The sequence below is a fragment of the Arachis ipaensis genome, chromosome B2, assembly GCF_059453495.1.
Source record: "Arachis ipaensis isolate K30076 ecotype BB chromosome B2, ASM5945349v1, whole genome shotgun sequence".
NCBI lineage: Eukaryota > Viridiplantae > Streptophyta > Magnoliopsida > Fabales > Fabaceae > Arachis > Arachis ipaensis.
In genome coordinates this window covers 130,279-201,549 of record NC_142437.1, presented here as the reverse complement: position 1 = coordinate 201,549, position 71,271 = coordinate 130,279, and the positions used below count along the sequence as shown (strand labels likewise).

At 35.4% G+C, this 71,271-nt stretch overlaps 4 protein-coding genes and 4 pseudogenes across 11 annotated transcripts; 4 read left to right on the top strand and 4 right to left on the bottom strand.

Moving 5' to 3' along the window:
- Positions 1–8,115: 8,115 nt before the first annotated feature.
- On the top strand, positions 8,116–11,268 carry LOC107623308 (uncharacterized; annotated as a pseudogene).
- Positions 11,269–15,121: 3,853 nt separating this feature from the next.
- Positions 15,122–18,844, bottom strand: LOC107626633 (uncharacterized). 2 transcript variants are annotated; one of them, XM_088505300.1, is made up of 7 exons: positions 18,565–18,844; positions 17,787–17,905; positions 17,352–17,696; positions 17,076–17,122; positions 16,638–16,700; positions 16,379–16,511; positions 15,122–15,224 (listed from the first exon to the last, which is right to left on the bottom strand). In XM_088505300.1, exons 2-7 carry the CDS (start codon positions 17,863–17,865, stop codon positions 15,208–15,210), a joined length of 684 nt encoding a protein of 227 aa, XP_088361426.1. In that variant the 5' UTR covers positions 17,866–17,905; positions 18,565–18,844; the 3' UTR covers positions 15,122–15,207. The 2 variants fall into 2 exon arrangements, with proteins under 2 accessions (XP_088361426.1, XP_088361428.1); XM_088505302.1 differs by having other exon boundaries at positions 17,787–17,895.
- Positions 18,845–20,460: 1,616 nt separating this feature from the next.
- Positions 20,461–21,343, top strand: LOC107626634 (inositol transporter 1 pseudogene; annotated as a pseudogene).
- A 1,363-nt stretch (positions 21,344–22,706) lies between these two features.
- Positions 22,707–32,912, bottom strand: LOC148572748 (uncharacterized; annotated as a pseudogene).
- Positions 32,913–40,041: 7,129 nt separating this feature from the next.
- LOC107626636 (nuclear pore complex protein NUP62-like) lies at positions 40,042–42,830 on the top strand. The gene is made up of 7 exons (XM_021116788.2): positions 40,042–40,112; positions 40,440–40,562; positions 40,680–40,757; positions 41,621–41,679; positions 41,837–41,924; positions 42,003–42,101; positions 42,600–42,830. The coding sequence occupies exons 3-7, from the start codon at positions 40,716–40,718 to the stop codon at positions 42,663–42,665; spliced, it is 354 nt and encodes a 117-aa protein (XP_020972447.2). The 5' UTR covers positions 40,042–40,112; positions 40,440–40,562; positions 40,680–40,715; the 3' UTR covers positions 42,666–42,830.
- A 544-nt stretch (positions 42,831–43,374) lies between these two features.
- On the bottom strand, positions 43,375–46,695 carry LOC107623274 (uncharacterized). The gene is made up of 4 exons (XM_016325474.3): positions 46,246–46,695; positions 45,484–45,619; positions 44,807–44,900; positions 43,375–43,781 (listed from the first exon to the last, which is right to left on the bottom strand). The coding sequence occupies exons 1-4, from the start codon at positions 46,359–46,361 to the stop codon at positions 43,474–43,476; spliced, it is 654 nt and encodes a 217-aa protein (XP_016180960.1). The 5' UTR covers positions 46,362–46,695; the 3' UTR covers positions 43,375–43,473.
- Positions 46,696–50,606: 3,911 nt separating this feature from the next.
- On the bottom strand, positions 50,607–53,901 carry LOC107623281 (nuclear pore complex protein NUP62-like). 7 transcript variants are annotated; one of them, XM_016325497.3, is made up of 7 exons: positions 53,772–53,901; positions 53,555–53,677; positions 53,354–53,431; positions 52,495–52,549; positions 52,253–52,340; positions 52,076–52,174; positions 50,607–50,744 (listed from the first exon to the last, which is right to left on the bottom strand). In XM_016325497.3, the coding sequence occupies exons 1-5, from the start codon at positions 53,778–53,780 to the stop codon at positions 52,321–52,323; spliced, it is 285 nt and encodes a 94-aa protein (XP_016180983.1). In that variant the 5' UTR covers positions 53,781–53,901; the 3' UTR covers positions 50,607–50,744; positions 52,076–52,174; positions 52,253–52,320. The 7 variants fall into 7 exon arrangements, with proteins under 7 accessions (XP_016180983.1, XP_088359879.1, XP_016180990.1 ...); XM_088503753.1 differs by lacking the exon at positions 50,607–50,744 and adding an exon at positions 51,358–51,591; XM_016325504.3 differs by lacking the exon at positions 50,607–50,744 and adding an exon at positions 51,358–51,563.
- Positions 53,902–53,991: 90 nt separating this feature from the next.
- Positions 53,992–56,240, top strand: LOC110268639 (uncharacterized; annotated as a pseudogene).
- Positions 56,241–71,271: the final 15,031 nt, after the last annotated feature.

Below are 71,271 nucleotides of genomic sequence, written 5' to 3'. Positions count from 1 at the left end.
TCCGGGGTCCCAAACCTTGCTTTTGCACCCGTCTTTGCATTGATCATCGTTGTTCCAATCGGGTGGCAAGCAATCTGAATTCTCAATGAAGTACCCAAACGACTTCCTAGACCCATTCAATCGAGATCTACACCAATCCTTGCACTTTAACTTGGAGCATACAACCATATTGAACCTTGCATGGCAACTCCAACCACTAACCATCTTCCTCTTACTCTTAACGCCACAAAGAGCCCTAAGTTGACCATCTGTCTTAAGTAAACCATATTCAAGTGGAATGAGAAAGCTAAGGGACATGAATTTTATCCACTTGAATGTTGTGAAGGATGATGGCGACTTAGGGGCAGGGGTATCCAACAACTTTGGCAAGGTGATTTCAAGCTCCATTCCCGTGTGTTCTTTCTTGACAACTTCCACCTCTTTGCAAGCTTCTTCAACATCAACCTTTCCCCCTTGGTAGCTTTCTTCTAATTTAATATCTTCTTCATTGCTCACTAAGGGCATGGGAGGTTGTGCTTCTTCTTCTATAATCTCCATGTCAAGTCCAATGGGAGAGGATTCAATTGTAGATAAGGATTCATCAATGATTGAATCCATCTCTTGATCAACCTCTTCAAAGTCTTCAACCATGATATGCCTTGGAGGTTGTATACCCTCCTCAACATCAATTTCAAGCGTCTTGGAAGGAGGTTCTATGACTTGAGTTTCCCATGGGGGTTCTGCATCTCCTAAGTCTTCAACCACTTCCTCCTCTTCTATAATTTCGGCTTTCTCCACTTGCTCTAATACAAAATCGAACTCATCCTTGATGTCTTCCTTTACTAATTCTTCAACTACTCCTTCAACTTCAAGGGTCTCTCCTACCTCCACCTTTTGGGCCTTCTCTTGCTTCTCTTGATGTATGGTTGCGTGAAACCGATCGATTACATCCCTAAGACGACCCCTTCTCTCTTGTTCCATATCAATAGCATAATTGGGATCATGTTGCTCTTGGATTGATGGATATAGATGTTTTTCAATAGAGGGTGGTGGTGCACTAGAGCTTGAGGGTTGAGTATTCGAGGTAGAAGATTGGTCCATGCGGGATATAAGGGCTTGGATAGTAGAGGTGAGATTAGTGAAAGTAGAGGTAAGTGTGGTTTGAAGCTTTATTTGCCCTTGGTGAATAACACGAAGGGTGTTACTATCCAGTGGGGGTTGGGGTGGATAGGAGGGTTCATTATTTTGGGGAAAGGGTTCATAATAGGAGGGTGGTTCATCTTGATAGGGATATGGAGGTGGTTCTATATGTGGTTCATATGGCTCATAAGGTGGTTGGTATGGTGGATATGGGTAAGGGTCATATGGAGGTGTTTGGTGGTAAGGGGCTTGTGAGTATGGTGGTTCAAAGTTATGTTGAAGAAGGGGCTCATAGATGTGTTGTGGTGGGTATTGATTGTCACGAAAAGGTCCACCATAACCATTGTCTTAGTATGCATCATGGAATGGTTGTTTCTCGTAGTACATTGGAGGGGGTTGTTGCAAAGAGGGTTGATCAAATCCTTGTGGCTCCTCCCATCTTTGATTGTCCCAACCTTGATGCATGTTCTCATTGTAATCTCCTCTTCCTGCAACATAATTATAACCACACTCGTAGCCAAAGGGGTGAGAATTCATAGTAGAAAAGAGAAACAAAAACTAATAAAAATAAGCAACTAAGTCCTAAAACTAACAAGAACTAACAAACAAGTAAAAAGCAAATATTTACAATAACCAATAACTGCACACGTTTGCAATTCCCCGGCAACAGCGCCATTTTGACGAACGGACTTTTGTGTGGTCTAGAATTTTACAATAAATTCTCGTTGCAAGTATAGTTTCTAAACTAACAATAATCCTTTCATGCAAAAATTTGGTTGTCACAAGTAACAAACCCCTTAAAAATAATAACTGAAGTATTTAAACATCAGGTCGTCTCTCAAGGAATTGCAAGGAAGTGTGCTTATAATTGGTTATGGAAAAGTGTGTTTTGGGGTTTTGGATAGGAAACAGGGAAAGTAAATTGCAAAGAAAATAAAATAACAACAATAAAAAGCCTTGACTAGGAGAAGATTAATCGGAAGTTCTATCCTTGTTGGATTTCCCAAGATTAATAGTAATAGGTTGTTGTTTCTACTTAGTTAACCCTTACCAAATAAAGGAAAGTCAAGAAATTAAGCCAACTTCTATTCACAAGTCCTAATCCTCTCTCTTGGGAAGGATTAGCGTTAGCAACTAGAGAGCCAGCCAACAACTTCCAATTACCAATTAACTCTTGAGTATTCTAACTCAAGGGTCTCCTATTAAATATTAATCAACTCCAAAGCCAAGTTGGAAGTCTACTCCATTGACATGGATGCCAATTTCACATACACATACAAGGGGTAGAAAGAAGACATAATAATTGGAATTGAATTGAGATAATCAAGCAAATAAAGAAATTACATAGAAAAATACTCTTTGTATTAATAAATTAACAAGAGAAGAAGATAAACTACAGTAATAGAATAAATAAAAGTATAAGAAAACTAAATTAAAGGAACATTGAACCTGGATTTGAGAAGAAATTGAAAGAAGAAATCCTAAATCCTAAAACCTAGAGAGAGGAGAGAGCCTCCCTCTCTAGAATCTACATCTAAACCTAAAATTATGTGAATGAATGAGAGAATGATGAGTGATCCACTCTACAGCCTCTAATCTATATTTTCTGGGCCGAAAACTGGGTCAAAAATAGCCCCCAGCAATTTCTGCAGGTACAGCATGTCGCGCATGTCACACGTACGCGCCAAGTGCGCGTGCGCGTCAAGGGTCTTCTGCGCCAATGCACGCGTGCGCATCGCCTAGCTGCATGGCCACTATGATAAATTATATATCATTTCGAAGCCCCGGATGTTAGCTTTCCAACGCAACTGAAACCGCCTCATTTGGACTTCTGTAGCTCATGTTATGATCGATTTAGTACGAAGAGGTCAGGCTGGACAGCTCAGCAATTCCTTCAATTTCTTGTATTCCTTCCACTTTTGCATGCTTCCTTTCCATCCGCTAAACCATTCCTGACCTATAATCCCTGGAAAAACTTAACACACATATCACAGCATCGAATGGTAATAAGAGATGATTAAAATTAGCAAAGGTTAGGCCAAAGAGGCATGTTTTCAATCATAGCACAAAATCAGGAAGGAAAATGTAAAACATGCGATTTCTATGAATAAGTGTATGAAAGATTGATAAAATCCACTCAATTGAGCAAAAGATAAACCGTAAAATTGCGGTTTATCAACATAACATAAATTAAAGTAAAAATTTAAATATGATATATTATTGTTAATCATTTACTAATTATTTTACATATATTATACATATTATATATTAAAATTATATATATTATATATATAGCGGGGCGGGTAGGGGCGGGTATTACCTAAACCCGACCCCGCCCCGCCCCTCCCAAGAACCCGCCCCGGTGCGGGACGGGTAATTACCCGCCCCGAGCGGGTAGGGGCAGGGTGGGTACCCGTGGGTTCGGGTGGTATTGTCATCCCTACCAATGAGAAATGGCTCTTGAGGCTCTTTCACCCTTGTAGGGGCATGCTCACTGGCATTCTCAGGCTCCTCTTTGTCCTTAATTGCCTTAAGTCTCTCAGTAGCATGCTCTTGAGGTTCGGTCTCCTTGGTGAAGACTACTGTCCCACCTTCTTTTAAGGTCTCCATGTCTAGAACTTCTGTCCTAGCTGGGATCTGAACATCTGTTGCTAACTTAGCCAATCTCTGCGAGGGAGAGAACCTTTTCAGGAATTTGTTAGCAACCTGATCCCAGGTGTTCATACTTCCTCTGGGTACCGCATACCACCAATATTTCGCTCAATCTTTCAGAGAAAATGGGAATGGTTTTAGCTTGAGTAATTCAGGGTTCATTCCATTGGTCTCTGCAGTGTCACAGAACTGCAGGAAGTCAGTGATGAACCTACTGGGTCTTCCTGTGGGTGTCCGTGAAACTGGAACTTCTACAATACTAAGGCAATCAGTTTTGGGTTGAGCTCAAAGCTGCTTGCTCTGATATGACGTATAGAGATACTTCTTCCATACATGTCAAAAGTTGTTACAATGAAGTCACCAAGAACTTGTGTTGCATCTCCTCCATTGTTAGGTTCGGCTGTCATGTCTGTATTTCTTGTTTCTTGTTCAAATAACTCTGTGAGGTTCCCTCTGGAGTATTGTGCTCTAATTTGTTGTAAGCTTCTCCTTAAAGTCCTCTCAAGTTCATGATCAAGATTAAAGAGGGGTTCTTTATCCCTGTTCCTGGTCATAAATAAGAAAAGAAGAAACCAAGGACAGAAAAGAATGGGAGCTCTATGTTTAAGAATAGAGGACTCCCTGTGAGATGTGAAGAAAGAAGAGGAAGAGAGAAGAATGAAGATAGAGGAAGGAGGAAGAATAATTCGAACAAATAGAAGTAGAGAGAAGAAGAATTAGAAATAGAAAAGATAAACAAGAATTTAAATAATTTTGTTTTTGTTTTATTTATTAATGCAATTCGAAAATAAAGGTTAATTAATCAAAAAGGAATGGAAAATTAGTTAATGAATTTTGAAAAAGAAGATAGAGAAATAGAAGAAGGATTTTCAAAAATTAGGAGAGAGAAGAATTAGTTAGGAAGTTTTGAAAAAGAAGAGAGAAGATAAGTAACTAAAAGATTTGAAAACAAGATAAGATAGAAGATTAGAAAAGATTTGAATTTAAAAATAATTGAAAAAGTCAACAAGATAAGGTAAGAATTGAAAAAATTTGAAAAGTTTTTAAAATTAAAATTTAAAAGAAGACAAGATAGAAAAGGTTTTGAATTAAAAAGAAGATAATTTAGGTAAGAAAGATAAGATAAGGAAGTTAAGAAAAGATAAGTTTTAATTCAAAAAGATTTGAATTTAAAATTTGAAATTTAAAAATTAAATTTCAAATTTTGAATGTTGAAATTGAAATTTGAATTTTTGAAATTTGAATTTTAAATTTTAAATTTTGAAAAAGTCAATAAGATAAGATAAAGATTTAAAAAAGATTTGATTTTTGAAAAGGTTTAATTTTAAAATTTGAAATTGAGATAAGATAAGATAAGATTTTTGAATTTTAAATTTTGAATTTTTAAGAAAAGATAAAAAGATAAGATAAGAATTGAAAAAGATATGATTTTTTGAAAAGATTTGATTTTGAAATTTAAAACTAGGATAAGATAAGATAAAAATTTAAAATTAAAATATGAATTTTTAATGAAAATTTCAAAAATTAATTAAAATAAAGATAGAAAAGATATTTTTTATTTTTGAATTTAACGAAGAAAGAGAAAAACAAGTAAAAGACACAAAACTTAAAATTTTTAGATTTAGAACCCTAAATTTTCGAAAATTTGAAGACAAACACCAAAAAGACACCAAACTTAAAATTTTTAAGATCATAACAAAAAGAAAAACAAGAACACTTTGAAGATCAAGAAGAACACCAAGAATAAAACTCAAAAAATTCAAAGAACACAAGAACATGCAAAAGGCACCAAACTTAAAATTTTTGAAAACCAAGAACAAAATTTTCAAAAATTTCAAATAAAAGACACAAGAAGACACCAAACTTAAAGATTGATACAAGATTTAAACAAAGAAACTATTTTTGAAATTTTTTTAGAAAGAAAGACTCAAAGAATTTCGAAAATTCAACAAAGAACATAAACAAAAGACTCAAACAAAAAAAAAAGATTAAACAAAGAAAAGAAAAAAAAATTGAATTTTTTTTTGATTTTTTCGAAAAAAAGAAGAATAAAATAAAATAACAGACTCTAACAAAATTAAAGATAATACCTAATCTATGGAACAAGATAATCCGTCAGTTGTCCAAACTCGAACAATTTCCGGCAACGGCGCCAAAGACTTGGTGCACGAATCCCCACACTTCGTACAACTGTACCAGCAAGTGCACTGGGTTGTCTAAGTAATACCTGAGCGAGTCAGGGTCGATCCCACAAGGATTGTGGTTTGAAGCAAGCTATGGTTATCTTGCAGGTCTTAGTCAGGCGGATAGAAGAGTTGTTGGATTTATGAGATCTGAACTAGGTTGATATGTTTACAATGATAATCTTAAATCTTAGATGGTTAAGGCTTGGAGTTGCTTTGTCCTTCTAGATTAACTCTGGTCTTACTGTCTTCTTTAATTGTGAATGATTTCTTCTATGGCAGGTTGTATGTGATCAACGCCGTACGGCCGTGGTCGCCAATCTCCTCTGCTTCAGATCAAACACCGGGTCAGCGGTCATCCAATCTGAACGAGGGTGAAGCTCCTGCAATTCATTCTCTTTGGTGATCCTACTCAAAATGCCACAGACAATGTCGAATCTTCCGGATCAGAGGATGCTACGCCTTGGTTCTAGCCTCTACCACAGAGACCCTAATCTCCCCATACCTCGACTGAACTGGTGTCTTGAGAAGTCCCCAATGAAGTCGTAGATTAACCGTCTAAGAGATGTATAATCAAGCTAGTAATTCGATGCTTTCCAGTCACGTATTCCCACGAACCCAAGAAGAACACGGGTGGTTGTCAGGCATGCGGTCTTAGTATGAAGAACGAAGATAATTGTCATGGTTCATCCCGTTCATCATGTTGAAGAATGAATATACATCTTAGAATTAAATCAAACACAGATTGAAGAGAAACAGTAATACTTTTATTAATTCATAGGATTCAGCAGGGCTCCTCCCCTCACCTAGGAGGTTTAGAAACTCATACTGATAGGAAATACAATGATAAATTTGAAATATGCTGGAAGAGATATAGATGTTCCCTAAATAGTATAAATCTAATCCCTTAAATACTAAACTAATGAGTAATGACTAAGGATTACATAAGAAGGGTAAAACAGTCTTTTAGTGCTAAAATCCACTTCTGGGACCCACTTGGTGAGTGTTTGGGCTGAGCCTTGATGAGATCCACATGCTATGAAGCCTCTAGGGCATTGAAAGCTGGCTATGGGGTCCTCTCTGGGTGTTTGGACGCTGGTCTCTTCTCCTTGGGCGCTAGACGCCTGGAAAGGGGCAGGATGCTGGCGTTGGACGCCAGTTTTGGGCCTTCTAATCTGAAATAAAGTATGCACTATTATATATTTCTGGAAAGCTCTGGAAGTCAGCTTTTCATAGCCATTGAAAACACTCCATTTGGACTTCTGTAGCTCCAGAAAAGCTCTTTCGAGTAAAGAAGGTCAGATCCAGACAGCATCTGCAGTGCTTTCTCTGTCTCTGAATCAGACTTTCGCTCCAACTCCTCAATTTCAGCAAAAAAATACCTGAAATTGCATAAAAACACACAAAATCAAAATAGAATCCAAAATGTGAATTTAACACTAAAACCTATAAAAACTTTATAGAAATTAAACAAAACATGTTAAAAACTATATGAAAATGATGCCAAAAAGCGTATATAATATCCGCTCATGAGGTGTCTTGAAATATACACTCTTTTCCTCCCTCCTTTAATTTTGATATAAGTACACTACTTACTTCTCCATGAATTTCTATTTCAGAACTTTTAGAGGCAAACAACTCTTTGGAACCAGTACCAACATACTAATTTTTTCATATTCTATGGGTTTTTGCATGCGGTGATGTTACATTATTAACTTATCTAACTAAGTTTACCCAAGTTGGTCTAAAAGAGACACGTAAGAAGAAAAAAAATTCGGTTATACTTGATTACAAAAATTACTTGTTCGCATAGAATTGTTATATTTTATTTCACTTGATAAGTTATGGGATGGTTAATTTGTGTTTTAGTTTTATTCTCACTTAGTATGACTGCAGCTCATAACTCCATACTTGGTTTTCCCTGTTTAATTGCAATTTTACTCCCTCAATCTCAAATTAATTGTTGACTTCAACTCTGTTTATGAATACATTGGTTTTCTAATTTGCCAAAAGAGTGACAGTGATGATTAATTTGAAATGGAGGAAGTACTTGATGGTTAATGATATTGTGGTAGTTTGATCTTCGCTATTGGTTTGTGTTGATTATTTATGTTAGAACGTTGGTTTCTTGTAATCTTGTGGATTATCTGTTATCGTTCTAATGAATACTTCATTGCTTTGTGATGAAATTGAACTTATTAAGTATTTCCCTAGCTGTAAAGGTGGAAAAGGATCAGTTATATGGATCATGTTAGAATATAATTAGGATCAATTAGCATTATTTAACATATCTGAATATTTATTATAGGATATTATAGGATATTAAGCGCAGACGGAACTGCCACGAGAAAACGCAGGCGGAACTACCGAAAGAGAGCGAAAACTATATCATTTCTTCATGAGAATAAGTAAGCAGCGAATGACAATGATGTTTGATCATTAATGCTAATTGATCCTAATTATATTCTAACAGATCAAACGATTCCATTGTTTCTTATCATGAATCATGTTTGAATTCACCCCACTAGGGGGAATTCTTATACTACAGAGTGACAATTTTTACATCTTGCCTTCTTCATTAGATTTTTCACTCCTACCATCCATGATGCACATACCTTTATGTAATTGTCGCCTTAATTTACAATGGCTTTGTGTTACGAGATGATTTACTGTAGGAGGATAAAGTGGAAGGATGTGCAGTGACTTATGAATAATGACAAACATAAACCATAGATGATGTGCATTAACTACCTTAAATTGAAAATCAATGATGTTTTGGTTTCTGGTTTTTCATATGTCATCGTCTTTTATGTTGATGCAAAACTGAATCAGGATAAAATTTATGATGATACCTCAAAATACTTGACCATTTTCACACTGAGATCAAGGGAATTGCATTATGTGTATTGGGCAGTTGCTTAACCGTGTTCGATGTGTTATGTCTAGTCAGTTCTCTATCATTTAACTATTTGGTTTCGAAGTCTAAAGTTCAAATTATGTTTCTCAAGCGCATCTCTTTGATTCTTTGCAGTACTATCTCAACTGATCTAGATGGAGCTTCCTTTGGGTAAGCATTTCCTACTTTTATCTGGCTGAATTCAGGAAAATTGCTTTTTACCAAGTGATTTTGAAAAGGCTGAGATTGTCGATTTCTTGGAAAAGAATAGTTGTTATTTCATCTTTGCACAACTGCATACTATTCGTTGTATGAGGCCAATGAAAACGAAATGGTAAAATAAATGCTAATCTCAATTGCTATTTGCTATATTTCTTTTGCCTTCAGTTTGATCAACCTTCTAAATTATCTATTCCTTCACGTGAAGTTGATACCTCAGAGCTGTTAGATAAAAATTTAGTCAAATCAGTTAAATCATCTAATGGTTCTCAGGTATCAACTTCACGTGAAGTCGACTGCACCTGAGTTTCCACCTCCTTCGAAACGTATATTTTTGTTAAGGAATAATTTTTATTACGTTCAACATTATTTGACCATTGGATTTGCATTGTGTAATTTAATAATTTCCAGTATTCAAAGTAATTAAATCTTATTATCTATATGAAGGAATGTGGTATCATTTAGCGATGGACCTCCCAATGAAGGCAGTGGCATCCTATACTTTTACTTGACAACTCTTGATCCAACACTCCAACAGCAAGAAATGCATTAAAAGATGAAAGAGCCTCGTTCACAGTTAATGAATACCCTCTCGGGACCTGCGGTAACCTTGACCCAGAGAACACTACGTGTTCAAAAATTACTCTAACTGGATAGGTGTGTGAAAAAAAATGAAATTCTGGTTGAATATATTCATGTAGGTGTTGCCGCTATGGTTTTCCATTAGTTGATCTTGGTCTTTTTGTTCTTCAAATTTTCAGTCTTCCTTCATGCTAGGTTTTTCTCTTTGGTTGTTTTCCACCTCCAGACTAGTTGAACATGATGTTTCGGGCGAAAATAAAATTAACATTACGTCTAGTGGCCAACTAATGATGTAGCAATATCTATGGATCTTAGTCCTTCTGTATAAATTTTTCATTGAATCTCCAGCTTGTGGATTATTTCTTCAAAAGGAAAAGCAAAAGAATGACATTATAATGGACAATGCTACCCTTTTTACTCATATACTTCTTTCCTATCAATTATAAGAGATAATGTGAACCACACTATATAAATTGATGCAGATTTTTACAAAAATATCCTTCATATAGGTGCAAGGTCTGGTTTCTGAAGAACATTTGTGGTCATATTTAAAAGTCTGTAGTTCATTGATTTGTAAATGCCAACTTGTTTTCTTGTGCTCTTGTATAATACGTTATGTTCAAAGTTTTAAACAACTTTATTTGAGGAAAGGGAAAATCATAAAGAAATTTTGTGCTTCCTTTGATGATAAGTAACTTGGATTTTGATAGCTGTCTCTTGTGTTTCAGCTTAAATTGGTTGATGATTCCGAGGAAGCCGAATTTGCAAGAATTTCCTTGTTTTCCAAGCACTCTGAGATGAAGGGTAATACCTGAAAATCATTAAATTAGATTAGAATCCTATGTGTTTTATGTCGGATATTTGACTAGTTGCAAATTTTCAATGACCAGCTTTCTCCTCATTATATATTTGATTCTTGCTAAAAAAAACTTATTTCTGCTATTTTAATTTTGGTATTCTTTAACAGGTTGAACTGAGGGTCACAACTTTCAAGTCTTCAAATTAGAAATAGAAGATATATTTCTAATCGATTGGTATGGCGGTCCTAAACCTCTCAGTGTGGACGAGTACCTGCATCCCAAAATGTAGGTACTGCAGCAGAAATAATTTCCTTTAAATGGCAATGATATAACATGATAACCCCCCACCCTAAACAGTAACAAATGAATAAAAGTTTTATGCCATTTACGAAATTCTCATCTATGATTTCGTAATTAATTTTTATTCAATTATGGTGGGTTATGTCATCCACAGGAATAGTTTTGGCTTCATTGTGTGAATGCTCTTCTAAGTCATTTCTATTTTGGGCTATCTGCAAATGCACATATTCATTGGAGCTATTGTAAATATAAGATAAGTTGTATATGTTGTTTCAAATCTTTGCATTCCTTCCCAAATACTCTTGTATTCTTGTACCATCGCTATATATCCCTTTGCCATTTGAGATGCTTCTCCAAGCATCGTAATGTTGAAGAGGAAACAGCGTAAGCTACTGCGGTTAACCCTCTACTTTTAGCTTTTTATATAGACAAGCAAATTGTGTATACTTGACCAGTGTGGCTATTAAATATGAACATATGTTGCAATGGTTCAGTGTGCCCTATTTTATTCGACCTCTTTTATGTTACCAGTATCATCTATGTATCAGTTGTCAGGTGAATGTTATGTATCAGTTACCTCAGGAGAATCTGATACGCTCATACGCACAACTTCTTTCTAATTTTTAATCATTATTTTTGTTTTTTAATTAAAAATTGCCTATGTAGATAAAAAATAAAGAATAAATGCACTAACCCGTTTAAGCTGTTGTTCTGGGAACTAAACTGAAAATCAGTTCGGTTAATTAGAAATCGATCACCAAATCATCGGTTCGATTCAAGATAAAAATCGTTTAGCAATGAACCGATCAAAAATTGAAAAAATCAATCTAACAATTAGTTAAGTTAAATTAGTCTTATTTTTTAACGGTTAATTGATTAAAAATAACAAAATTATTATTTTTAAATTATATATTTTATACATAAATATATTATTTTAAGTTTAATTGGTCCATATTTATTAAATTTATAAATAAGTTCTTATATTTTTTTTTTCAATTGGATCCTGAAGGTTGTTATATTTTTTTTTTTAATTGGATTCCGAAAGTTGTGTTTGTTTCTAGAGACGAAGACTGAGACTAGGCAATTAGTACTTAGGTAGCGTTTGTTTTAAGGTATTGAGACAAAGACTGAGAGATTGAGACTCGGTATCATGTTTGTTGGTTCAGAGACTGGTACTAAAATTTCTGTCTCTGTCCCTAAAATTTTAGTATTTCAGTACCTCCAAAAAGTAGGGACACAGATGACTAAAATTTTTAGAGATGGATACTGAAACTTTAGTAACATTTTATACCTAAAATATCCTCATTTCAATTAATTAATTTCAATTTTATCCTTTGTACAAATTAAATTAGAGCTTCATTCTTGTTTCAATTTATGTCTCCTACTTTGCACCAAACAGAATATTGAGATTTATTTCAATCTCTGTCTCTTAGTCTCTGTCTCTCAGTTTCAGTCTTTCTGTCTCTGTCTCTGCACTGAAATTTCTAAAGACAAACATTGAAACTTTACTAATATTTAATCTCGAAAATGCCCTCATTCAAAACGGTGGTTTCTGGGCAGTTCTGGCGGCCGAGTTTGATGATCACATGAAAACGGTGGAGACTCCTCCTTCCCTGCATTCCTGCCTTCCCAATAGTGCTCTCTCTCTCTCTCTCTCTCTCTCTCTGGCGTTGTCACTGCCTTCCTCTTCTTTTGACGAGCATCTCTCTCCTTTGTATTCTCTCTCCTGCTATGTGCGCACTCTCTCTCTCTCTCTCTCTCTTCGATTCTTCTCGAATCCTCTCCCCCTCTCCTTTGTCTTCTTCCAACAACCGTAGTAGTAATAGTGACTCCAATGGAATGGGTGTTCAAATCTAAACCGATCCAAATCAAACTGCTTATCCAATCCAAACCGAAACCAATTAAAACTGCATTAATTTGGATTTGATTGGATATTATTCTTGGCAAACCGCATGGATTGAATCGGATTCTAAATCTACCTCTTAAAACTAATTCAATCCAATCCAAACCACACAATGTGATATAATATAACTTTTTATTATTATATTTAAAAATTTACGTGTAATATGTTCAATTTGTTATACATTTTTATCTTATTCATGTATTATTATTATTGAGGTAAATACTAAATCGGTACCTGAAAGATTCTAGCGCTGACAAGATGGTATCTGATTTTTGTTATTGACAAAATGGTCCCTAAGAGATTTTAAAATTTGACAAGCATGTCCCCAAGCTTACCGGAGCAAATCTTCAGCAAGCATAATGCTAACGTAGCCACTGTATTTTGGTGATCTGACAAACCACCCCCAAACCCCTAATCCCTTCCTCCCCAACGGACACTCACCCCTCCTTCTCCCTTCCCATCGCAGTCCTCCCTTCCACCTGGTGTCTCCCTTGAGGATGCAGCTAGTCTGCTAGTCTTCCTGAGGGGGGGCTGCGATGGGGAAGGAGAAGGAAGGGGGGCTGCGATTGGGAGGGGGGAGCGAGGAGTGTGGGAAGGATTAGGGTTTGGGAGTTATTTTCCAGGTCACTAAAATATGGTGGCCACGTCAACATTGTACTTATAGGAGATTTGCTCCGGCGAGTTCGGAGACACGCTTGTCAAATTTTAAAATCTTCTAGAGACCATTTTGTCAATAACAAAAGTCAGGTACCATTTTATCAGCACCAGAATTTTTTGGATACCGATTTGGTATTTACCTTATTATTATTTAATGAATATTTTATGAATTAAAAAAAATTATTTATTTATTTTTACCAACTTATAAATTTTATTTCTATTATGTTATTGTTGATTTTTCGTTATACTATTGAGATTCGTTATGTTGTTGTTGGTTATTTAAAATTTGATGTTGAAACTTATTATATTTAATTTTGTTATTTACAAAACCGCAAAATCTAATTCCATCCAAACCACACCGCAAGTAAAATTAGTATTCGAATCAAGTGAATGTTTGACTCAAAACTGATCCAAACTGCACGAACACCCCTACCATTGGCGTCGTCTCTCCCTCCCCTCTTTTTTCTTTTTCCTTCCTTTTTTCTCTATCTTTTTGTTGTCTCTGCTCTCTCTTCTTTGTTTCTTTTGTTTTCAATGTGTGGGATAACCGAATGAAAATTTTATTCTAATTTTAATTTTTTTTATTAGTAAAGATATTTTAGTAATTTTGTTTATTTCAATTTCTATATTTATCTTCAACTAAACAGGATCCTGACATATAACTTATTTTTATATACTTCCCACTAAATATAATACAGAGACTTTATCTTTGAGCAAAAAGTATGCCAATAGTCAGGCCATGGATTAAACACCAACTGCTTCAAGATAAAAAAACACCAACTATTTGCAACATAAGAAAAAATATTACGACGTAAACTCTATTAAACTCTAAAGTAGTCAGTAAAATTGGCTGCTTGCATAAAAAAAAATCACCAAAATTTTAATTGCACTATAAAAATCTCTAAGATTAAAAAAATTGCACCACATGGTTCCTATCCCCTCTCTGTCGAGTTACACATCATATCTTGAATAACTTGAATTAGACAAAACAACGTTACTTTAGTTTTGACGATAAATATTTGTTGAAATGATAAAAATACAATTTTTTTAATCTTAAAGATATTTATAATGTATTTAAAATCTCAAAAACTTTTCCGGTGCAAACGAAAAATCTCAAATGTATTTAATCCAAATGCTACATTGCAAACGTCGATAGGGTGAAAAAGGAGAAAGATTTATTGCACAATCAACTTAAGTCTACCTTTTTCTTTTCTTTTTTTATGGGATTGTATGCCGCTTGCTATTATTCTATTGCTTCTGCTATTACTTTCAAATTAAATATTACATGATGGTTTTCATAACAATATAAAACATCTATTAGCAAAGAGAATACACAATTCAAATTATTAAAATTTATAACACGAAGGGTTAACAAATGTCAATAGCCAATGGAATGCATGGAGGCTCAGACAAATTGAGTAGGCATGGAGGCTGAGACATTGAGTAGGCTGGGAGAAAAATCTAAGCATAAATTTAAAATGAGGTTGACCGATACAATCAATCATAGCTATCACTTACATACTCATTTTAAGTAGTTTGTACTACTCTTAACAGAATGAAACCAATCCTAACAACATATTTAGGAGAATAATTCTCATTACTAACTAAATAACTGAACCTCAATGTAACTATGTAATAATCTAACAATTATGCTTCCCCAAGTATAAACCAACACTGAATTTGAAACTATAGGGTATAAGCAACTTTGTAGAATGGTCTAGCAACTGAAAACCAATACTTGCATTTCTTTGATCTAATTAGTCAATGGCATTCATCTAAAACTGTAGAACATTAAATGAAAAATGATGAACTAGGGGACACCAAATTTACATGGCCATCCTCTAAGGAGATGAAGAGAATGGTACTGTTAGTGCGCATAATAGCTTTAGCAGGCATTTAACCTTCTTCTGACTCTGCAGATAATAATAGATATCATAACTAGAGTATTCTGGAAGATTCCAGGATTTTCATTCAGTGTGAAAGAACAAAAACAAAATCAAGGGTTGAAATTACGCAAAGTCAACCCCAAAATTGACAATGCTCAAACTCAGCTTGATAATATTTAGCTCAACTCATGGTTTGACTAATTTATTATCGAGCTTAATCTTATTATGGAATCTTGATGCACGAGTAAAATTTCAAAGACTATTTTAAACATTAACCCTTAGATATTAATTAAGCTTTTGGCTATAAGTACATACTTATTTTCAACATATTTAATCTACAAGACACATTATGCAAATAATTGAGATATTATATATTATTGTTGATAATATACAATGATATAGGTGATATTATGCCAAGGTCTCAGGCATCTACATATCTATGTGAACCGATAAATGAATATACAACCCTGCTCATGGAACATAGCAAAGTTAAGTTTGACTCATTTAATAAATGAGCTCAAATTTTTAGCTCAAGCTCAGTAGCTCACCGGCTCAAGAGCTTAGCTTATAAAGTAACTAACAAATTGAGCTAAAAATAGCTCACATGCTATTAGGAACAAGGTAAACTACCGAAATTGCACCAAAAAACTCATATCGCTATGAAAAATAACCAAATAAGATTTCTATGAATGACAAAGAAGTCTCAAAAGATTTAAAAACATGACAAAATTAACAAAAATATCATATTTTTTTTTACATAAATGATAAAGGAATTTTGTATTTAGCAAACAACTTGTGCATTTTATTTTAAATTCAATCATTCACAAAACACATTGAAAAAATTCCTTGACAAATCACCAAATTTTAACTATGACAAAGTCTCATTTTTCTAATAATACTTACAAAAAATCGCATCGAAATCTAATATCTAAAGTATTTTATGAAAAAATATAACTAATATCCAGTTAGTTTTCTCACTTTTTAAATCTCTTGGAGCTTATTTGTTATCTTTCCAGGTTATTTTTATTAGCGGCATAAACTTTCGAGTACCATCTTGGAAGTTTATGTTTGGGAAAGTATGCAGATGTTAAACAAAAAGAGTTGTCGCCTTCTCTTAATGCAACAAGAAACTAAATGAACAAGATATAGCATTAGTTTCAAATAGAACATTTGCTTCATACCATATATAGCTTCCATGTTATTTTCCTTGTAAACACCAAGAGGTGATCCATGGACAGAGAGAAGCATCTCGCCAGGTTTCGGCAGCCTAAGGGTTTTGGGTGTCATCCCAACAGACAAGCGCTGACTACTCACCTGCAAAAGGCAATAAAGCCAAATCAATCACAGCTGTTTAAAAAATAGCCTCAACAATGAATACTAGAGTTCATAAAGTCATCCATAAAAAATATAAGGTAAAAAATAAAGGGAGAAAATACAGACATTGGGAGTCTGAAGACCTTCTTGACTTGTGAGAGTCTGAGCTTCACATGGCTCCTCAAAAACCTATGTAACAGACATTCAATCAATTCATATTATCACAATACATTGCAATCACTAATTAGTTGTTATTTGCAAGCTGTTTAAGTTAGTCATAATAGATTTAGCAGCATATGCAAAGAAACTAGTAATAGAGGTAAGTTCTCTTCCATCTGTACATGAAACAATCCTAAATGAATAGCAACATTTCTCATTCAAATCAATTCATGGATGTTTCAGCACATGATGGAAATGAGAATGGAAGTGCTATATTAATGCTGCTCTTACACAGCTACCCCAATTTTATGTCGCATCAAGTCCTGCGTAAGTGACCCAAACAAGCCAGCTAGGATGTTACAAAATACAATTAATCAAAGTGCATAGAGAAGATAGAGAACATACAAAGTCCTTAAAATGAAGATTTTTATCACCAAGAAATCCTGTTCTCCCTGCCAACAAAGAAGTAAACTAATAGGTATCAACTACAATCTATGCCAAAATGTATAAGAACTATAATATCTATAGTAAAATCGTTCAAAATTGAAGGAAGCCAAACAATTTAAGGGGCATAGAACAATAGTATGTTTCGTATCACACATTTCCATTTTTTAATTCAATTTAAGAAACTTTAATTCAGATATGAAATGAGTTAAATCGAAAGAGAAAACTAAACATTACCAGTATTGCTAGAGTATTCAAAACCACCAAACTGAGGAACCGAAGAAGGACATTCCGAAGGAAAAGCAATCGAAAGCCTCTGGAACAGAGAAGCGTGCAAATCTCTTCCTACACCACCACAGGTCGTGGACATTTTGCTCCCTCTCTCTTTCCACTTCACATCGAATTTCCCATTCCCTTCATCTTTCACAATTGAGAGATTCGGTAAGGTTTCTTCGAAGACCTGCAGCATTGGCTTCCGGAGCTGTTCCTCACTGAAACACGACCGAACCAAACGAAGTTCCATCAACAATCGCTCGATGTCAACATCACGAACCACCCTAATTGCACTGATTTGACGCTCCACTGCCACAAACACACAGGTAGAGTTTTAATGAAAATAAATAGTGAAAACTTTATGCTGATCAAGAAATTTGTTATTTGATCTTGCTGTACCTTCGATTTCAAGCTCCTTGAATTGAGGTTTCTGCGTTTGGGTTTTAAGTTCCTTCAATTGAGTTGACTGTTTGACCATTTTCTTCGATATACGCCTTGGAAATTTTGCCTTTAATATACTAAAAATAATATAGTAAGAAAAAATGGCTACAATCATAGTTATCAGCATAGTTGTAAAAACCGAACCGATGATCGAACCGGTCAGGTTACTGGTTCACTGGTTTATTGGTTCAACCGATAAACCACTGGTTGAACCAATAAAACCGGTTTCACATAAATAAAAAATATAAAATACTAAAAATAGTCATAAACTTAATAAATTCAAAATACATATTGTTAGTTCTTCACCAACATTTTAAAAACAACCAAGTTTCAAAGTCTAAATATAACTAATACAAAGATAAACATTCAAAATACATATTGTTAGTTGCCTTAATTCCTATTCCAGTATTCCCTATTCAGCAAGACAGCAACCTTAAAGGCTTAAATAGTTAAATTCACAGCAATCTTAAATAGTTAAATTCACAGCACAAGCATATTCATCCTAGACAAGCATTAGTCAACAAGCAATCTTAAACAGTTAAATTCCCTATTCAGCAAGACAAGCATATTCATAAATCATAACAGAACAATAATAGATTAACATTATTCATAACAGATTCAAGCTTTCAAGTTTCAACAAGCATATTCATCCCAGAAATTTCAACAAGCATAAATATGCATAACACTGTAACAGCAAGAAGTGCAGAACAGGCTACAGAGGAGAACTGGAGCTAACCTGTTTGACAGAGCAGAAGAGCGAGGCAACGGCGAGATCGACGGCGCAGCAACGGCGAGGGCGACGGTGCGGCGACGGCGATGAGAGACAGCCGCGGGTCTGTCTCTGTCCTGTTCCTACTTCGTTGGTTCCTTCAGACTTCAGAGTTCTGACCGGCGGTGAGACGAAGAGGACGACGGCGGGCGGCTGGCGGCGGTGGCTGGGTGAGTGACGTAGAATGAGGTGAGGCGGAGAGGGTTAGCAGTTCGCACATTAGGGTTGGGGGGAGGGGAAAAGTGGAACTGGGGGTGGGGTTTGGGGCTGGGGTCCGTAATTACGAGGACCTTTCTTTTTTTTTTTCTTTTTTTTTTAAAATAAACCAAAACGACGTCGTTTTGGAAAAGGAATAAAAAAAAACGTTTTCGAACCGGTCGGTTAATCAGAAACCGCCGGTTTTCCGGTTTTCAGCAAAACCAGCCGGTTCAACCCGGTTCTCAACGGTTCCCTTCCTTATCCGGTCATACCACTCGTCCGGACTGGTTATGGGTCCAGTTCACCGGTTTTTACAACTATGGTTATCAGAACCGAACCGATAATTCACCCGGTCATATGACCGGTTCACCGGGTCACTGGTTCAACTAGTGAGTTACTGATTCACCTGGTTGACCCGGTCATAATTTAAAAAATATAAAATTATATAAATGAAATTAAAATTACATACTAAAACTTAAAATGCAAGTCTTTACAAACATATTAATAATAATCAAATGTTAATTTTTGACAACTAATAATGTAAAAAGAGATAATAAACTAGTTTCTAGTACAAAATACTTTCTCTATTTAAATAAACAAGAGCAAGCAAAAGATAACATAATCGATAATCAAGTCCAAGTGATCTTAAAATCGACATCTATATCTTCATAGGACAAATTTGGAGCTTGATCAACATTTTCCTCATCTTATGTGCAATACATCATAGAGGTCACATTCAATAATTTTATTGACTTGAAGCTCATTAAAAAAACAAATAAAAATTAAAACCAAGGTTCTGAAAAATGGACCGGACCGGCCGATTCGACCGGTTTAACCACGAACCGGCGCTGCAAACGGTCCGGTCCTCATCTGAAAACTGTGCACAGAAGAACCGCTCAAGAACCGGTGAACCGGCCAAAAACCGGCCGATTGGACCGAACCGGTGACCGGCCGGTTACGCTAAACGATGCCGTTTTATGATTTTTAAAAAAATAAAAAAATGAACCCAACCCGACTCGCTCGTGGAGCACCCGGAGCACCCCACCCCCCCTTTCTTCCCCCGACCCCATTCATTCATGATTCATCTGAATCATCTCCAATGGATAACCCTAGCCGCCCTGAACCATAGCCCCCCTGTCGCCATCCTTCGTCCCCGCGGTCACAGGTCGTCAGCGCCACCGCCATCGCCTGGACCTCAGCCCCAGTAACCCTCCATCGTCGCCTGGTTCCCTGCCCAGTAGCCCTCCATCTCCATCGTCTTCATCTTCTCAACACCAGCAAGCAGTAGCCCTCTCATCGCGCGGTCCTCAACAGTCAACACCGGCAGCCCTCCATCCCACATTCATTCGTCTCAGTCTCGTCTCGTGAACCCTAGCTCTGAAGCATTCCTAAATCCCAGCCCAGTAGCCACCGCCGTTGCCGGGGTTCTCAGGTCGTCAGCGCCACCGCGGTCGCCTAGTCTCTTGCTTCGTCTTCGCTGACCTTTTGCTTCGTCTTCGCTGGTCTTCGCTTCGTCAGCACCCAGGTGAGTGACTCCTCTGTTTCATACTTTCATCTTCTCTGTTTCATCTTCTATGTTAGAATGTATGGTTCTGATTCCAGAACGCGTCGTCTTCGCTGGCCTCTTACTTCGTCTTCATAATCTTCGTCTTCGCATAATGTTCTGTTTCATACATTCATGTTTTTGTGTTTTGCTTTGTTACTCTGTTTCGGTGTTTTGTCAAGGCTGGAAAGTGGATATTTACTCTATTTAAAAAAAAGTTGAATGGGTGAATGCTGTAGGCAGAATTGTATTGTGTTGAATGGCTGAATGTTGTAGGCAGATAAGGTGTTGTGTTGAATACTTGAATGGCTCCTGAGTGTTTCTCAAATAAACTAGTTATTCTTTACCAAGCATATGATGGTTGATTGTGCAGGCTTTTCATCAGTTTACAGGCATTAACACAGTAATGTACTACAGCCCAACGATTGTGCAAATGGCTGGCTTCCGCTCTAATGAGTTAGCTCTTCTTCTATCCCTCATAGTTGTGGCTTGAATGCTTGCGGCACCATTCTTGGCATTTACCTTATCGACCACGCAGGGCAAAGAAAACTGTCCCTCTATAGCTTAGCAGGAGTAATAGTATCACTGATCATCCTATCCATTTCATTTTTCAAGCAATCATCTGAAAATGCTTTGTATGGATGGCTTGCGGTTCTAGGATTGGCCCTGTATATTGCATTCTTCTCACCGGGGATGGGGACTGTGCCTTGGACAGTAAACTCAGAGATATATCCCGAACAATATCGAGGAATTTACGGCGGCATGTCTGCAACTGTCAATTGGGTTTCCAATTTGATTGTAGCAGAGTCATTTCTATCAGTTGCTCAAGGTGCAGGAATTGGTCCTACTTTCTTGATCATTGCAGGCATAGCTGTGCTTGTGTTTCTGTTTGTGCTTGTTTTTGTTCCTGAAACCAAAGGGTTGACGTTTGATGAAGTGGAGATTTTATGGAAGGATAGAGCTTGGGGTAAGAATCCTCGCACTCAGAGCCTTCTTCAATCTTAAGTATGCAAATGGATCCTAGTTCTACTCTGATTAGAATGCATGCAACCTTTTTTGCACAATGCATTAGCAGTCAATTTGTTATATGTTGTAATGTATTCATGTTACTTATTCCATTCGTTTTGAATATTGTTCGAGTCAACATTCAATATCAGTAGTAGTATTGAAGCATTCAATTCAGTTCATGAGTTGTTATATATGAAGGGAAATACTCAATCTCAACTTCTGAGAATCAGTGACTGATGAAATATTTTATGTAGTGTTTTAAATTTTGAAGATATTTTAAGATTTATATTAGACTATAATTATTTTTTTGGATGTGTATTTATAATTTATTTATTATTCTATTATAAAACGGTTTTTTCGGTTGAATCACCGGTTAAACCAGTGAACCAGTGACTAGAGCGGTTTGATGACCGGTCCGGTTTTTTTAACCTTGATTAAAACTCCTTGATTCTTCATTTCTTTGGCAACCAAATGATTGAAAAGATAAGTGAACATAGACCAAATATGCAGAGGTTGAGCACTGATATTTTGAAAATTAGCAATACTCAACATCTAAAACAGAGAGAACAATTGTACAAAAATAGATATTAACAGTTAATAATTTGTAGAAGCATTGATATTTGCTTATACTATTGCTGTGAAACATGATCATTAATAAACTTCAATACATGGAATTCATGTAAGTTGTTTATGCTATTTTTGCATAACTCATGACATTTGCATATGTTTTTTTGTGGGAATTAACTTAATATTCTATAGTTTGTGGAAGCTTTCTACTCCTTTTAGTTTCTTTTTTTCAATGGAAACAAGATTTAACAACAAAAATTCAACAATAAAAATTCCATCATTCATTTTAATCAGTTCAAAACAAGATACAACTTGGCAGAATTTAACTAAAAAATTTAATAAATAAATTCAGTTCAATACAATAGAGAAGACTCAATCATTCATATAAAAGCTCATGCTTTAGTATCATTTTAATAAAGTGATTACATTGAACAAATAAAAGCTCACACCTCACCACAATTTTAACAAAGATTAGTAACATTTTCAGCAGACAGCAGATTGATCAAAATTTTAATATAATTAACAAAGAATTATCAAAGTTTCAGTATAATTATTTCAATACAGCATAGAAAAAAAACCAAACAGAGTACAGCACAGCAATAACAGCAGAGTTAATCATTCAACAATAGCATTAACAGTAGTAAAACCCTAAACCCTTCGTTCTCACTTCTGAACAGAGCATAAAAAAAGAAGAACAAGCAATAGCAATGTGCACCGACCTTCGATCTGAGCAGTTGAGCGCGACAGCGAGTAGACGACGGCGAGCAGGACGGCCACCAGGCGACGACCACTGTTATTCCTTCTTCTCCACTTCACCACTTTCTCGGAAATTAAAAAGAGCAGCAGCAGAGTAAAAAATCTATTTTAACAACACAAAATCAACCATTTAATTTCAATCCACATTTAGAATCAGTAAATCACTAAACAGAGCATAAAAGCAAGAACCGAAGAAGTGAAAAACCCTGTAAGCCTGAAAGCAGTGCCACTAACCTCCGACGAAGAGTAGAGCGACGAACAGACGACGGCGACCGGGGAGACGACGCCGACGAATAGACGGCAAGCAGCTCTAACCCTCAACCAGACGATGTGCCGAGAGAGTGGCTGGGTTCGAAACAGGAAAAAGGAAGAGGCCGCGGAGGCGCCGAGAACAACGGACGGCGCGGCAGGACCCAGAACCCTATTTTTTGAACTTGCAAGCTTTGCTTTTCAATTCTGAATTTCGCTTGGGGGAAGGGGGTGGGTGAGGGTGAGCGTTTACGCGTTGGTTTCCTTTTAAAAAAAAAGGCTCAAAACGATAGCGTTTAAAAGAACCGGTCGGTTCCCGGTCCAGTCCAACCGGCTGATTACCGGCCGATTAAGCGATTTACTAACGGTTTTGGATTGAATGGTTTTACACTCTGGATCGGATCTTTTTTTTGCCGGTTGTCTGATGAACTGGTTCGACCGGCCAGTTCGGTCTAATTTTCAAAACATTGCTTAACATACAACAACAAAAGATTTAGCATTTTTTAAGCAACACAACAAGAAAGTTCAGTAACAAATTCAACTCAAGTCAATTATCCAGTAACAAATTCTACTTCCAGCAACAACCACATTTATGATAGGTTCAGCATCAAATTCAACTTACAGCTGAAAACAAATTCTACTTCTAGAGTTCTAGCAACAAATTCAGCTATGATAACTATGATAACTTTCAGATAGCAACAAAAAAACAAGAAAATTGAAACAGAAAAAACAGGGAAAACTCACTAACAAATTCAAGGTTCATGATAATCAGTAACAAATTTTAGCATCACGTTCAACTTTCAGCAACAAATTATTTTGGCAACAAAATCAAAGTGCAGTGATGCAGCAACAAAATTGAAACAGAAAGAACAGGGGGAACTCACCAAATCGGGTTGCACGAAGGAATCTGACGGCAAGGCTCAAAGCAAGAAGACGACAACGAAGACCAGCCCACCAGGATCTGTTGCCTCTGTTACCGGCGATGAAGAGCGTAGGGAAGGGAGAGATCAAGACCAGGTGTGAGACAGAGACCGTGAAAAGCAAGAAGATGACCACTACCACCACCCGAGGGACCAGATGCGGTTCCATTTGCTTCTGTCGCCAGCGAAGCGAGCGCAGGGGCATGGGATCGTGACGACGACCAAGGTGAGTGGACGAGGTGAGAGACTGAGAAAGCGACGAGGTGAGGCCGTGAGAGACTGAAAGTGACGACTGTCGAGGTGAGGGGAGAGACGAGAGATGGACTATTGAGTACTGGGTTCTGACTGCCGAGCTAGAGATGGAGAGAGCACAGAGACTAGCTAGGTTGGGGGGTTCTACTCAGACTCTCAGAGTCAAGAGTATCAGATTTGGCATTTGGGCATATGGTTTCATCGAAAGGGAAAGGGGAGGAGGGGGTTATGAAATGATGCCAGACCGGGTTAAATTAACTAGTCGGGTTACTGGGTTTCACAAAAACCCGTCGAGTCGAACCGGGATTCGACCGGGTTTGTTGCACAATCGGTTCAACGAGTGGCTCGGCCAGGTGACCGGAGTCAAGCCGAGTTTGATAACTATGTCTACAATAGACCACAAATAAAGACACAAATATCCTACATAATATAATTTGCGACATCCATGTTAAAAGTTTTCACCTATCGTCATTTTAATCTACATTATTACTTAATAGACCAAAAATACAGCAGGTGGATAGCTTTTTGTCATCTCCCAAAGCAATCACTCAATATTTCCTCACAACATCCTTCATTATTTTTCCTCCATCTTAGGTTATATGTCCATTCCCTTTGTAGCATTTAGCAACATGATACATATATAGAGATATCTTTTAGTCATCACAATATGTTTTTAGATGCCCTTTATATCAATGCATATCTCAACTTTTCTTTCTTCTTTCTTTCTTTTTTTATTTCTTTCTCTTTTTTTGCTTAACCCATTTTCTTTCTTGACATCTTTTGATTGTAAACTATTATTTTTTTTTAATCTAAAATGGGACAAAAGTTATCCCAGAGATTGTGTTTCTTCAACTTCTTAACTTTTTCAATGAATAATAATATTCTGTGTGATCTGATATATTTCAATTAACAAATTAACATAGACAATAATAAAAGACAAGAATATGGTTAGTTTAACAAGCAGTCATCAATTGCATAGCCATAAAGGAGTCTCATTACATGAATAAAAGATAAATTGAGAATCGCAAACAATCATATGCAAGACACTTATTACATTGTATTTAATGAAGATGGATTAGTGAACCTAAATGGTAAGGCAAACCGAAGCAAACTAAGGCCTTCATTCTTCCATTTGTCTTTAATTAAATTCAAATGACAAGCAAATTAAGGCCCCAAAATGTTAACTAGTTCATTCTTTTATAAAGCAGCAAGGTTTAATCATACACAAGCAAATTAAGCCTCTATTTCGAAAGAACACATCACAAATATTAAAAAGCTCTCACTGAATTGAATAAAGTTTAATTACACTGTATTTTTATCTTATAAAAAGACAACCCACAACTAACCTAATAAAAAAGATAGATGAACAAAGAAATTTAAAAATCCAACTAATCCATATTCTTAACTGATCAACTCATCAATATTCAATAATCAATTAATCAAAAATTAAGAGATGCACAAAAAAATAGAAGAAGAAACACGCCATCAATATCCATTCCATTAAGCAAATTCTAGTGCCAAAGTTCTATCATTCCAGAAAATAACACAAAACAATCATATAAAATACCATAGTTTAAAAATAAATAAATTCAATTCATAGAGGAAGAGAAAAAAACAAATATTTAGATAAAATAAAATAAGAGACACAAATTTAGGTTCCAAAATGAGAAATGACAACAAATAGAAGATGAAGAAAGAGAACGCATACCTAATTTTCTGACGGAAGGAGACATTCGTTGTAGTGCTGGCAGCAGAGTTTGCAGGCGGCGGCCGAGACTGCTAGTGGATAGAACAACGGCGGTGTGCGTAGAGAAAGTAAAAAGTTGGAAAGAGAGTACATAGTAGAGAGCAGATCGGCATCGAGCTCAAAGGTTGCAGCCTCAACAGCAATAGCAACAATGTACAATGAAGAGATCGGAGGGATGCTGAAGAAAGAAGTGGCTGCCGTTATGGTCTATGACAGAGTGGGAGACTGAGGGGCTGTGGAAGAAGAAGATTGGGGATTTAAAAGTAGTGGGTATTGTTGGGTAAACAAAGAGAAAATGGGATGTCATAGTCGTTGGGGTATTTTTTGGGGGGTTTGTCACTCATGTATTAATTTGAAATCTTTAGATTTTTCATTTTTGTTAATAGTTCATTAGTTTAACAATATTTTTTTTATATTTAAAGATAAAATTAAAAATATGATTAAAAATTAAATATTTAAAATTTAAACAATAAAATTTAAGTGGCTAAATTGGAATAATTTAAAATAGTTTGAATACTTTAACAATAAACTATGTCAAAATATGATAAATTAGAGGATGAGAGATTGAGTGTGACTAACTTACATCTTATATATGTATATGTTATAAAAATATGTTATAGGTGGGTATTAAACCAAGGACCTCTCACTTGGTGCAAAATCCTAGAAAAATTCTAAAAAATGCTAAAAAAATCTTAGAAAATCTTAAAATATCCTGAAAAACCCTAGAAAATACAAAAAAAAATCCTAGAAAACTTTAGAAAAACACTAGAAAACACTAGAAACCCCTAGAAAAACCCTGGAAAACAATAGAAAAATCCTAGAAAATCTAAAAAAATCCTGAAAATCTTAAAAACCATAAAAAAACCTTAGAAAACCCTAAAGCCCTAGAAAACCCTAGAAAAAACCTAGTAAACACTAAAAAACCCTATAAAAATCCTAAAAAACTTAGAAAATCCTAGAAAATCCTAGAAAACTCTAGATAACACTAAAAAAATTAGAAAAAACCTAGAAAATCCTAGAGAATTCTAAAAAACACTAAAGAACCCTAGAATACCCTAAAAAATCCTAAAAACCCTAGAAAATCCTAAAAAAAACCGAAGTATCCTAACAAACCCTAAAAAACTCTAGAAAATCCAAAAAAAACCCTAAAAACTCTAGAAAATCCTAGATAATCCTAAAAAAATCTAGAAAATCCAAGAAGAATCCTAGAAAACCCTACAAAACCCTAGAAAACCTTAGATAACCCTAGAAAACTTAAAAAAAACCCTAGAAAATCCTAGAAAAACCCTAGAAAACAAAAGAAAAACCCTAGAAAATCCTAGAAAAATCTAGAAAACCCTAGAAAAATCCTAAAAAAACCCTAAAAACCATAAAAAACCTAAAAAAAACTAAAAACCCTAGAAAATAATAGAAAACCCTAGAAAAATCCTAAAAAACCCTAGAAAACCCTAGATAACCCTAGAAAAACTTAAAAATTCTAGAAAATTCTAGAAGATCCTTGAAAACCCTAGAAAATCCGAGAAAATCCTAGATAACACTAGAAAAACACTAGATAACCCTAGAAGATCCTAAAAAACTCTAGAAAACCCTAGAAAACCCTAGATAACCTTAGAAAATTCTAGAAAAAACCTAGAAAACTCTAGAAAACCCTAAAATCACTCTAAAAATTCTAGAAAAATCCTAGAAAACCCTAAAAACTCCTAGAAAAACTCTAGAAAATCCTTAAAATCCTAGATAACCCTAGAAAAATCTAGAAAACCCTATAAACCCCTAAAAAATCCAAGAAAATTCTAGAAAACCCTAAAAATCCTAAAAATCATAAAAAATCCTAAAAATCCTAGAAAATCCTAGAAAAACCTAGAAAACACTATATAACCCTAGAAAATCAAAGAAAACTCTAGAAAAATCCTAGAAAATCCTAGATAACCTTAGAAAATTTTAGAAAACCTTAGAAAACCCTAAAAAATCCTAGAAAAACCTACAAAACCCTAAAAAATCCTAGAAAACCCTAGATAACCCTGAAAAATCCTAAACAGTCCTAGAAAATTCTAGGTAACATAGAAAACCCTAAAAAAATCTAGAAATCCCTAGAAACTTCTAAAAATCCTAGAAAACCCTAGATCACCCTAGAAAACCCTAAAAAATCCTAAAAATCCTAGAAACCCCTAAAAACCCCCTAAAAATTCTAGAAAATCCTAAAAATCGTAGAAAACACTAGAAAACCCTAAAAACATATAGAAAATCCTAGAAAAATCTTAAAAAACCCTAAAAACCATAAAAACGCTAGAAAACCCTAAATACGCTAGAAAACCCAAGAAAAACCTAGAAAATCCTAGAAAACCCTAAAAAGCCTTATAAAACCTTAGATAACCCTAGAAAATCCAAGATAACCATAGAAAACCCTAGAAAATCCTAAAAAACTTTGGAAAACTTTAGATAACCCTAGAAAACCCTAGAAAAATGAACAAGATATAGCAATAGTTTCAATTAGAACCTTTGCTTTATACCATATATAGCTTCCATGTTATTTTCCTTGTAAACACCAGGAGGTGATCCATGGACAGAGAAGCGTCTCGCCAGGTTTCGGTAGCCTAAAGGTCTTGGGTGTCATCCCAACAGACAAGTGCTGACTACTCACCTGCAAAAGGTAACAAAGCCAAATCAATCACAGCTGTTTAAAAAATAGCCTCAACAATGAATACTAGAGTTCATAAAGTCATCCATAAAAAATAAAAGGTAAAAAATAAAAGGAGAAAATACAGACAATGGGAGTCTGAAGACCTTCTTGACTTGTGAGAGTCTGAGCTTCACATGGCTCCTCAAAAATCTATGTAACAAATATTCAATCAATTCATATTATCACAATACATTAAAATTACTAATTAGTTGTTATTTGCAAGCAGATTAAGTTAGTCATAATAGATTTAGCAACGTATGCAAAGAAACAAGTAATAGAGGTAAGTTCTCTTCCATCTGTACATGAAACGATCCTAAATGAATAACAACATTTCTCATTCAAATCAATTCATGGATGCTTCAACACATGATGGAAATGAGAATAGAAGTGCTATATTAATGCTGCTCCTACACAGCTACCCCAATTTTATGTCGCACCAAGTCCTGCGTAAGTGACCCAAACAAGCCAGCTAAGGATGTTGCAAAATACAATTAATTAAAGTGCACAGAGAAGATAGAGAACATACAAAGTCTTTAAAATAAAGATTTTCATCACCAAGAAATCATGTTCTCCCTGTCAACAAAGAAGTAAACTAACAAGTATAAACTATAATCTATGCCGAAATGTATAAGAACTATAATATCTATAGTAAAATCGTTTAAAATTGAAGGAAGTCAAACAATTTAAGGGGCATAGAACAATAGTATGTTTCGTATCACACATTTCCATTTTTTTTATTCAATTTAAGAAACTTTAATTCAGATATGAAATGAGTTAAATCAAAAGAGAAAACAAAACACTACCAGTATTGCTAGAGTATTCAAAACCACCAAAATGAGGAACCGAAGAAGGACATTCCGAAGGAAAAGCAATCGAAAGCCTCTGGAACAGAAAAGCGTGCAAATTTCTTCCTACACCACCACAGGTCGTGGACATTTTGCTCCTTCTCTCTTTCCACTTCACATCGAATTTCCCATTCCCTTCATCTTTCACAATTGAGAGATTCGGTAAGGTTTCTTCGAGGACCTGCAGCATTGGCTTCCGGAGCAGTTCCTCACTGAAACACGACCGAACCAAACGAAGTTCCATCAACAATCGCTCGATGTCAACATCACGAACCACCCTAATTGCACTAATTTGACGCTCCACTGCCACAAACACACAGATAGAGTTTTAATGAAAATAAATAGTGAAAACTTTATGCTGATCAAGAAATTTGTTATTTGATTTTGCTGTACCTTCGATTTCAAGCTCCTTGAATTGAGGTTGATGCGTTTCGGTTTTAAGTTCCTTCAATTGAGTTGATTATTTGCCCACTTTCTTCGTTCTACGCGTTGGAAATTTTGACTTTAATATACTAAAATTAACCCCTAGAAAACCCTAAAAAATCCTGTAAAATTCTAAAAAATACAGGAAAACCCTAGAAAACTCTAGAAAATCCTAAAAAAAACCGAAGTATCCTAACAAACCCTAAAAAACCCGAGAAAATCTAAGAAAAACCCGAAAAACTCTAGAAAATCCTAAAAAATTCTACAAAATCCTAGAAAATCCTAGAAAACCCTACAAAACCCTAGAAAACCCTTGATAACCCTAGAAAAATTTAGAAAATTTCCAGAAAACCCTAGAAAAATCCTAGAAAACAATAGAAAAATCTTAGAAAACCCTAGAAATATCTAGAAAATCCTAGAAAAATCCTAAAAAACCCTAAAAACCATAAAAAAATACCCTAAAAAACTAAAAACCCTCGAAAATCGTAGAAAACCCTAGAAAAACCTAGACAATCCTAGAAAACCTTAGAAACCCTAGAAAACCCTAGAAAAATCCTAAAAAACTCTAGAAAATCCTAGATAACCCTAGAAAAACCTAAAAATCCTAGAAAATCCTAGAAGATCCTAGAAAACCCAAGAAAATCCTAGAAAACTCTAGATAATACTAGAAAAATCCTAGAAAAACCCTAGAAAATCCTAAAAAACCTTAGAAAACCCTAGAAAATCCTAGATATCCTTAGAAAACCCTAAAAAAACCTAAAAAACTCTAGAAATCCCTAGAATAACCCAAAAAAATCCTTAAAAAATCCTAGAAAACCCTAAAAACTCCTAGAAAAACTTTACAAAACCCTAAAGACCCTAAGAATCCTAAAAACCCTAAAAACCCTAAAAAAATCCATAAAAATTCTAGAAACCCCTAGAAAAATCCTAAAAACCATAAAAAATCTTAAAAACCCTAGAAAATCCTAGAAAAAACCTAGAAAACCCTAGGTAACCCTAGAAAACCAAAGAAAACCCTAGAAAGACCCCTAGAAAATCCTAGATAACCTTAGAAAATTCTAGAAAACCTTAGATAACCCTAGAAAACCCTATAAAAATCCTAGAAAATCCTAAAAAATCCTAGAAAACCCAGATAACCCTGAAAAATTCTAAAAAACCCTAGAAAATTCTAGGTAACCCTAGAAAACCCTAAAAAAAATTAGAAAACCCTAAAAACCCCTAAAAACCCTAGAAAAACCTAGATCACCCTAGAAAACCTTAAAAAATCCTAAAAATCCTAGAAAACCCTAAAAACCCCTAAAATTCCTAGAAAATCTTAGAAAAACCCTAGAAAATTCTAGAAAATCCTAGAAAAACACTAGAAAAACCTAGAAAACAATAGAAAGCCCTAGAAAAATCTAGAAAATCCTAAAAAAATCTTAAAAAACCCTAAAAACGATAAAAATGCTAGAAAACCCTAAATACGCTAGAAAAGCTAAGAAAAACCTATAAAACCCTAGAAAAAACCTAAGAAAACCCTAAAAAGCCCTAGAAAATCTTAGATAACCCTAGAAAATCCTAGATAACCCTAGAAAACCCTAAAAAACTCTGGAAAACCTTGGATAACCCTAGAAAACCCTAGAAAAATGAACAAGATATAGCAATAGTTTCAATTAGAACATATGCTTTATACCATATATAGCTTCCATGTTATTTTCCTTATAAACACCAAGAGATGATCCATGGACAGAGAAGCGTCTCGCCAGGTTTCGGCAGCCTAAAGGTCTTGGGTGTCATCCCAACAGACAAGTGCTGACTACTCACCTGCAAAAGGTAACAACGCCAAATCTATCACAGCTATTTAAAAAATAGCCTCAACAATGAATACTAGAGTTCATAAAGTCATCTATAAAAAACAGAAGGTAAAAAATAAAAGGAGAAAATACAGACATTGGGAGTCTAAAGACCTTCTTGACTTGTGAGAGTTTGAGCTTCACATGGCTCCTCAAAAACCTATGTAACAAATATTCGATCAATTCATATTATCACAATACATTGCAATTACTAATTAGTTGTTATTTGCAAGCAGATTAAGTTAGTCATAATAGATTTAGCAACGTATGCAAAGAAACAAGTAATAGAGGTAAGTTCTCTTCCATCTGTACATGAAACGATCCTAAATGAATAACAACATTTCTCATTCAAATCAATTCATGGATGCTTCAGCATATGATGGAAATGAGAATGGAAGTGTTATATTAATGCTGCTCCTACACAGCTACCCCAATTTTATGTCGCATCAAGTCTTGCGTAAGTGACCCAAACAAGCCAGCTAAGGATGTTACAAAATACAATTAATCAAAGTGCACAGAGAAGATAGAGAACATACAAAGTCCTTAAAATGATCACCAAGAAATCATGTTCTCCCTGTCAACAAAGAAGTAAACTAACAAGTATAAACTATAATCTATGCCAAAATGTATAAGAACTATAATATCTATAGTAAAATCGTTTAAAATTGAAGGAAGTCAAACAATTTAAGGGGCATAGAACAATAGTATGTTTCGTATCACACATTTTCATTTTTTTTAATTCAATTTAAGAAACTTTAATTCAGATATGAAATGAGTTAAATCGAAAGAGAAAACAAAACACTACCAGTATTGCTAGAGTATTCAAAACCACCAAAATGAGGAACCGAAGAAGGACATTCCGAAGGAAAAGCAATCGAAAGCCTCTGGAACAGAAAAGCGAGCAAATTTCTTCCTACACCACCACAGGTCGTGGACATTTTGCTCCTTCTCTCTTTCCACTTCACATCGAATTTCCCATTCCCTTCATCTTTCACAATTGAGAGATTCGGTAAGGTTTCTTCGAGGACCTGCAGCATTGGCTTCCGGAGCAGTTCCTCACTGAAACACGACCGAACCAAACGAAGTTCCATCAACAATCGCTCGATGTCAACATCACGAACCACCCTAATTGCACTAATTTGACGCTCCACTGCCACAAACACACAGATAGAGTTTTAATGAAAATAAATAGTGAAAACTTTATGCTGATCAAGAAATTTGTTATTTGATTTTGCTGTACCTTCGATTTCAAGCTCCTTGAATTGAGGTTGATGCGTTTCGGTTTTAAGTTCCTTCAATTGAGTTGATTATTTGCCCACTTTCTTCGTTCTACGCGTTGGAAATTTTGACTTTAATATACTAAAATTAACCCCTAGAAAACCCTAAAAAATCCTGTAAAATTCTAAAAAATCCAGGAAAACCCTAGAAAACTCTAGAAAATCCTAAAAAAACCGAAGTATCCTAACAAACCCTAAAAAACCCGAGAAAATCTAAGAAAAACCCGAAAAACTCTAGAAAATCCTAGATAATCCTAAAAAATTCTACAAAATCCTAGAAAAATCCTAGAAAACCCTACAAAACCCTAGAAAACCCTTGATAACCCTAGAAAACTTTAGAAAATTTCCAGAAAACCCTAGAAAAATCTTAGAAAACAATAGAAAAATCTTAGAAAACCCTAGAAATATCTAGAAAATCCTAGAAAAATCCTAAAAAACCCTAAAAAAATACCCTAAAAAACTAAAAACCCTCGAAAATCGTAGAAAACCCTAGAAAAACCTAGACAATTCTAGAAAACCTTAGAAACCTTAGAAAACCCTAGAAAAATCCTAAAAAACTCTAGAAAATCCTAGATAACCCTAGAAAAACCTTAAAATCCTAGAAAATCCTAGAAGATCCTAGAAAACCCAAGAAAATCCTAGAAAACTCTAGATAATACTAGAAAAATCCTAGAAAAACCCTAGATAACCCTAGAAAATCCTAAAAAACCTTAGAAAACCCTAGAAAATCCTAGATATCCTTAGAAAACCCTAAAAAAAACCTAAAAAACTCTAGAAATCCCTAGAATAACCCAAAAAAATCCTAAAAAAATCCTAGAAAACCCTAAAAACTCCTAGAAAAACTTTACAAAACCCTAAAGACCCTAAGAATCCTAAAAACCCTAAAAACCCTAAAAAATCCATAAAAATTCTAGAAACCCCTAGAAAAATCCTAAAAACCATAAAAAATCTTAAAAACCCTAGAAAATTCTAGAAAAAACCTAGAAAACCCTAGGTAACCCTAGAAAACCAAAGAAAACCCTAGAAAGACCCCTAGAAAATCCTAGATAACCTTAGAAAATTCTAGAAAACCTTAGATAACCCTAGAAAACCCTATAAAAATCCTAGAAAATCCTAAAAAATCCTAGAAAACCCAGATAACCCTGAAAAATTCTAAAAAACCCTAGAAAATTCTAGGTAACCCTAGAAAACCCTAAAAAAATTTAGAAAACCCTAAAAACCCCTAAAAACCCTAGAAAATCCTAGATCACCCTAGAAAACCTTAAAAAATCCTAAAAATCCTAGAAAACCCTAAAAACCCCTAAAATTCCTAGAAAACCCTAGAAAATCTTAGAAAAACTCTAGAAAATTCTAGAAAATCCTAGAAAAACACTAGAAAAACCTAGAAAACAATAGAAAGCCCTAGAAAAATCTAGAAAATCCTAAAAAAATCTTAAAAAATCCTAAAAACGATAAAAATGCTAGAAAACCCTAAATACGCTAGAAAACCTAAGAAAAACCTATAAAACCCTAGAAAAAACCTAAGAAAACCCTAAAAAGCCCTAGAAAATCTTAGATATCCCTAGAAAATCCTAGATAACCCTAGAAAACCCTAAAAAACTCTGGAAAACCTTGGATAACCCTAGAAAACCCTAGAAAAATGAACAAGATATAGCAATAGTTTCAATTAGAACATATGCTTTATACCATATATAGCTTCCATGTTATTTTCCTTGTAAACACCAAGAGATGATCCATAGACAGAGAAGCGTCTCGCCAGGTTTCGGCAGCCTAAAGGTCTTGGGTGTCATCCCAACAGACAAGTGCTGACTACTCACCTGCAAAAGGTAACAACGCCAAATCTATCACAGCTGTTTAAAAAATAGCCTCAACAATGAATACTAGAGTTCATAAAGTCATCCATAAAAAACAGAAGGTAAAAAATAAAAGGAGAAAATACAGACATTGGGAGTCTAAAGACCTTCTTGACTTGTGAGAGTCTGAGCTTCACATGGCTCCTCAAAAACCTATGTAACAAATATTCGATCAATTCATATTATCACAATACATTGCAATTACTAATTAGTTGTTATTTGCAAGCAGATTAAGTTAGTCATAATAGATTTAGCAACGTATGCAAAGAAACAAGTAATAGAGGTAAGTTCTCTTCCATCTGTACATGAAACGATCCTAAATGAATAACAACATTTCTCATTCAAATCAATTCATGGATGCTTCAGCATATGATGGAAATGAGAATGGAAGTGTTATATTAATGCTGCTCCTACACAGCTACCCCAATTTTATGTCGCATCAAGTCTTGCGTAAGTGACCCAAACAAGCCAGCTAAGGATGTTACAAAATACAATTAATCAAAGTGCACAGAGAAGATAGAGAACATACAAAGTCCTTAAAATGATCACCAAGAAATCATGTTCTCCCTGTCAACAAAGAAGTAAACTAACAAGTATAAACTATAATCTATGCCAAAATGTATAAGAACTATAATATCTATAGTAAAATCGTTTAAAATTGAAGGAAGTCAAACAATTTAAGGGGCATAGAACAATAGTATGTTTCGTATCACACATTTTCATTTTTTTTAATTCAATTTAAGAAACTTTAATTCAGATATGAAATGAGTTAAATCGAAAGAGAAAACAAAACACTACCAGTATTGCTAGAGTTTTCAAAACCACCAAACTGAGGAATCGAAGAAGAATATTTCGAAGTAAAAGCTATCGAAAGCCTCTGGAACAGAGAAGCGTGCAAATTTCTTCCTACACCACCACAGGTCGTGGACACTCTGCTCCCTCTCTCTTTTCACTTCACATCGAATTTCCCGTTCACTTCATCTTTCACAATTGAGAGATTTGGTAAGGTTTCTTCGAAGACCTGTAGCATTGGCTTCCAGAGCTGTTCCTCACTGAAACACATTCGAACCAAACGAAGTTCCATCAACAATCGCTCGATGTCAACATCACGACACACCCTAATTGCACTGATTTGACGCTCCACTGCCACAAACACACAGATAGAGTTTTAATGAAAATAAATAGTGAAAACTTTATGCTGATCAAGAAATTTGTTATTTGATTTTGCTGTACCTTCGATTTCAAGCTCCTTGAATTAAGGTTGCTGCGTTTCGGTTTTAAGTGCCTTCAATTGAGTTGATTGTTTGACCATTTTCTTCGCTCTACGCCTTGGAAATTTTTCCTTTAATATACTAAAATTAAACCTAGAAAACCCAAAAAAATCCTGAAAAATCCTAAAAAATTCAGGAAAACCCTAGATAACCCTACAAAACTCTAGAAAATCTTAAAAAAACTGAAATATCCTAACAAACCCTAAAAAACCCGAGAAAATCTAAGAAAAACCCTAAAAATTCTAGAAAACCCTAGATAATCCTAAAAAATTCTACAAAATCCTAGAAAAATCCTACAAAACCCTACAAAATCCTAGAAAACCCTAGATAACCCTAGAAAACTTTAGAAAACCCTAGAAAACCCTAGAAAAACCCTAGAAAGCAATAGAAAAATCCTAGAAAACCCTAAAAATATCTAGAAAACCCTAGAAAAATCCTAAAAAATCCTAAAAACCATAAAAAAAACCCTAAAAAAACTAAAAACCCTAGAAAATCGTAGAAAACCCTAGAAAAACCAAGACAATCCTAGAAAACCTTAGAAACCCTAAAAAACCCTAGAAAAATCCTAAAAAACTCTAAAAAACCCTAGATAACCCTAGAAAAACCTAAAAATCCTAGAAAATCCTAGAAGATCCTAGAAAACCCAAGAAAATCCCAGAAAACCCTAGATAACACTAAAAAAATTCTAGAAAAACCCTAGATAACCCTAGAAAATCCTAAAAAACCTTAGAAAACCCTAGATAACCTTAGAAAAAACCTAGAAAACTCTAGAAAACCCTAAAATAACCCTAAAAATCCTAGAAAAATCCTAGAAAACCCTAAAAACTCCTAGAAAAACTCTACAAAACCCTAAAAACCTTAAGAATCCTAAAGACCCTAAAAAATCCATGAAAATTCTAGAAATCCCTAGAAAAACCCTAAAAACCCTAAAAACCATAAAAAATCTTAAAAACCCTAGAAAATCCTAGATAACCTTAGAAAATTCTAGAAAACCTTAGATAACCCTAGAAAACCCTATAAAAATCGTAGAAAACCCTAAAAAATCATAGAAAACCTAGATAACTCTGAAAAATCCTAAAAAACCCTAGAAAATTCTAGGTAACCCTAGAAAACCTTAAAAAAATTTAGAAAACCCTAAAAACCCCTAAAAATCCTAGAAAACCTTAGATCACCCTAGAAAACCCTAAAAACCCCTAAAATTCCTAGAAAACCCTAGAAAATCTTAGAAAAAAAACCTAGAAAATCCTAGAAAAATACTAGAAAAACCTAGAAAATAATAGAAAGCCATGGAAAAATCTAGAAAATCCTAGAAAAATCTTAAAAAACCTTAAAAATCATAAAAATTCTAGAAAATCCTAAATACACTAGAAAACCGAAGAAAAACTTATAAAACCCTAGAAAAAACCTAAGAAAACCCTAAAAAGGCCTATAAAACCTTAGATAACCCTAGAAAATCATAAATAACCCTAAAAAACCCAAAAAACTCTAGAAATCCTTGAATAACCCTAGAAAAAACCTATAAAACCCTAGATAACCTATAAAAACCTATAAAAGCCTATAAAACCCTAGAAAAAACCTAATAAAACCCTAAAAAGACCTATAAAACCTTAGATAACCCTAGAAAATCCTAGATAACCCTAGAAAACCCTAAAAAACTGTGGAAATCCTTGAATAACCCTAGAAAACCCTAGAAAAATGAACAAGATATAGCAATAGTTTCAATTAGAACATTTGCTTTATACCATATATAGCTTCCATGTTATTTTCCTTATAAACACCAAGAGGTGATCCATAGACAGAGAAGCATCTCGCCAGGTTTCGGCAGCCTAAGGGTCTTGGGTGTCATCCCAACAGACAAGCGCTGACTACTCACCTGCAAAAGGTAACAAAGCCAAATCAATCACAGCTGTTTCAAAAATAGCCTCAGCAATGAATACTAGAGTTCATAAAGTCATCCATAAAAAACAGATGGTAAAAAATAAAAGGAGAAAATACAGACATTAGGAGTCTGAAGACCTTCTTGACTTGTGAGAGTCTGAGCTTCACATGGCTCCTCAAAAACCTATGTAACAAATATTCAATCAATTCATATTATCACAATACATTGTAATCACTAATTAGTTGTTATTTGCAACCTGATTAAGTTAGTCATAATAGATTTAGCAGCGTATGCAAAGAAACTAGTAATAGAGGTAAGTTCTCTTCCATCTGTACATGAAACGATCCTAAATGAATAGCAACATTTCTCATTCAAATCAATTCATGGATGCTTCAGCACATGATGGAAATAAGAATGGAAGTGCTATATTAATGCTGCTCCTACACAGCTACCCCAATTTTATGTCGCATCAAGTCCTGCATAAGTGACCTAAACAAGCCAACTAAGGATGTTACAAAATACAATTAATCAAAGTGCACAGAGAAGATAGAGAACATAAAAAGTCCTTAAAATGAAGATTCTCATCACCAAAAAATCATGTTCTCCCTATCAACAAAGAAGTAAACTAACAGGTATAAATTACAATCTATGCCAAAATGTATAAGAACTATAATATCTATAGTAAAATCGTTCAAAATTGAAGGAAGTCAAACATTTTAAGGGGCATAGAACAATAGTATGTTTCGTAACACACATTTCCATTTTTTTTTAATTCAATTTAAGAAACTTTAATTCAGATATGAAATGAGTTAAATCGAAAGAGAAAACAAAACACTACCAGTATTGCTAGAGTATTCAAAACCACCAAACTGAGGAATCGAAGAAGGATATTCCGAAGGAAAAGCAATCGAAAGCCTCTGGAATAGAGTAGCGTGCAAATCTCTTCCTACACCACCACAGGTCGTGGACACTCTGCTCCCTCTCTCTTTCCATTTCACATCAAATTCCTCATTTCCCTTCATCTTTCACAATTGAGAGATTAGTTAAGGTTTCTTTAAAGACCTGCAGTATTGGCTTCCAGAGCTGTTCCTCACTGAAACACGATCGAACCAAACGAAGTTCCATCAACAATTGCTCGATGTCAACATCACGAACCACTCTAATTGCACTGATTTGACGCTCCACTACCACAAACACACAGGTAGAGTTTTAATGAAAATAAATAGTGAAAACTTTATGCTGATCAAGAAATTTGTTATTTGATTTTGCTGTACCTTCGATTTCAAGCTCTTTGAATTGAGGTTGCTGCATTTCGGTTTTAAGTTCCTTCAATTAAGTTGATTGTTTGACCATTTTCTTTGCTCTACGCCTTGAAAATTTTGCCTTTAATATACTAAAATTAACCCTAAAAAACTCTAGAAAAATCCTAGAAAATAATAGAAAAACCCTAGAAAAACCTAAGAAAATCCTAGAAAAACCTTAAAAAACCCTAAAAAGCATAAAAAAAATTTTAAAAAACGCTAAAACCCTAGAACACCCTTGAAACCCCTAGAAAATCCTAGAAAACCCTAAAATCACTAAAGAACCCTAGAAAACCCTAAAAACCATAAAAAAAACCCTATAACGCCCTAAAACCCCTAGAAAATCCTAGAAAACCCTAAAAAATCCTAGAAAATCCTAGAAAAACCATAGAAAACCTTAGAAAAACCATAAAAAATCCTAAAAAATCCTAGATAACCCTAGAAAACAATAGAAAAATTTAGAAAACCCTAGAAAACTTTAGATAACCTTAGAAAACTCTAGAAAAGTTCTAAAAAACCGTAGAAAATCCAAAAAACTCTAGAAAAACTCTAAAAAAAATCCTAAAACCCATAAAAAGTCCTAGAAGATTTTGGAAAATCCTAAAAAATCTTAAAAAAATTGCTAAAAACCCCTAGAAAACAATAGAAAAACCATAGAAAAATCTGAAAAACCCTAAAAAAAATCTAAAAAACACTAAAAATCATAAAAAACTCATAGAAAATCCTAAAAAAAACCTAGAAAAACCTAAAAAATCATAGAAAAGCTTAGAAAAATCTTAAAAAACTTTAAAATTTTAGAAAATCCTAGAAAATCCTAAGTTATATATGATATCTTACGTTCTTTTTGTCACCTAGAACTTGCTGCTGTTGCCGCTCCCAAATTGCCATGTGAAATTACAGAGAAGACTGTGGAAGAGGTACGTGATGCATTCCTATTCTTTTCCATATTCCCTATTTTGTGTGCATTTGGCTTAGAAAATTGAATTAATTGATAAATTAAGAAAAGAACTGCATTTTTATTGAGTGTTAAACACGACTTACTGGAATATATTGAAAAGAATTGGAATATTGCATAAATGATATAAATTATATGTTCAAATAATTGTGTAAAGCCTTTATTTAACTGATATCGATTCCAGTGATGATAGAGGTCGGGTATTTCCAACAGAGTTGTTTATAGAATTCTGAACTAGATATTTCTTTCTTTTGCCCTGACCATTTTGGGATCCTGTAATCTTCTGTAGATTATCAAAGAGTGGAATACTGAGTTGCAAGAGCGTACTGGAAAATTTAGGAAACAGGCTAATGCTATAGCTGAGTGGGATCGCAGAATTTTGCAGAATCGTGATGTTCTATTGAGGCTTGAGGTTTCTCTCTCTGCTAATAATCTTTTTCTACTTTTTTTTTTCTATAGTACGCTCTATGAAACAGCTTACATTTACCAATTATTTCTCTATAGCTTATATAAAATGTTTTTAATTTAGATCGAGGTGGCAAAAGTAGTTGAGACACAGTCAAACATGGAGCGGCAATTGGAGTTAATTGAGACTCATCAACAGGAGGTATTTTGAGAAGTTCTTTTTCCCGTTTCTAAACAGTTTTTTTTTTTTTTTTTTTTTTTTTTTTTTTTTTTTTGCAGTCACCAAAAAAACAAAAAAAAACAGTTTTTTGCGAGCTGCATTTAATGTGTGTTTGGCCTACTATTTATTTTAGTTGTTGTGATGTGCTGTTCATACAAGATTTTGCATGTGATTTTTTCTAGTTCTTTTATCTTCAGCAACTAGGATCTTTGTTTTTTCTTTTTGGTAAATTTCTCTAACATTGGGGCTCGAAACTAGCTTCTCTTCTGTTTGAAGTTAATTTTACTTAAGCATCTTTGCATTTTTATCGTATGAAGGAATTAGTTGTTTGCTTGTCTTTTTGTCATCAAGCTCATGGAGGATGGATCGACACAATCTACAAAGCTGATACTAATTATATAAAAATATATTACTTCCTGTTGTATATTTGCATATTGGGAATTAACATACTAGTAAGAAGCTATAAATTTCATAGTTTTTACAAACTCAACAAGCAGGCAACATTTATTGATTTCAATCAGATCGTTGACATAAAGTGAATTAAACCTAGGTAGCTTGATTATTGAAGCAATTAGAATTTAGAAATAGAAAAGATTGAAATTGATAGACTCAAAATCGGAACATTTAATTTTCATTATGCTAGAAGAGTTTAGTCACTTCATCTAACTTTTATCTGGTTATCCAAATTGTTTTCTCTACATCTGAAGAGTAAGTTACTATGCTTATATAAAAATATTTTCATATTGATTTTATCATTTAACAGTTTCATCACCCAAAAAGATAAAAAAGGAATTGAAATGAGTTGTGTTCTGAATGAATTCTTTTGTTGTCATTCCTGTATTTAGGTTGACAAGGCTTTACAAAGCATGGAGGAAGATGAAGCTGCTTCTACAAGAGATGCAATGTTAGTTAATCCTAGTTTGTTTGGTGATTAAGTAGTATCTGGGTCCAGTGAAGGCTATTATTAGTAATTTTTTTTGTAATATGAATTGTAATTTTGACACCAGTACCTCTCATTCTGTCATTTCTTTGATTTATTTTTCCAATACATTGATTTGCAGGTATGAGCAGTCTGAACTGATAGAAAGGGAACTAGAGCAGATGACAGAACAGATCAAATTCATGATCCAATCTCTTAACTCAAACCAGGTAAAGGTTGTCAGTTTCAGTTGATTTGTTATTGCACACAGAACTTAAAAGCGATGCTTACTTTATTGTGACATTCAGGGTGGAGAGCTTGATGCACTTGATGGAATGACTCCATTAGATGCAGTAGTTCGAATCCTAAACAATCAACTAACCTCTCTGATGTGGATAGATGAAAAGGTCAGTATTTTCCACCATGCCATTGTTTGGTGGAACTTTTTGTTGCTTCTACTTGTTAGGTATGCTTAGTATTATTATTGGGTGTGTTCGTTTGGGAGTGAAGTCAAGCTAACACCCTTAAAATAGGTTGGATACTATACGCACCTGAACTTAGTTAAAAGCTTAGGTATTAGTTAAGATCATTCATGCTCTTTAATCTGACGGGATTGAAGTTCGATGTGCATATAAGTATTGTCTTCCCAGTATTTGGAATTTATAATAAATTTTCTCCGAAAAACAAAACAAACAAAGATCTGTTAACATGATTCCTCGACTCAAATATTCTCTAATTGTGGTTATGGTGTGTTTTTTCGGAAGGGAAGGGGGGGGGGGTGGATTCCTTGAAAACCTAATTTGCGCCTGTTTCTTCTGTCCTGTGTTTTTGCCTTATAACTGAATACAAGTGCTGTGATTTTGATCAATCCTTCTCGGGCTGAAGAATTTTCATCCCGCATTCAGAAGCTTGCTAACCAAGGTTCTGCTTCAGATCGTGAACTGACGGGTCCAAGAATCTGGATGTCCTGATATGTCGATCTTGTAAGGACCTGTTCAAAATTTAGATGAAATTCCAGCAGATAAACACACGGATTTGTGAGAGGAGGTTATTGTGCCTTTTGTGTGAGATTTGAGATGAATTGTTTGAGTGATTGTTACCATTAAATTTTCTGCTGGCCTAAATATTATTTTTTTTACATATACTGTTTTTAAAAGAATAGAAAAAAAAATATAAATACATTTAATATCTAAATAGGTAATGAACAAAATAATTAAAAGAATGAGAGACAAGCTTTTTCTTTTGAAAAGCTTATGTTCTTTCCTCAACATTTGTTATCATAGTATTCTTGACTATACATGAGGAAAACTCAAGAAAATCTTACATAATGTGGTCAAAAGAGATTTACGTATAAACAACTTCATTTGTAGACATATGATAGGACTCAACAACATCGATTGATCCATGTAACTAACTCTACCTAATGAGATAAAGTTGCTTTGTTGTAATATTTTTCGTTCGGCCATCCAAATAAAGGCTTTTAGTTCATTCAAATAAACTAAATATCATTTAATGTTAGAATCATTAGTGGTTTAGTCTCCAGTTTATTTTAAAGCTTTTAATTCAAGAAGTATCTAAAGTCTAAACTGAATATATTTTTGTTAGTTGTTTCAATTATCTTCAAAATCTAGCGATCTGCAAATACGAGTCTGTATCTTGCAGAATGCATTTTCTGGTTGATTGACACAGCAACTTACTCAATATTTGTATTATAAAATCAAATACAATGAGAAAGCTAATACATACACTCTCAAATGTCTCGGTGCGCAGACTAGTGTCTTATGTACAAGAAATAGGTGTGACATGAATGAGGCAAAAGATTGATGTACGATATGTCGAGATTATCCAAACAAATCGAAACAACCACCAATGGAACAGAGGATTGCAATGCAGAGACGACCTGAGTTTCTCGTGCAGCACTGCCGGATCTACGTGTTGCGTCTTCGGAGAATGAAAGAAATCATTTATCAGTGACTGGAAGTTTTCTATCAATTCCCAGACTTTTCCTTTTATGAGCTGTAGTATCCAGCTTAACAGATACATGGCGAGCTCATTTTCTTCAGAATTCTGAGGTGTCTTGTTCTCATCTAGATGAAAGAATACAACGTGGAATGAGTCAGTTGGTTAGAGGTTGAAGCAATCTAGGATTTCAATATTTCATGAAACAGACATTGGCATTTGGCAATATTGGTGTCGTTCGTTCAACATAGCTTCTTTGTGACAGTTTTCACTTAGCCACCACTAGTAATTATTATTGTTATTATTATTCAAAATACTCAAATGCCATGCCAATGACTCACTAGTCAAGTGGCAAAGTCAACTAGAAAAGAAGGTGTGCATGGATAAACATCCAGTGGGAAAACAAACTGTTTTGATGCGTGGCTCCCTAAGTTATGAGTAAACACTCTTTTTTTTTTTTGGTTTCCCACGGTATCCCCCAACCCGACAGGTCAAGGATTAATCCGTCGCGGTACTGAGTTCCATTTAAGGGTTTGCCGCTGGCCAATGGGTTGCTGCATGCACAAATGAGTAAACACTCTTTATAGGTTATATCAAGAGGCCAGAAGGATTGGTTTCCGCTATGTTGGTAAACCCACCAAAGGTAATATAAAGAAAAATGTCAAAAGTAAAAAAGAAAGAGAAGTATTTGGAAGTCAGCAACTTTTAGTATTTTTGACTATCATTTGACAAGCACAAATACTAAATTATCTTTGACAAATAAATTTTACTAATTTATGCAAAACTTTTATAAATATGGGTATAAATTATTGCCTTTCAAGTACTGGCAAAAAATAATAATATTTGCTATCCATCCAGCATTGCTAAAAAAGAAATACTCAACTGTACTTGCTAGCCGCTGCATCTTAGTGATTTAATTTTGTTTAGCTTCTTCATTTTATAAAATAAGAGGGGGTCTTGGAGCAACTACGAGTTCTCTCCGTGTGATTTTGAGGTCAAATTCAAACTGTGAAATCAGTCCCTAATCCGTTTATCAGTTAAAAATTTAAAATACATTATACACTTTCCTGGAATTTGCATAAAGCGGAATATTTGTGCACAGGGTTGAGTTTCATTTTATAAAATAAATATGCATATAAGTAGAAATAAAGACCTGAATCAGGCATCTCTAGGAGCTTTTGATGCTGCACATGGCTCATGACAGCATCCCAAATAGCTTTATCAGATGACAGCGACACCACTAATCTCTACTAGGAAATTGTAGTCCCATACAAAGTTAACGAACAAATCTAACAGAGGTCATAAAAATTTTAATAATAAATGCATAAATAATAACAAATTTTGAAGAAAATAATCGCAAATAGCGTTAATTATAATGAGATGATCTGTATATAAATGAAAAAATTCCAAGATGTGGAAAAGTAAGAACCCATAAAAGTATGTCTTTAAAATAACAAATTTATCACCCATAAAACAAGATAATTATTATAGAAACTAATTTCATAAAATTGACAATTTAAAAAAATAATTTTACAGAACGCAAAGGAATGAAGCCATATTCATTTTATTTATTTATTTTCAATATCTATTACTTATTGTATATTGATCAAGCTGTTTTTTTTTTTGTCGTACATGATGATTTTGTAAAACTGAATTACACCGGGTAGAAAATTACCCAATTGCCTAAAAATCTAAAATTATTCTCATTTTCATAATCATATCCATGTTGGATTATGGTTATATACGTAGTTACCACTATGTAAATTTGTACTGTTTCACTTTGAGAAGCATAAAAAAACTTTCAAATGTTGTAAAACTTCAAAATGGAACCTTAATTGATGGATCAGTTTGCAGCAACTGGATTGCATCATATAATCGTTTATATCCCTCAGACATAAATATCCTCGAATCAGAAGAGCTTGTGATTTGTCGATTTGAGCTCGAGGATGATACCGCTTCTATAAAACTGACAAATCAATTTGAAAAGGATACTTGAGATTTTAATCGTTATGGTAGTTTGCGCAAGTCAGTAATACACTAATTCTAGAAAAATTGAAACCACATGAAGAAGTACAGTCTAAGTCTTTTGACCGGGAAATACACAAAATAGTCCAGGTAGGAAATAGACTAAATAAATTGGAATTTTTGTTTATTTCCAAACAAATTCATCCCTCCTTAGCTAGATCTTATCATAAGACATACTACTCCTTCAAGACTACAAAAAAACACGGAATTAGTTTTCAAGAATTTTTAGAGAATAAAAACTTGTTAAGTAGCAAAGTGTACCATATGATATTCTGACCGATTTGGTATTTCATTTGTTGTTTAAGATTAAAACGGGAACCAATTTAATGACTAAAATCTTCAAATTTAAATCCCCAGAACACTGGAAAATTAGTAAATTATCCATCAACATGTCTGACCATACTCGAAACCTAAGCCATGGTAATTTCCCCACAAATATTTCCAAAAATAAGCAATATCCAGAACTAACAAGTTCAAATTATGTAAAAGCAGCTCAAGTAACAAAAGAAACTCCCAGAATGCAAACATTAGGTAAGAATAAGAAATTGAGAACTATGTAGAACTCACTTTAGAAGAGCTGATATGGGATCCTCAACTTCCCGTTGAGATGGAACCGTTTCAAAGACGTGATCATAGAGACTACTGTTGGCTTTTTTGGCAACTTCTTTCGGATCCACCGGCATAAGCTCTCTACTAGGTTCATTGCTGTGAGAGATAGAAGTAGATAAAGCAGTGTTTGCGTTTGGAGGCTTGAGATTATTAGGAGAAGAAAATGAAGATGAAGTTGGCGGCGGAGGAGAAAGCTTTTCCAGATTTGAGCTTAACGACGCTGAGGCATGGTTCCACCACCCATCACAGACTGAATTTCCAGATTCAAGGTTGTTGAGGTGAGCAATGATTGTCGCTGCTTACTCTCTTTTCACCTATAATCTTGTTAATTGTTATCTATGGATGCTACGGTTTGGGTGCATCGGTTGGTGTCATTTTTTTTTTTTGGTGACTATCGGTTGGTGTCATTTGACAGGCTTATGGTACACTGGTTAATTATGGTGTACTATATTAATTCAGTTTTAGTAACACTGAGTAAGAATAATAAAAAAATTAAATTTTTTACTTTAAAAAATAAATTATAAATATATTAAAAATTTAAATTTTATATTTTTTATACAAATTTTTTTAATTAATAATATTAAAATTTGTTCTTAGCACATATATTAATTAAATTTTAAAAATCCTTTTTATTATTTAAAGTGACAAATACATTTTGAAGATTTATATTTCGGACAGATTATTTTTAAAGAAAAAAAAGTATCAATAAAATTCTCCAAGATAATAAAGGTGGATATATTAGTTTAAATTAAGAGCTTCTACTTTAATCATAGAGACTAATTTAAAAGTAATGTGTCCACATCTACTATCCTAAAAATCTTTATTGGTATTTTTTCTTTAAGAATTAATTTTTCAAAGTATAAATTTTTAAGAATTTATTTATTATTTTATTCTATTATTTATAACATATAATTCTATAAATTCTAATGTAATATTTTATAATACTCAAAATAAATTAAACTAAAATCATGTATTAAAAATGCTCTTTTAATAACCATCAAAAGATGTATTTTGAGTAATTCTCCACATTCAAGGAATTTTACATCAAAGTTCATCCAAGTGATTTAAGTTACACGTTTTTTTCCGTTTTCTTCCCCCTTGCATTTCTTCTTCTTCGCAAATTCACGTTATTCTTCTTCTTCTTCACTCCGGATGCTATGTCTTCTTCTTCTTCTCCTCTTTTTTCTTTATTATTTTTCAATTTCGTTACCGTCGTCACCAACAACACTTCCTCCTCCTCCTCCTCCTCCTCCTCCTATTGGAATTTCGTCTTCTTCTTCCTTTTTATCTTTCTCATCCATCATCATCATCATTATCATCGTTATCGTCATTGTCTTCTTCTAATACGTATCGTCGTTATCGTTATCATCGAATTTGAATTTATATAATGGACAATTATCGGTTCATTTAGTATTATACAATGGTTTTGTTTTGATAATATTTTCGGTTCATTCGAGATGAAGGTGTTTCTGAATTCGAATTTATATAATGGACCATTTTCGGTTCATTTGGTATTATACAATGGTTTTGTTTTGATAATATTTTCGGTTCATTCGATCACCATAGAGAATCAAAATCAATAAAAATGTTAGCAAAATGTTGGTGTTGTTGGTGATGACGATAATGATGATGGAGGAGGAAGAAGAAAATGAAGGAAAAGATCAAAAAAATTCAAATAAAAAAAAAACAGGAAGAGAATGAGGAAGAGGAAATGGATGCGGTTGTATGATGGTGGTGATAATGACAATGATGAAAAAAAAAGATGAAAAAAGAGGAAGAAGAGGAGGAGAAGGAAGACCGTCATACTTTTTATATGATAAAATACTCTAAATATCATAATCAAACATTTTTTTGGGACAAATTATCCTTTTTAGACAAACTATTTATATATTTTTAACACATCAAATTATACATTAATCAATCAACACATAATTAAAGTTTGAATGGAAATAAATACACAAATATTTTTTAAATTTTATGTCACAAGTGAATATAAATGATGCCATAAATTAATTATCACAGATAATATCATATATTTATGTAGACAACAAAAATTATGAACAACGTAAACAATTTACTACCTACTAAACATAAAAATAATATCCAATATAATTACTCCACCGAATTTTTAATTTTACTTTTTCATTTTACCTTCTTTCTTAACCTGAATCCTGTTTTCACCTACCCCTAATGTCAACTATGTTTTTTCACCGCATCACCTCATCGCCGCCTTCCCTATTGCTGAAAACGAAGCTTTCTAATGCCACCCTCGCCTGCCGTTGCTAACCCACTAAGAGAATTGCAGTTTCGCCGTTGCTCGGACGCCACACCACTGCCGCTGTGTCATCGCCGCGCAGTCGCGTCTTCTCCCCATTCTTCGCGCACTGCTACTCTGCCCATTTCAAAGCCTAGGAAGTGATGTTGCATCGTCGCCGAGCCAGAGGCTTTGTTCCGCCGCTGCTCCAACGCTGCACCTCTGGCCTTTCTTCCACGCCGCTGCGTCATGTCTTCGGCACTTCCGTCGCGTGCCGGGTTGCTTCGTTCACCTAAATGGTATGACCTAAATAAATATTCATATCTTAGTGAAAAGAACCATCCGCATATATAGTAAAATGAACATCCGTCTTAGTTGATAAGAAACAACTAACAAGTTGGACCAAAATACCACCCGTGCACCATGCTTAAATGGCGTAACTCAAACCCAACTTGAATTCAAGCAAAATTAAACTAAATCTAATCCAAACCACATAACAAAAGAAACCTGCGAAGCATGTACATGTAGAATCAAGCAAATCAAGTAAAATACCAATGGTATACCTAAATAAATATTCACTTTAGAATGAAAAGAACCATTCACATACATAATAAAATGAACATACGACTTGGTTGATAAGAAACAAATAACTAAACAATAGCTGCGGGGGACATTGAAGTCGCGATACAGCGGTGGCAGTGGCATAGGATTGCGAGAGAGCGGTTGCGGCGGCTACACGTGTAAAGCAATACAATAGTACTTGCAGCCGAATGCGCACCTCGCGACGGCTCTCCTTCTGGCAGCGGCGGAGATCTGTGTAGACGGATCGACGGCGCGCTGTGAATGCCTAGTAGGTAGGTCTGAACGACAACCAATTAGAAGAAATAGGAGGATGGTGCGAAGAGACGGAATGTGACGTTATTTAAAAAAAAATTCAAACAAGAGCATACATTTTGCTTTTGACTTTGACCCAAAACCAAAACCGAATCTCAAAACAAAAAACCCCTTCGGTGGATCGTCGAGATCCTCACTTTGTTCATTCTTCTCAATGGGACTCCATCCCTTTGCCTTCGCCGCCACGAAGAGAACTCGTAGTTGCTCCAAGACCCCCTCTTATTTTATAAAATGAAGAAGCTAAACAAAATTAAATCACTAAGATGCAGCGGCTAGCAATTGCAGTTGAGTATTTCTTTTTTAGCAATGCTATATGGATAGCAAATATTATCATTTTTTGCCAGTACTTGAAAGGCGTCCCCATATTTATAAAAGTTTTGCATACAAAAAGCATATAATTTATATCTATATTTATTAGAGTTTTACACACATGAATCAATAGTTTGTCCCCACATTTTTTAGAGTTTTAAACACATGAACTAGTAAAATTTATTTGTTAAAGACAATTTAGTATTTGTGCTTGTCAAATGATAGTCAAAAATACTAAAAGTTGCTGACTTCCAAATACTTCTCTTTCTTTTTTACTTTTGACATTTTTCTTTATATTACCTTTGCTGGGTTTACCAACATAGCGGAAACCAATCCTTCTGGCCTCTTGATATAACCTATAAAGAGTGTTTACTCATAACTTAGGGAGCCACGCATCAAAACAGTTTGTTTCCCCACTGGATGTTTATCCATGCACACCTTCTTTTCTAGTTGACTTTGCCACTTGACTAGTGAGTCATTGGCATGGCATTTGAGTATTTTGAATAATAATAACAATAATAATTACTAGTGGTGGCTAAGTGAAAACTGTCACAAAGAAGCTATGTTGAACGAACGACACCAATATTGCCAAATGCCAATGTCTGTTTCATGAAATATTGAAATCCTAGATTGCTTCAGCCTCTAACCAACTGACTCATTCCACGTTGTATTCTTTCATCTAGATGAGAACAAGACGCCTCAGAATTCTGAAGAAAATGAGCTCGCCATGTATCTGTTAAGCTGGATACTACAGCTCATAAAAGGAAAAGTCTGGGAACTGATAGAAAACTTCCAGTCACTGATAAATGATTTCTTTCATTCTCCGAAGTAGCAACACGTAGATCCGGCAGTGCTGCACGAGAAACTCAGGTCGTCTCTGCATTGTAATCCTCTGTTTCATTGGTGGTTGTTTCGATTTGTTTGGATAATCTCGACATCTCGTACATCAATCTTTTGCCTCATTCATGTCACACCTATTTCTTGTACATAAGACACTAGTCTGCGCACCGAGACATTTGAGAGTGTATGTATTAGCTTTCTCATTGTATTTGATTTTATAATACAAATATTAAGTTGCTGTGTCAATCAACCAGAAAATGCATTCTGCAAGATACAGACTCGTATTTGCAGATCGCTAGATTTTGAAGATAATTGAAACAACTAACAAAAATATATTCAGTTTAGATACTTCTTGAATTAAAAACTTTAAAATAAACTGGAGACTAAACCACTAATGATTCTAACATTAAATGATATTTAGTTTATTTGAATGAACTAAAAGCCTTTATTTGGATGTTCGAACGAAAAATATTACAACAAAGCAACTTTATCTCATTAGGTTGAGTTAGTTACATGGATCAATCGATGTTGTTGAGTCCTATCATATGTCTACAAATGAAGTTGTTTATACGTAAATCTCTTTTGACCACATTATGTAAGATTTTCTTGAGTTTTCCTCATGTATAGTCAAGAATACTATGATAACAAATGTTGAGGAAAGAACATAAGCTTTTCAAAAGAAAAAGCTTGTCTCTCATTCTTTTAATTATTTTGTTCATTACCTATTTAGATATTAAATGTACTTATATTTTTTTTCTATTAAAAACAGTATATGTAAAAAAATAATATTTAGGCCAACAGAAAATTTAATGGTAACAATCACTCAAACAATACATCTCAAATCTCACACAAAAGGCACAATAACCTCCTCTCACAAATCCGTGTGTTTATCTGCTGGAATTTCATCTAAATTTTGAACAGGTCCTTACAAGATCGACATATCAGGACATCCAGATTCTTGGACCCGTCAGTTCACGATCTGAAGCAGAACCTTGGTTAGCAAGCTTCTGAATGCGGGATGAAAATTCTTCAGCCCGAGAAGGATTGATCAAAATCACAGCACTTGTATTCAGTTATAAGGCAAAAACACAGGACAGAAGAAACAGGCGCAAATTAGGTTTTCAAGGAATCCACCTTCTCTTCCGAAAAAAACACACCATAACCACAATTAGAGAATATTTGAGTCGAGGAATCATGTTTACAGATCTTTGTTTGTTTTGTTTTTCGGAGAAAATTTATTATAAATTCCAAATACTGGGAAGACAATACTTATATGCACATCGAACTTCAATCCCGTCGGATTAAAGAGCATGAATGATCTTAACTAATACCTAAGCTTTTAACTAAGTTCAGGTGCGTATAGTATCCAACCTATTATAAGGGTGTTAGCTTGACTTCACTCCCAAATGAACACACCCAATAATAAGCATACCTAACAAGTAGAAGCAACAAAAAGTTCCACCAAACAATGGCATGGTGGAAAATACTGACCTTTTCATCTATCCACATCAGAGAGGTTAGTTGATTGTTTAGAATTCGAACTACTGCATCTAATGGAGTCATTCCATCAAGTGCATCAAGCTCTCCACCCTGAATGTCACAATAAAGTAAGCATCGCTTTTAAGTTCTGTGTGTAATAACAAATCAACTGAAACTGACAACCTTTACCTGGTTTGAGTTAAGAGATTGGATGATGAATTTGATCTGTTCTGTCATCTGCTCTAGTTCCCTTTCTATCAGTTCAGACTGCTCATACCTGCAAATCAATGTATTGGAAAAATAAATCAAAGAAATGACAGAATGAGAGGTACTGGTGTCAAAATTACAATTCATATTACAACAAAAATTACTAATAGCCTTCACTGGACCCAGATACTACTTAATCACCAAACAAACTAGGATTAACTAACATTCTCTTGTAGAAGCAGCTTCATCTTCCTCCATGCTTTGTAAAGCCTTGTCAACCTAAATACAGGAATGACAACAAAAGAATTCATTCAGAACACAACTCATTTCAATTCCTTTTTTATCTTTTTGGGCGATGAAACTGTTAAATGATAAAATCAATATGAAAATATTTTTATATAAGCATAGTAACTTACTCTTCAGATGTAGAGAAAACAATTTGGATAACCAGATAAAAGTTAGATGAAGTGACTAAACTCTTCTAGCATAATGAAAATTAAATGTTCCGATTTTGAGTCTATCAATTTCAATCTTTTCTATTTCTAAATTCTAATTGCTTCAATAATCAAGCTACCTAGGTTTAATTCACTTTATGTCAACGATCTGATTGAAATCAATAAATGTTGCCTGCTTGTTGAGTTTGTAAAAACCATGAAATTTATAGCTTCTTACTAGTATGTTAATTCCCAATATGCAAATATACAAACAGGAAGTAATATATTTTTATATAATTAGTATCAGCTTTGTAGATTGTGTCGATCCATCCTCCATGAGCTTGATGACAAAAAGACAAGCAAACAACTAATTCCTTCATACGATAAAAATGCAAAGATGCTTAAGTAAAATTAACTTCAAACAGAAGAGAAGCTAGTTTCGAGCCCTAATGTTAGAGAAATTTACCAAAAAAAAAAAAAAAAAACAAAGATCCTAGTTGCTGAAGATAAAAGAACTAGAAAAAATCACATGCAAAATCTTGTATGAACAGCACATCACAACAACTAAAATAAATAGTAGGCCAAACACACATTAAATGCAGCTCGCCAAAAACTGTTTAGAAATGGGAAAAAGAACTTCTCAAAATACCTCCTGTTGATGAGTCTCAATTAACTCCAATTGCCGCTCCATGTTTGACTGTGTCTCAACTACTTTTGCCGCTTCGATCTAAATTAAAAACATTTTATATAAGCCATAGAGAAATAATTGGTAAATGTAAGCTGTTTCATGTAGCGTACAATAGAAAAAAAAAAGTAGAAAAAGAAAAAGATTATCAGCAGAGAGAGAAACCTCAAGCCTCAATAGAACATCACGATTCTTCAAAATTCTACGATCCCGCTCAGCTATAGCATTAGCCTGTTTCCTAAATTTTCCAGTACGCTCTTGCAACTCAGTATTCCACTCTTTGATAATCTACAGAAGATTACAGGATCCCAAAATGGTCAGGGCAAAAGAAAGAAATATCTAGTTCAGAATTCTATAAACAACTCTGTTGGAAATACCCGACCTCTATCATCACTGGAATCGATATCAGTTAAATAAGGGCTTTACACAATGATTTGAACATATAATTTATATCATTTATGCAATATTCCAATTCTTTTCGATATATTCCAGGAAGTCGTGTTTAACACTCAATAAAAATGCAAATTTTTTCTTAATTTATCAATTAATTCAATTTTCTAAGCCAAATGCACATAAAATAGGGAATATGGAAAAGAATAGGAATGCATCACGTATCTCTTCCACAGTCTTCTCTCTGTAATTTCACATGGCAATTTGGTTTCAGCAACAGCAGCAATTGAAGTGCTGACAATTGAAGAAGTTTTAGGTGACAAAAAGAACATAAGATATCAGATGCAACTTATGATTTTTTAGAATTTTGTAGAATTTTTTAGGGTTGTCTAGGGTTTTCTAGGATTTTTTTAAGTTTTTTTTTAGGGCTTTTTAGGAATTTTTTATAATTTTTAGTGTTTTTTAGATCTTTTTAGGGTTTTCCAGATTTTTCTATAGTTTTTCTATTGTTTTCTAGGTTTTTTTAGGAATTTTTCTAAGATTTTCTAGGGTTTTCCAAAATCTTCTAGGACTTTTTATGGTTTTTTAGGATTTTTTTAGAGTTTTTCTAGAATTTCTAGGATTTTCTACGGTTTTTTAGAACTTTTCCAAAGTTTTCTAGGGTTATCTAAAATTTTTTAGGATTTTCAATGATTTTTTTATGGTTTTTAGGGTTTTCTAGAGTTCTTTAGTGATTTTAGGATTTTCTAGTGTTTTCTAGGGGTTTCAAAGGTGTTCTAGGGTTTTAGGGTTTTCTAAAGTTTTTTTTATGGTTTTTAGGATTTTTTAAGGTATTTCTAGGGTTTTTTTTTTGTTTTCTAGGGTTTTTCTATTATTTTCTAGGATTTTTATAGGGCTTTCTAGGGTTAATTTTAGTATATTAAAGGCAAAATTTCCAAGGCGTAGAGCGAAAAAAATGGTCAAACAATCAACTTAATTGAAGGAACTTAAAACCGAAACGCAGCAACCTCAATTCAAAGAGCTTGAAATCGAAGGTACAACGAAATCAAATAACAAATTTCTTGATCAGCATAAAGTTTTCACTATTTATTTTCATTAAAACTCTACCTGTGTGTTTGTGGCAGTGGAGCATCAAATCAGTGCAATTAGGGTAGTTCGTGATGTTGACATCGAGCGATTGTTGATGGAACTTCGTTTGGTTCGATCGTGTTTCAGTGAGGAACAGCTCTGGAAGCCAATGCTGCAGGTCTTCGAAGAAACCTTACCGAATCTCTCAATTGTAAAAGAAGAAGGGAATGGGAAATTCGATGTGAAGTAGAAAGAGAGAGGGAGCAGAATGTCCACGACCTGTGGTGGTGTAGGAAGAGATTTGCACGCTTCTCTATTCCAAAGGCTTTCGATTGCTTTTCCTTCGAAATGTCCTTCTTCGGTTCCTCAGTTTGGTGGTTTTGAATACTCTAGCAATACTGGTAGTGTTTTGTTTTCTCTTTCGATTTAACTCATTTCATATCTGAATTAAAGTTTCTTAAATTGAATTAAAAAAATGGAAATGTGTGTTACGAAACATACTATTGTTCTATGCCCCTTAAATTGTTTGACTTCCTTCAATTTTGAACGATTTTACTATAGATATTATAGTTCTTATACATTTGGCATAGATTGTAGTTTATACCTGTTAGTTTACTTCTTTGTTGACAGAGAGAACATGATTTCTTGGTGATGAGAATCTTCATTTTAAGGACTTTGTATGTTCTCTATCTTCTCTGTGCACTTTGATTAATTGTATTTTGTAACATCCTTAGCTGGCTTGTTTGGGTCACTTACGTAGGACTTGATGCGACATAAAATTGGGATAGCTGTGTAAGAGCAGCATTAATATAGCACTTCCATTCTCATTTCCATCATGTGCTGAAGCATCCATGAATTGATTTGAATGAGAAATGTTGTTATTCATTTAGGATCGTTTCATGTACAGATGGAAGAGAACTTACCTCTATTACTAGTTTCTTTGCATACGCTGCTAAATCTATTATGACTAACTTAATCAGGTTGCAAATAACAACTAATTAGTGATTGCAATGTATTGTGATAATATGAATTGATCGAATATTTGTTACATAGGTTTTTGAGGAGCCATGTGAAGCTCAAACTCTCACAAGTCAAGAAGGTCTTTAGACTCCCAATGTCTGTATTTCCTCCTTTTATTTTTTACCATCTGTTTTTTATGGATGACTTTATGAACTCTAGTATTCATTGCTGAGGCTATTTTTTAAACAGCTGTGATTGATTTGGCTTTGTTACCTTTTGCAGGTGAGTAGTCAACGCTTATCTGTTGGGATAACACCAAAGACCCTTAGGCCGCCGAAACCTGGCGAGATGCTTCTCTGTCCATGGATCACCTCTTGGTGTTTACAAGGAAAATAACATGGAAGCTATATATGGTATAAAGCAAATGTTCTAATTGAAACGATTGCTATATCTTGTTCATTTTTCTAGGGTTTTATAAGGTTTTCCAGAGTTTTTTAGGGTTTTCTAGGGTTTTCTAGGGTTATCTAGGATTTTCTAGGGTTATCGAAGGTTTTCTAGGGCTTTTTAGGGTTTTCTTGGGTTTTCTAGGTTTTTTCTTAGGTTTTATAGGTTTTTCTTGGGTTTTCTAGCGTATTTAGGGTTTTCTAGTGTTTTATGATTTTTAGGATTTTTTAAGATTTTTCTAGGATTTTCTAGATGTTTCTAGGATTTTCTAGGGCTTTCTATTGTTTTCTACGTTTTTCTAGTATTTTTCTAGGATTTTTTAGGATTTTCTAGGATTTTTCTAAGATTTTCTAGGGTTTTCTAGGATTTTTTTGGGGGTTTTAGGATTTCTATTATTTTAAGGATTTTTTTAGGGTTTTCTAGGGTGATCTAAGGTTTTCTAGGGTTTTTAGGGGTTTCTAGGGTTTTCTAGATTTTTTTAGGATTTTCTAGGGTTACCTAGAATTTTCTAGGGTTTTTAGGATTTTTCAGGAATATCTAGGGTTTTCTAGGATTTTTTAGAGTTTTCTAGAATTTTCTAAGGTTTTCTAGGGTTATCTAAGGTTTTCTAGAATTTTCTAAGGTTATCTAGGATTTTCTAGGGTCTTTCTAGGGTTTTCTTTGGTTTTCTAAGGTTACCTAGGGTTTTCTAGGTTTTTTCTAGAATTTTCTAGGATTTTTAGAATTTTTTAGGGTTTTTAGGGTTTTTCTAGGGTTTTCTAGAATTTTCATGGATTTTTTAGGGGTTTCTAGGGTTTTCTAGATTTTTGTAAGGTTATCTAGGGTTTTTAGGATTTTTAGGGTTTTATAGAGTTTTTCTAGGATTTTTTAGGGTTTTCTAGGATTTTTCTAGGATTTTTTAGGGTTTTCTAGGATTTTGTAGAATTTTTTAGGATTATCTAGGGTTTTCTAGAGTTTTTAGGGTTTTTCTTAGATTTTCTAGAGTTTTTTAGGATTTGTTAGGATACTTAGGTTTTTTTAGGGTTTTCTAGAGTTTTCTAGGGTTATTTAGGATTTTCTAGGGTTTTTAGGATTTTCTTGGGTTTTTTTTTGTATTTTTTAGGGTTTTCTAGGGTTCTTTAGTGTTTTTTAGGGTTTTCTAGGATCTTCTAGGATTTTTGTAGGTTTTTCTAGTCTTATCTAGGGTTTTCTAGAATTTTCTGAGATTTTCTAGGGTTTTCTAGGTTTTTTAGGATTTTTCTATGGTTTTTAGGATTTTCATGGTTTTTTAGATTTTTTTTAGGATTTTTCTATTATTTTCCAGGGTTTTTCTAGGCATTTCTAGTGTTTTCTAGTGTTTTTCTAAAGTTTTCTAGGGTTTTCTATTATTTTTTTGTGTGTTTTCTATGGTTTTCCAAGATATTTTAGGGTTTTCTAGGATTTTTTAGGGTTATTTAGGATTTTTCTAGGATTTTGCACCAAGTGAGAGGTCTTTGGGTTAATACCCACCTATAACATATTTTTATAATATATACATATATATGATGTAAGTTAGTCACACTGAATCTCTCATCCTCTAATTTATCATATTTTGACATAGTTTATTGTTAAAGTATTTAAACTATTTTAAATTATTCCAATTTAGCTTCTTAAATTTTATTGTTTAAATTTTAAATATTTGATTTTTAATCATATTTTAAATTTTATCTTTAATTATAAAGAAATATTGTTAAACTAATAAACTATTTAACAAAAATGAAAAATCTAAAGATTTCAAATTAATACATGAGTGACAAATCCCCCAAAAAATATCCCAACGACTATGACATCCCATTTTCTCCTTGCTTACCCAACAATACCCACTACTTTCAAATCTCCAATCTTCTTCTTCCACAGCCCCTCAGTCTCTCGCTCTGTCATAGACCAGAACGGCAACCACTTCTTTCTCCAGCATCCCTTTGATCTCTTCATTGTACATTGTTGCTGTTGCTGTTGAGGCTGCAACCTTTGAGCTCGATGCCGATCTGCTCTCTACTATGTACTCTCTCTTTAACCTTTTGCTTTCTCTACGCACACCGCCGCTATTCTATCCACTAGCAGCCTCGGCTGCCGCCTTCAAACTCTGCTGCCAGCACTACAACGAATGTCTCCTTCCTTCAGAAAATTAGGTATGCATTCTCTTCCTTCATCTTCTATTTGTTATCATTTCTCATTTTGGAACCTAAATTTGTGTCTCTTATTTTATTTTATCTAAATATTTGTTTTTCTTTCTCTTCCTCTGTGAATTGAATTTATTTATTTTTAAACTATGGTATTTTGTATGATTGTTTTGTGTCATTTTCTGGAATGATAGAACTTTGGCACTAGAATTTGCTTAATTGAATGGACATTGATGGCGTGTTTCTTCTTCTATTTTTCTGTGCATCTCTTGATTTTTGATTAATTGATTATTGAATATTGATGAGTTGATAAGTTAAGAATATGGATTAGTTGAATTTTTAAATTTCTTTGTTCATCTATCTTTTTTATTAGGTTAGTTCTGGGTTGTCTCTTTATGAGATAAAAATACAGTGTAATTAAACTTTATTCAATTTAGTGAGAGCTTTTTAATATTTGTGATGTGTTCTTCCCAAATAGAGGCTTAATTTGCTTGTGTATTGACGTGGCGGAAATTGACCGATTAAGAAATTCTAGAGAAAACAGTGTTGTGAGTATAGTTCTCAATCGACTAAAATCCGCTTAATCAATTTTAGAAAGGGTTGTCACAAAGTTTAAAGTAAAAATACTGGGAGTATGAATCCCAGGTTGTCTCCCAATGAGTTTGCAGACTAGGGTGCTAATTCATTAATCAGGAATTTTCCAAGAATTTTTGAGAGTTAAGTGACAGAAAATAAATGATTGTAATTACGCGAAGATTATATATTCTAATTAAAAGGCCTTGACTGGGGGAATGATCAATTGGGAGTTCCACCCTTGTTGGAATCTCTCAGGTGTAGTATTAGAAAGGTAATCGTTTTCACTTAGTTAACCCTTACTAAATAAGGGAAAGTCAAGTGATTGAGCCAACTCTTACTTGCAAGTCCTAGTCCTCTTCATTTGGGGAGGTTTAGCGTTAGTAAGTACAAAATTAGCCAAAAACTTCCAGTTTAATTACTCACTTGAGCGTTCACTTAATTAGTAATAGGTTATTGTTTCCACTTAGTTAACCCTCAAGGAATGAAGGGAAGTCAAGTAGTTAAGCCAGCTCTTATTCATGAGTCCTAACCTTCTCCCCTAGGAAGTTTAGCGTTGGTAAATAAAGAACAGGCCAACAACGCCCAATTACCGATTAAGCTTTCCAACTCGGGGGTTTCCTTTTAATCAACCCGCATGTCAAGTGGGAGGTCTACTCCATTGACATGAATAAAACGCTTGCAGAAATAATAGAATAAGACATGATTAATAAAATAAGGATTCGGAATTAATAAAGGGGAAAGTGATAAACTGTATTGATAAATCTAACTGTAACATAAATATCTAAGCAAAAGGAATAAGTAGCTAAAAGAGTAAGAGAATGGGGAAACAAACTAGAATAGTTCTTCCACGGAGGTGATGACTCTTCAATATCCAAAGCAAAAGCAAAAATCTGAAATCCTATGAATGTAGAGAAAACCTAGAGGAGGAGTAAAACGAGATCTAAAAACTAAAAATTATCCTAATGTGTATGTGTGTTGAGTCTCTGCATGTTCCCTTGCTTTTGTCTGTGTTTCTGGGCCGAAAACTGGGTCAAAATATGGCCCGAAATCGCCCCAGCGATTTCTGTTAATTCTGCAGATCGCACATGTCACGCGACCGCGTCGTCCACGCGATCGCCTCATTCGTGCAGATACCAGTCCACGCGCTCGCGTCAGTCACGCGTTTGCGTTGCTATGATTTTCTCCATTTCGCGCGGCCGCGTGAGCCAGGTGTCCGCGTCGCTTCTCACTGGTCATCTCCTCAATTTCTTGTGTTCCTTCCATTTTTGCAAGCTTCCTCTCCATTCTCTAAGCCATTCTTGCCCTATGAAACCTGAAACACTTAATACACAGATCACGGCATCGAATGGTATAAAAGAGAATAAAAATTCACAACTAAAAGATCTCTAGGAAGCAAGTTTTTCAACCATAGAACAACTTTGGGAAGGACTTGTAATATCATGCTAATCATATAAATAAGTGGGTGAAAGACTTGATAAAACCACTCATTTGAACACAATATAAATCATAAAATAATGGTTTATCAACCTCCCCACACTTAAACATTAGCATGTCCTCATGCTTAGTTGAAGGAGATAAATATGAATGAATAGGGACATGTAAGACTCATGTAATGTAATGCAATGCAACCTATATATATATTTGAATGTAACTATATGATTTTGTCCATTCGGTTAAAAACAAATAAGTTCTCTAAGACAAATATAGATCAGATTCCACTAATTAGAATCATACAGTAAAAGCAAGTAAATTTGTAAGAAGACAGCTCATGAAAGCAGGGAACATAGAATCAAGCATTGAACCCTCACTGATGGTGTGTGTGCACTCTAATCTCTCTAGTGTATAGGGTAATCACTCTATCCTTCTTTAATCATGCTTTCTAAACTTTGTTTTACTCCTAACCAATCAACAATATTTAAAGTGCCAATGCAAACATCATGAGGTCTTTTTAAGGTTGTAATGGGGCTAAGGTAAAGGTGAGGATATATATATATATGGCTAAGTGAGCTAAAATATGAATCTTTGACTAACCTAAGCTCTCACCTAGTATACATACATTCTCTATAACTTTAGAATCACGCCTAGCTACCCAGAAATTTTTCATTTTCGTATTACATACTCATGTATCAACTTTTCTTTTGATTTTTATTACCTATGCATTGATCTTGGAGCTTAACTTGACTTAGAATTGGGGTGATTTTTGTCCCCTTATTTAAATTTTTTTTAGGACACAGAAACTAAAATAACATATCAATGCATAGGGATTTTTATTTTTCTGTTTTACATGAGTAGGTACCCAAATTTCCCAATATTCAAAATTAGAAACATGATACATTCCCTCATTATCCCATGTTCCCACAGTCTTCCCATACTTAATCAACGCACAATTTCTATCTTAAGCTAACCAAAGATTCAATTTGGGGTATTTAATTATTTTTCCGCTTAAGGCTAGTAATGTGGTAAAACATAGAACAAATGGGATTAAAAGGCTCAAAATGGCTAACAAAGGTGATTTAAAGGGTAGGCTTATTTGGGATAAGTGAGCTAAACAAATAATGGCCTCAATCCTATGCATGTATAGAACATATTAAACATGGGACATATAGGATGAAACAAAATAAAGATTATAATCATAGAGAAGTTAAACACACAGGAATAAAATATTTATGGTTAAATAGTGTAACCATATAAATAAGCTCAAATCTCACAGGTTGTGTGTTCTTAGGCTCAAAAACTATGTTCTAAATATAACTTCAAACAAATTTTACATAAGAAGTTTTGATTTAAATTAGTGAAAATTTTCAAAAATAGGGTCTTAAGAGAAACTTATTATATTTCAACTAAATAGAATATGTATGCAAATAATCCTATTTCTAAACAATCTATCCTATGCTAAAGAAAACTAACTAAATATCCTACTTTATTGATGTTAGGGAAGAGAAATTACCTCCGGAAGTCAGGTACTGACCGACCTCCCCACACTTAAGGCTTTGCACCGTCCTCGGTGCCATCTGTCAGGAACAAAGGTGGGCTGGTAGCAGTATCTCCACAGTCGGGACCGTCATGGCTCCTTGTGCTGGTAAATGAAGTGGAGTCCGGATCTTCTTTTGGTGGGTGGTTTCCCGTGAGCAGCTCCTTGAGGTATGTGAATCGGCGCTGGTTACGGCGCTCTCTTAGCTTTGCTTTCTGTTCTTGCCGGTCCAACCTCTCAAGTATCTGATGGAGCAGCTGATCTGTTGAAGGTGCTTGTGGTGTGGAATGAGGAATGTCGTCAGCCGGTTCTGTAGGCTGGCTGGTAGTGGCTGCTATAAGTCTGATATATTTTCCGTTAGGGACGTACTGATCATCCTGTGGAAGCATGGCTTTGGTGTCCCCAGCTCTGGAGGATACTCCGGCGGCAGAGACTAGGTCTGAAACTAAGGCAGGGAAAGGTAGGTTGCCCGCAATTTGTATGTGGCCCATGGCCTGCCGGATGTGTCTTGGTAAGTTCAGAGGTTGGTCTGTAAGGATACACCAGAGTAGAACAGCCATGTCTGCAGTGAAGGAGGATTCGTGAGTGCTCAGAAAGACGTAATGGGACATAATTTGTACCCATACTCGAGCCTCCAAGGTAAGTGCAGAAGCTGAGATCCCTTTAGGTCTGGATCGATGGTATCCAAAGATCCAACTGCTACCAGGTTGAGCTATAACTTTGAGAACTGCGTCCCAGTCAAATTGGTATGTCTCGCGCTTGAGTGCGGCTTTTTGAAATGCGTCCAAGCCTGCTGGGGCGGGGGGAAGATCTAAAGCTTGTTGAATAGCCTCTTCAGTGATGGGGACTTGCTTCTGATGGACATAGACAGACTGCAGTGTTGGCGTGTGAAAGTTGGAGTAGAATTCAACTACCCATGAAAGATTAACCTGCCGTAGCTGTCTCTGTAGGAATCCCCAGTGTCTTCGCTCAATGCGGGGCTCAACAAATTCGGCAATTTGGGATGGAAGGATGAGAAGGTGTTCATTATTATAATTCCTTTCTGCCAGAATGGGGAACATCTGCTCGCAGTAACGGTTAGTAAACCTTGCAATGTCCTTTGCTCGGAAGGCTTTTTCTTTTTCATCCACCTTAATAATCCTCTTGATTCTTTTTGTTGAGGGTTTTACCGCTGTTGAAGATGGCTCTGCCACTAATGCTCATTTTGTTCCTCTTCTTGCTGGTGGTTTGGGATTGATTTTCTCCTTTCTTTTCTTGGTGGCCATCCTGAAAAGGGAAAAAGAAAGTAACTTTTAAAGCTAAGGGTTAGAGCAATGGAGAGGACACTATAAGTGATAACCAATGCCCAGGTAAGGAAAATAAAGAACGAAAGACATGGTCGCGATTCCATGCAATCAGTTCATTAATAGAAATATAGCTAGGGCATAGTATGGCAAATGCAAGATGTTTATTAGCATGCCGGCAAAGGCATGAGTAGCATATATCAAGCATTAATTGCCTAATTTGGTTATCAAGTGTTTCAAACTAACAATCTGTTTGTATTGACAATTAAATTCAATTAATAAAATATGGAAAGGGGTTTTGTGAAAAGTAGGCGGTAGAGTAGTAGGATAAAGTAATTTAAAAAATTCCATAACGCCATACGGGCTTTTTCACAAACACGTAGCATGCATGGTAAATATGTTGTTGAAAGTATTAAATTTGAACATGCAAGCAACCCTTTCAAGAAATAATATTAATTGTCAAACAATTCATTAATAATCCACAAGCAAAATATAGAGAATAGATACCCAAATAAATATGCAACACCAATAAAAAGGGTTTAAAAGAAAAGAAAAGGAAAACATAGATAAGAGGAGGGAAGAAGAAAATAAAAATAAAATAGATAAGAGAAGAAGAAAAGAAAAGAACCTTGATGATGATGGTGAAGGAGAAGGAATTGGGGGGGGGGGAGTAAGTAAAAAAATGAGAAAGAATAAAGAAGGAGGAAAGGGAGAAGAACGAAAGAAGAAGGAAAAAAAGATTAGGATTTGGGAAAAGAAAAGATAAGATATTTGGCCGGATCTGGAGAAGCTGTGCGGCGTAGGTGACACGGTCGCGTGGATCACGCGTTCGCGCGGGTAGCGTGTTTTTGAAGTGGCGCGGACGCGTGGGTCATGCGTTCGCGTGAAGTGATTCGTGCTACTAGCGCGAGAGCAGCCTTGTGGTCGCGCAACTCTGTTCGATATTCATTTTTGCCAAATTTTTGGGTGACGCGGTCGCGTGGGTGACGCGGTCACGTGAATGGCTATATTTTAAAAACGATGCGGACGCGTGGAGTCCGCGTTCGCGTGGTAGGGCTTGTGCTACAAGCATGGTTCCAGCCCGATTTCAGCCTAACATTCTACCATACACCCTTTTTACGTCGATTTCGCGGGATCATGCGGTCGCGTGGGTGACGCGATCGCGTGATGGGCTGGGTTCGCAAACGACGCGGACGCGTCAGGGACGCGTTTGCGTGGGTGTGTTTGTGCCTAAGGCACGCCTCCAGCCACATTCTCGCGTAACTTGCTGTTTAATTTCCTTTTTTTTCCTAATTTTCCTCTGACGCAGACGCGTCATCGACGCTGTCGCGTGCCAACCATTTTTTTTATGCAGAATGCAATATGCAGATGCTAATGCAATTGTAGGCTATATGCAGAAGTTATGAGAAGAGCCATTAAAAGGAGGACTAAGACTTAAACGGAAAGATCATACCATGGTGGGTTGTCTCCCACCCAGCACTCTGCTTTAACGTCCTTAAGTTGGACGCTTCACTAGCTCAGTCTTCTGCTGTGGGTGGATCTTTCAGGAGGAAAATCTCTAGCTCCTTCTTTTTCTTCATCTTCTCGCCATGATATAACTTCAAGTGATGTCTATTGACCTTGATAAGCTCAGAGCTTGAAGGATGGCTCAAGTGAAAGACTCTGTATGGCTCTGCCTTCTCTACTCGATAGGGACCGTCCCATCTGGACCTCAACTTGCCTGGCATGAGCCTCATTCTGGAGTTGTAAAGGAGGACTAAGTCCCCAGGTTGGAACTCCATCCTCTTGATGTTCTTATCATGCATAGCCTTCGCCTTCTCTTTGTACAGCCTGGAGTTCTCATAAGCTTCTAGTCGAAGGTTTTCTAATTCTTGCAGTTGCAACTTCCTCTCAGCTCCGGCTTCTGCAAGATCCATGTTGCATTCCTTCACCGCCCAGAAGGCTTTGTGTTCTATCTCAACTGGGAGGTGACAGGCCTTTCCATAAACTAAGCGGAAAGGACTCATCCCGATTGGTGTCTTGTATGCTGTCCGATATGCCCACAGCGTGTCTTGGAGCCTGGTGCTCCAGTCCTTCCTATGAGGCTTGACTATCTTCTGCAGTATGCGTTTTATCTCTCTGTTAGATACCTCGGCTTGCCCATTAATCTGGGGGTGGTAGGCTGTTGATACTTTATGAATTATCCCATGCTTCTTCAGTAATCTTGTTAGTCTCCTGTTACAAAAGTGAGTGCCTTAATCGCTCACGATTGCTTGTGGTGATCCAAAGTGATGAATAATATGGTTTCTAACAAAGGAAACAATTGTGTTAGCATCATCAGTGCGGGTAGGAATTGCTTCCACCCATTTAGAAACATAATCTACAGCTAACAGTATATAAAGGTGACCATTAGAATTTGGAAATGGACCCATGAAGTCAATGCCCCAAACATAAAAAATTTCACAGAAAAGCATGCTTTGTTGAGGTATTTCATCCCTCTTGGATATATTACCAAACCTTTGGCAAGGGGAACAAGATTTACAAAGGTTAGCAGCATCTTTAAAGAGAGTAGGCCACCAGAAACCACAGTCTAAAACTTTTCTAACTGTTCTTTGAGGGCCAAAATGTCCTCCACTCTCAGATGAGTGGCAGGCCTCTAAAATGGACTGGGATTCTGATTGAGGCACACACCTTCTAATTACCTGGTCAGCACCACACCTCCACAAGTAGGGGTCATCCCATATATAATATTTAGACTCACTTTTCACCTTGTCTCTTTGATGCTTGGTAAAATCTGGAGGGAAAGTGTGACTAACTAGATAATCTACAGGTTCATACCAAGGAACTACTTCAGATACTGTCTGTAAGCTATCAAATGGGAAAGTGTCATTGATAGGAATGGAGTCATCCTTGATGTGCTCAAGGCGACTCAAGTGGTCTGCCACTAAATTCTGGTTACCACTCCTATCCTTAATTTCTAAATCAAATTCTTGCAGCAGCAGTATCCAACGTATTAGCCTTGGTTTATACTCTTTTTTAGCCAATAAATATTTTAGAGCTGCATGGTATGAGTACACTACTACCTTAGTACCAAGTAAATAGGCTCGAAATTTATCCAGAGCAAAAACAATAGCTAGAAGCTCTTTTTCAGTAGTAGTGTAATTAGATTGAGCACCATCTAAAGTCTTAGATGCATAAGCAATTACAAAAGGATCGTTACCGTCATGCTGAGCTAGTGCTGCTCCCACTGCATGATTGGAGGCATCGCACATGATTTCAAATGGTTGATTCCAGTCTGGTCCTCTCACAATTGGGGCTTGAGTCAGGGCGGTCTTCAGCTTATCAAATGCTTGTTTACAATCCTCACTGAACTTGAACTCGATATCTTTCTGCAGTAGTCTGGATAAAGGTAATGCTATCGTACTGAAGTCCTTTACGAATCTCCTGTAAAAACCTGCATGGGCCAAGGAACGAACGGACTTCCCTCACAGAGGAGGGGTAAGGTAAACTAGAAATAACATCCACCTTTCCTGGATCCACAGAGATACCAGTATCAGAAACAACATGTCCTAGAACAATTCCCTGTTTTACCATAAAATGACACTTTTCATAATTTAAAACAAGGTTTGAACTAACACACCTTTCTAATACTCTAGATAAACTATCCAAGCAAAGGCTAAATGAATCACCATAGACGCTAAAGTCATCCATAAAAACTTCCATACAATTCTCAATGAGATCAGAGAAAAGACTCATCATACACCTTTGGAAAGTATCTGGTGCATTGCATAAGCCAAAGGGCATTCTTTTATAAGCATAGGTCCCAAAAGGACAAGTAAAAGTAGTCTTTTCCTAATCTTCAGGGGCTATATAGATTTGAAAATAACCTTTATAACTATCTAGAAAGCTGTAATGAGATTTACCTGACAGGCGGTCAAGCATTTGATCAATGAATGGCAAGGGGTAATGATCCTTGCGAGTGGCTAGGTTGAGATGCCTATAGTCAATGCAGACTCTCCATGAATTCTGCACTCTTGTTGTTAGAAGTTCTCCATGCTCGTTTCTTATTGTTGTGACCCCAGACTTCTTGGGCACCACTTGTACTGGGCTGACCCATTCGCTATCTGAAATGGGGTAAATGATATCTGCTTCAAGTAGTATGGTTACTTCCTTCTTGACAACTTCTAGGATGGTTGGATTCAATCTTCTTTGAGGTTGACGGACATACTTTGCTCTTTTTTCTAAGAATATTCTGTGTTGACAAACTTGAGGGCTGATTCCTATTATGTCCGCCAAGCTCCACCCAATTGCTTTCTTATACGTCCTCAATACACTAAGTAGTTGTTCTTCTTGTTGGGAAGTGAGCTCTCTTGCAATGATAACTGGAAACTTCTGCTTGTCCTCAAGGTAAGCATACTTGAGGTGTGAAGGAAGAGGCTTTAATTCCATTTTCTGCTCATGGCTGGGCTCTGGATTATCTGGGACTGGTGAGAAAGGCAAGGAATCTTTAGCATGTTCAGGGGGTGTCCCCACACTTGGATCTTCTCCATGTGTTTCTCCTCCATTTCTTCCTGGTGAACTGCAGCTACAATTTCATCAATAATGTCGCATTGAAATATGGAATGATCTTCCAGAGGATGCTTCATAGCTTCATTCAGATTGAAGCTCACTGTCCTACCATTTATCTCAAAAGAATAGGTTCCCGAAAAGGCATCCAGCTTGAACTTCAAAGTTTTCAAGAACGGTCGCCCAAGCAGGATTGATGATGGCTTTCCTGAGTCATTTTGGGGCATCTCCAAGATATAGAAGTCAATGGAAAATGTGAGCCCTTTAATGCTCACTAACACATCTTCAGCAATTCCAACCACTGTAATAATGCTTTTAGCTGCTAACACAAAACGAGCTGCCGACCTTTTTAAGGGAGGTAGCCTCAAAGCATTATATATAAACAAGGGCATAATACTCATGCACGCTCCTAAATCACACATGCAGTCAGAAAAGATTACGCCTCCAATGGTACAGATAACCATACATGGGCCTGGATCACTACATTTTTCAGGTATATTTTCCATTAAAGCAGATATGGAGCTACCTAAAGGAATGGTTCCTAATTCATGAAGTTTATCTTTATGTATGCACAAATCTTTTAGAAACTTTATGTATTTAGGTACTTGCTGAATAACATAAAAAAGGAGAACAGTTACCTCAACCTTTTTGAATATTTCTACTATCTTGGGATCAAGTTCCATCTGCTTTCTAGGCTTCCTTGCAAGTTGTGGGAAGGGGATAGGGAGGGCGTTGCTTTCAGCCTTTATATCCTTTGGTGTATCATCCTGTGGTTGAGTTACTTCTTCTTCAACTATGTCCCGTATGTCCTCTTCCTCTTCCGCATCTTCTACTTCCACCACATCCTCAGCTGGGACGTGTTCTGGTGAACTTGGCTCCTCTTGGTTCCTCTCCTGCAATGTGGTTCCGGACCTCAGAGTGATGGCTTTGATGCCACCCTTGGGATTAGGTAGGGCTTGAGAAGGAATTCCATTGGAGCTTGAAGGTTGATTAGTGGAATTAGGTGGTGAATCTAACCGAGAGACGAGAGCTTGTAAAGTAGCAGTTAGACCATTTATAGTAGAGTTCAGTTGTGTATGCATGTCTTGCTGTCCTTGTGCAATAGAACGGAGCATCTCGTCGTGTGATGAAGAATTAGAATAAGTGATCTGAGGAACTTGTTGTTGGTTGTGCGGTAATCCTTGAGGCTGTCGTTGGTGAGGTGCCCAGTAAGGTTGATTCTGATTCTGCTGTCTGATGGTGTTATTGCTATTCCACCTCTGGTTTCCATTGTTATCTCTGCCTCCTCTGTTATAATTGTCCCTCCAACCATGGTTAGAATTATCTCTCCAACCTTGGTTGGAATTGTCCTGCCATCCATGGTTGTGGTTGTCACTTTGATTATAGTTGCCACCTTGATTGTATCCTTGATTTAGGCGGTCATAGAAGTTATAAGTGGCTGCCACAGTGTTGTCTTCCTGTTGGAGCTGCGTACATTCATCAGTATAATGATTATAATCAGCACAGATCCCGCATACTCTTTGTGAAACCAACTGTTGGCCTTGTTGTGGTGGGGGAGGCTGAGCTTGTTGAGCTTGTTGTTGATTTAACTGCATCTGCTTCAGTAAGTTGGTCATCTCACATATACTCTGGGTTAGAGCAGTAGTTTCCCTATTAGAGGATACCTCTGCAACAACTTTTGAGTGGCCTTGCTTATGCCTGTGATTCCTAATGAATTCAGCTAAGTCGCTGATCAATTGCCATGCTTCATCAGTGGTCTTGTACTTTTTCATAGACCCATTGCTAGCACCTTCCAATGTGGTCTTATCTTGAGGCTTCATGCCCTGTGTGAAGTAGCCGAGCAACACTAACTTGTCAATCATGTGGTGGGGACATGCTTCCAGGAGATTGTTGTAGCGCTCCCAATATTCGTAGAGAGTCTCGGATTTGCTTTGAATAATCATGGAAATTTCCTTTCTTAATCTATCAGTAACTTCAGCTGGAAAGTATTTTTCCAAGAATTCTCTTCTAAGCGTATCCCAGTTAGTAACAGTCACTCCAGGTTGAGTGTAGTACCACTCTCTCGCCTTTTCCTCAAGAGAGAACGGGAAGGCTTTTAATAGAATAGAAGTTTCATCTGCACCATTACGCCTAACAGTAGAACAGGCTGCCTGGAAATCCCTAAGGTGCTTGATAGGCTCTTGAGCAGGCAAGCCTTAAAACTTGGGCATCAAGTTGAGTAGTGCAGTCTTTAGTTCAAAATCTGCAGCTACCGCTGGGTGATGCACTTGATACGGATGCAGTGTAAAATCTGGGGCTCCAGCTTCCTGGATAGTAACTCTTCTAGGTGCTGCCATGTTACCTGCACGTGAATCAACCGAATCAGTAGTAGAGGGGTTTGTTTCTTCCTCAAATGGCGGTTCAGAGTCGCCCTCAGATGAGGCTGGTGAATCGATGACAATCACTCCACCACCCTCAGAGGCTAACCGACGTCGAGCTCGCCTAATACGTGAAATAGTTCATTCAATTTCAGGATCAAAAGCGGCTAAGCTCGGATCAGGCAGTGAACGCATCATTCAATGGAAGAAACACATAGCTCATGGTAACGAAAACACAATAAAATAGAATACAGATAAATAAATCCCAACCAAGAAGTAGCACACTATTGCAACTCCCCGGCAACGGCGCCAAAAATTGACGTGGCGGAAATTGATCGATTAAGAAATTCTAGAGAAAACAACGTTGTGAGTATAGTTCTCAATCGACTAAAATCCGCTTAATCAATTTTAAAAAGGGTTGTCACAAAGTTTAAAGTAAAAATACTGGGAGTATGAATCCCAGGTTGTCTCCCAACGAGTTGCAGACTAGGGTGCTAATTCATTAATCAGGAATTTTCCAAGAATTTTTGAGAGTTAAGTGACAGAAAATAAATGATTGTAATTACGCGAAGATTATATATTCTAATTAAAAGGCCTTGACTGGGGGAATGATCAATTGGGAGCTCCACCCTTGTTGGAATCTCTCCGGTGTAGTATTAGAAAGGTCATTGTTTTTACTTAGTTAACCCTTACTAAATAAGGAAAAGTCAAGTGATTGAGCCAACTCTTACTTGCAACTCCTAGTCCTCTCCTTTGGGGAGGTTTAGCGTTAGTAAGTACAAAGTTAGCCAACAACTTCCAGTTTAATTACTCACTTGAGCGTTCACTTAATTAGTAATAGGTTGTTGTTTCCACTTAGTTAACCCTCAACGAATGAAGGGAAGTCAAGTAGTTAAGCCAGCTCTTATTCACGAGTCCTAACCCTCTCCCTTGGGAAGGTTTAGCGTTGGTAAATAAAGAACAGGCCAACAACGCCCAATTACCAATTAAGCTTTCCAACTCGGGGGTTTCCTTTTAATCAACCCCCATGTCAAGTGGGAGGTCTACTCCATTGACTCCATTGACATGAATAAAACGCTTGCAGAAATAATAGAATAAGACATGATTAATAAAATAAAGATTCGGAATTAATAAAGGGGAAAGTGATAAA

Excerpts from the sequence above, each read along its gene's own strand:
- LOC107623281 (XM_016325497.3), bottom strand. Across the intron at positions 53,432-53,554 it reads ATGTTCTATTGAGGCTTGAG|ATCGAAGCGGCAAAAGTAGT; the intron begins GTTTCTCTCTCT and ends TTTTTAATTTAG. Across the intron at positions 52,550-53,353 it reads TTGAGACTCATCAACAGGAG|GTTGACAAGGCTTTACAAAG; the intron begins GTATTTTGAGAA and ends TCCTGTATTTAG.
- LOC107623274 (XM_016325474.3), bottom strand. The coding sequence starts at position 46,361 with ATGCCGGTGGATCCGAAAGAAGTTGCCAAAAAAGCCAACAGTAGTCTC. Across the intron at positions 45,620-46,245 it reads CCCATATCAGCTCTTCTAAA|TTTTATAGAAGCGGTATCAT; the intron begins GTGAGTTCTACA and ends TTGATTTGTCAG. Across the intron at positions 43,782-44,806 it reads CCTAGAGATGCCTGATTCAG|ATGAGAACAAGACACCTCAG; the intron begins GTCTTTATTTCT and ends TCTTTCATCTAG.
- LOC107626636 (XM_021116788.2), top strand. The coding sequence starts at position 40,716 with ATGGAGCGGCAATTGGAGTTAATTGAGACTCATCAACAGGAG. Across the intron at positions 40,758-41,620 it reads TTGAGACTCATCAACAGGAG|GTTGACAAGGCTTTACAAAG; the intron begins GTATTTTGAGAA and ends TCCTGTATTTAG. Across the intron at positions 42,102-42,599 it reads TGATGTGGATAGATGAAAAG|AAGCTTGCTAACCAAGGTTC; the intron begins GTCAGTATTTTC and ends TCCCGCATTCAG.
- LOC107626633 (XM_088505300.1), bottom strand. The coding sequence starts at position 17,865 with ATGGTCAAACAGTCAACTCAATTGAAGGAACTTAAAACCCAAACGCAG. Across the intron at positions 17,697-17,786 it reads CAAGGAGCTTGAAATCGAAG|TGGAGCGTCAAATCAGTGCA; the intron begins GTACAGCAAGAT and ends TGTTTGTGGCAG. Across the intron at positions 16,701-17,075 it reads ATCTTCATTTTAAGGACTTT|GTTTTTGAGGAGCCATGTGA; the intron begins GTATGTTCTCTA and ends TCTGTTACATAG.